Source organism: Varanus komodoensis, unplaced genomic scaffold (genome assembly GCF_004798865.1).
Source record: "Varanus komodoensis strain SLA01 unplaced genomic scaffold, ASM479886v1 scaffold1, whole genome shotgun sequence".
NCBI lineage: Eukaryota > Metazoa > Chordata > Lepidosauria > Squamata > Varanidae > Varanus > Varanus komodoensis.
Genome location: NW_025335268.1, coordinates 598,849 through 670,369, shown reverse-complemented (window position 1 = coordinate 670,369; position 71,521 = coordinate 598,849). Strand labels below are relative to the sequence as shown.

The 71,521-nt window shown below is 46.7% G+C and overlaps 2 protein-coding genes across 4 annotated transcripts in view; one reads left to right on the top strand and one right to left on the bottom strand.

The window, feature by feature from the left end:
* Positions 1 to 8,020, top strand: part of ANGEL2 (angel homolog 2) — an 11,825-nt gene extending 3,805 nt beyond the window's left edge. For all 3 annotated transcript variants that reach the window (XM_044423684.1, XM_044423766.1, XM_044423854.1), the window contains 7 exons: positions 1 to 172; positions 909 to 978; positions 1,875 to 2,296; positions 4,159 to 4,285; positions 5,386 to 5,449; positions 6,369 to 6,532; positions 7,623 to 8,020. The exon at positions 1 to 172 is cut by the window's left edge and continues 85 nt beyond it. In XM_044423684.1, the coding sequence (XP_044279619.1) occupies positions 1 to 172; positions 909 to 978; positions 1,875 to 2,296; positions 4,159 to 4,285; positions 5,386 to 5,449; positions 6,369 to 6,532; positions 7,623 to 7,774 (1,171 nt within the window). In that variant the 3' untranslated portion in view covers positions 7,775 to 8,020. The remainder of the gene's footprint in view (positions 173 to 908; positions 979 to 1,874; positions 2,297 to 4,158; positions 4,286 to 5,385; positions 5,450 to 6,368; positions 6,533 to 7,622) is intronic.
* A 19,902-nt stretch (positions 8,021 to 27,922) lies between these two features.
* On the bottom strand, positions 27,923 to 61,799 carry VASH2 (vasohibin 2). Its single transcript, XM_044448122.1, has 7 exons — positions 61,682 to 61,799; positions 60,316 to 60,792; positions 54,193 to 54,281; positions 52,243 to 52,299; positions 41,425 to 41,499; positions 31,326 to 31,707; positions 27,923 to 28,036 (listed from the first exon to the last, which is right to left on the bottom strand). The coding sequence occupies exons 2-7, from the start codon at positions 60,589 to 60,591 to the stop codon at positions 27,923 to 27,925; spliced, it is 993 nt and encodes a 330-aa protein (XP_044304057.1). The 5' UTR covers positions 60,592 to 60,792; positions 61,682 to 61,799.
* Between the last annotated feature and the right edge of the window lie 9,722 nt (positions 61,800 to 71,521).

Below are 71,521 nucleotides of genomic sequence, written 5' to 3'. Positions count from 1 at the left end.
CAGCACAGAGACAAATGGGAAGTTTGATTTCACTGTGATGTCATACAACATCCTTTCCCAGGACCTGTTAGAAGACAACTCTCACCTGTATAAACACTGCCGGCGGCATATACTAGCTTGGAACTATCGCTTTCCTAACATTCTCAATGACATCAAGGAACTGGATGCTGATGTAAGTGGACAGGCAGCCCACAACTGCCACAAATGAATCAGGATACCACTTTTACAGTCCCTAAGTGAGCCCTTCTCATTCCATGCATTGCATTCTTAGCTAAGGAGGTGCCACACTCTCCATTTACTCTAATACCTTAACAAACCCTGCCTTGGTGGGGCCTGCGGGTTGTTTTGTTAAAGCACAATCGTATGCATGGAGACACAGAAGTAAGTCTCTTTCAGAGGAGAATATTTACAAATCCATGTGTATGACTGGAGTGGGGGAACCTGTGACCCATCAGGTGGTGCTAGTCTGCAATTCTTATCAGCCTCAAGCCTTGGCCATATTGACTGGGGCTGATGGGAGTTAAAACCCAACATCTGGAGGGCCAGAGGTACCCTGCTGAGCCTGAAGCTGCAGCTTTATGCACACTTAGCTAGAAAGAGGCTGCATTGAATACTATGAGGCATCCATGTAAACGGGCAAAGGGTTTGTGCTCTTAAGGGTTTGCACCCTCACTGATTTCACTGTGAGCGCTACTGAAATCAGTGAGACTTGGCCATGCTGAACTATTGACTTATATACAGTTTCTTATGCTACCAAACCAGTCATAATGTTCTATTACAGTATCTTTTTTCTTACAGAAAAAATGTTTAAAATTACAGACCAATTCTTAGCTTAAGTCAGCAAGGTAATGTTAGGAAGTGGTATAGATTTGGCTGTTCTGGATCAGCTGTTTCCTCTCTCCCCACAGATACTTTGTTTGCAAGAGGTACAGGAAGACCAGTATGGAATAGAGATCAAGCCAAGTTTGGAAGCCTTAGGTATAACATGTCTGTAATATATGTGGATATTTAAATTAGGTTATAATGTTTGAACAGAGCCAAACCAGGCATGCATGTGTTTTCTTAAACAATGTCTGCTATCTGGTCAGGTTCTAAATCAGAAGTAAGGAGGTACTTTTTCCTTCAAACTGGGTGCATGAAATGTTCCTCCCCAACCTTTGTTCTCATACTTCGCTGCTGGCAGCTATTTTCCTTGGAAAAGGGAAGGGCAGGGCACAAGCATCAGGAGGGCTTTGCTGTGCCACTCAAGCACTTTTTTATTTAATAGATCCATCTGCCCCAACCTGTTGCCTTCCAGATGTTTTGGACTCCAACTCCCATCTTTCCATTGGCCATGCCAACTAGCGAGAACCGATGGGAGCTGTGACCAAAACTTCAGGAGGGCATAAGGCTGTTGAAGGTTGGTCTGTAGGCCAGTGTGTGTGCATTAAACATGGAGGTGGATCCAGCGTTGTCATTCTGCCAGTGGAAGGGTGCTACAGGTGGAGCTGTACTTCCGTGTCCGTGCTTCCCATTCTGCAGCCCATTCACCAGCCCCCCATGCACTGTCTGTCTGTTCAGCATGGTTGGAGAGCATCTGATTTATCTAAGTTATTTGCATCTTGACTGTTGGAAGGTAATATCATATCTTTATTTTCAAGGGAAAATGTGGTCAGCAAAATATTATGCCTGTTTGTCGATGACAACAGGTAGATGTTAACATTTCCTTATTCATATATAACTGTGAAATATTTCTCTTGAGCTGAAAATGGAAGGGAATTAACCATTGCTCTTGGGAAGCCAGAATATTGCATGGTTCAAGAAAAATAAGGAACAATGAGCTGCAGTTGTTCCAATCTATCCAGTGCATTCATCCCCTTTTTATTTTTTTACAGGTTATCATTGTGAGTACAAGATGAGGACAGGAAGGAAGCCAGATGGCTGTGCCACGTGCTTCAAGTCCTCCAAGTTCAATCTGCTCTCATCCAACCCAGTGGAGTTCTTCCGTCGCAACATCCCGCTCCTGGACAGGGATAATGTGGGCCTGGTCTTGCTCCTGCAGCCTCAGTTTTCCTGCAAGGCCGCCAGCACCGTCTGTGTGGCCAATACACATCTTCTGTACAATCCGAGACGCGGAGACATTAAACTCACCCAGCTCGCCATGCTGCTGGCAGAAGTGACCAACGTCGCTCTTCGGGAAGATGGGCGCTTCTCTCCCCTTATCCTCTGTGGCGACTTCAATTCTGTCCCCCACTCTCCACTGTACAACTTCTTAAGGGAAGGAAAGCTGAATTACGAAGGACTGGCGATAGGGAAAGTAGGTACCCATTTCTGCAGCTAATGTCCAGACAAATTTATGTGGCCCTAGCACATGTAGAGTAACTTGAATCGCAGCATGAGTCAGCCTGAAATGTGCTTTTTGGTACACATAGGATGGGGTGTGCAGCAATGGTTACCGAAATGTGTTCCGGGAAAGTTTTATGGGTAGTGGCAGACAAGCTTCCTTGAAAAATAGCTGGCCACAGCCATTCACATTTTACACCATGCTGCAGTCCAGGAGCGCTAGATTTCTTCGGAGCCCCGCTTGCAGTCGTCATGGGGCCATGAGTGAAGTCCACAGGTTTGTCCAGCGCACAGTGTCTGTTCCCTAGAGCCGCCCTCCAGTCCTTTGCAGTGTGCAGGACTTGCATGGCAAACTCATAAGAACTTTGCGGCAGCGTGGGAAGCGTTCTCTTCGGAGGTGCAACCCGTGAAAGCCACAATGCTGCGCAGCAGGATTGGGCTGCAGCGACCTGAGCTCCGTTGTAGCCTTTTGTTAGCCATCCTGAGCTCCCCGGAGGAAAGATAGGCTAGGATACACACCATAATTTAGAGGTGACAAGGAGCTCAGTGCCGTGCGATTCAGTGTACTGGTCTGTAATGCCAAAAAAGAGTAGTATGTGTTATACCCAGTGTTAGTTTAGCCTCAGCCCCTTTCCTTTTACTGGATCTGCTCTTAAGTAGGATTCATACTGGCTATAGTGCATCCCCTGTAGGGCGCAGAATTTATGGTGACATGGCAGGGAGGTTCAGGCAATCCCAGCCCCTACGCTGTGAAGTAACACGAGGGGCTACATCAGCTCACGCTGCTCCCATCGTGCATCACAGCTGTGCACGTGCTCAGCCAGCCCTGGCAGCACCTGGCACCCCTCCCATGTTCTTCCGGCCATGGGGGAGGCAGCCGAGTGCAACAGCCGGCATCATTAGGAGAGTGGAGCGAACTAAAAGTACTAGGGAGAAATGTGCTAGTTGGGATCCATGAAGGGGACTGGTTAATTGCTGAGGCGCCTTCCACACTCCAGCTGGAAGCAGGCTGGGCCATCATCCCATCTTTCCTAAGCTCTGTAATGGGATTCACAACACCCTCACAAAACTGCATTCCCCAAGGACTCCATATGGCAACTGAGGAGAGCAGGTTAGGCAACCTTCCCCAACCTGGTCCTCCTGGCTTAGAATTATGGAAGCTTTAGTTCAATGTACATTTATCTTAGCTTTTCTCAGTGAAGAAGAGCTGAGATCAAGCACTGCTCAAGAGAAAGGATGCATAAATTAGAACTTCCTGAAGCATCAAAACAAGAATTCTAGTTAAGTCTGTTATGTGCCATCAAGGCATCTCCAACTTACGGCCACCCTATGAATGAAGCCTTGCAAAATGGCCTGACCTTGACAGCCCTGCTCAGCCCTTGTAAATTTGAGGCTGTGGCTTCCTTTATGGAGTCAACCCATCCCATTTGGTCAGTCTTCCCTCCTTCCTTCAACCTTCCATAGCATGCTTGCCTTCCGCAGGGAGCCTTGCCTTCTCATGGTGTGCCTGAAGTACGACTCCTTAAGTTCTGCCATTTTTGCTTCTAAGAGAACTGTAGTAGCCCCAAAAGGAAAGCAGGTTTACCCATATTGCAGTCATAAAACTAAAACAGCAGCAAGGGCAACAAAATAATCAAACCAAACACCGATAGCAAGGATAAAAATATCAAAATAATGCAATATTTAATGCTGCATTTTTAAAACCAACCACTGAGGCACACAAAGCCTTCGGAGTGTGTATCTGAAGTATGTCGGCGTCGCTGGCTCGTGCTTTCTTTCTACCAGGAAGGCATCCCACGGGCTGAGTGTCACAGTGCTTGCTTTCTGCACTTGTAGGTGTCTGGCCAGGAGCAGTCCCCACGGGGCAATAGGATACTCACCATCCCCATATGGCCTCAAAGCCTTGGCATTTCTCAGGACTGCATGTACGAGGAGCAGCAGAAGCAGCTAGAAAGAGAGAGAGGTAACTATATGCTCTGGTAAACAGAGTGGTTTCCAGAACACATGACTTCCTTTGGAGAAACGTTGGTGTTTGCTAGGGGAGGAGGAGGACGAGACCTACAGATGTAGAAATCATGGGGAACTCCTTGGTCGTCAAGAAGGGCCTTAAAAATTAATCAGAACTAGCTGAGGACATAATTCCCAGCTGTTTCCAAGCTTGTCAGTTTTGAGCTGAGTGGAGAAACAGCAGTGCTATCATCCCCTCTGTTACTCTGTGCAGGCAATTGTCCATAGCTCAGCAGTAGAGCACCTGCTTTGCACATGGAAGGTGCCAGGTTCAATTTTTGTTTTGCTAACCCTAAAAGTTCAAGGCTGCGAAAGACCTCTTATTGAGATCCTGGAAAGCAGCTGCTGGAACTGACAGTCCTGGTCTTGCTGGACAAACAGTGTGAGCTTCCTGTGTTTAGGCCTTAATTCAGCTGCTGTCCCTTTCCTACAAAAAGAAGTGGAGCAAGACTTATTGCAGACTAGTGTGGCTCAAAATGAAGACATACAGATTGTTTCTGGAGCAGACGGACACCTCGGGGCTCCCTGTGTTGAATGCAGGACTCCAGTTGCCCAGACACTCTCCAGTCCCACGCGGCTCATGTCCTCGGCCCTATAGGCTTTCCCCAGCGAGGTGTCCAGAACAGCACAATGGGGATTGCAGCACTAGCAACAAGGGCTGGACGCACATCTGAACCTAAGGGCCTTCAAAAGGCCAATTGGCAGGAGGGATGTGCCCTCACTTCGCATTTTTAATTTTGTCTCGCTGGGATGAAAAAAGAAACATCCATGTAATTTTATTTATGTTTTTACTGAATCTGTGACTATATGCAATCCTTTTTGTGTGAAGTTGTTATCCTTTGACATTGTCTTGGGACCATAGAAGAGCACCAGCTTCACTTGTTGATGGTCCCTTGTTCATCCCCCATGATAAGGATTGGGATGCAGATGATGGGATGGCGCTGGACAATGGCTGCAGTCACCACAGGTCATCCTGGGCTACAGGAGCAGACAGTCTGATCTGACCTCACAAGGTGGTTTTCTCAGTTTCTATAATTGCTGTCCTTTTTTTCCCAGAGAGACAAGGGACCAAAGAAGCAGGTTTGGAAAATTCAGAAGAGATGGTAATGGTTAAAAAAAGGTAATTTTTGACAAGTTTGTGATTGTCAGCTTGTTTACATGCATCAGTGCATGAAACGCCCAGGTTAAGTTGTGTAGTCTGGGGTCTAAAACTTGTATCTTAACTAGATATCAACAGCTCATAGTTGTACAAACAAGGATGCATTATCTTATTTGGTACTTGATCCCAGTTCACACATGATGCTTGCTAAGTTACAATTTAGCATTTCATGCAGGAGCTTTAGGCTGCTGTACTCCCCTCCCATTTTCCAGCACAGCCACAATGAGGAGATGGAAAACATTAGTATCTGCCTTTCAATAACTGCAGGTGTTCTAGCTGAACCAGGAGGAACCATCCTTGGAATTAGCCATGGATTTGCCAAACAACCCAGAAAGATTAACGGTGTTTCAGAAATGATTTGTTTGTGTGAACCATAGCTGTAACTAACCACAGGTTGTCTTGATCCAGATATGAGCAACATGCTTCTGATCTTCTTGCAGGGGCAGTAGAAGATGAGAGCAGGCATTTAGGCTTGCTCTGGGCTGCAGGGTTGTTGTATTCTCACGGAAGCATTTCAGTTATTGGATATTACAGACATAAAACTGTGACAGTCATAATAATGGCAGAGGAGCAATAGCCAGGACACATGCTTCCTCTTCATACAACTGTGGCATGGGGCCACCCTGTTCCAGACCCCTCTGTACTAATGCTGTTCTCACCCCCTATTGCAGTGTGTGTGTGTGTGTGTGTGTGTGTGTGTGTGTGTGTGTTTGGCGTGGGGAGGGGGGTAGTTAAGCAGACAGAACAGTGGAACTGGTGGCAGAATGAGTGTGTGAGGATGCTCAGTAGCAGGAACTTCCCAGCATGGGCCTGGCTTCCTGTGTGATCCTGTGTTGTGGCAGATGTGGATGCTTCTTCTGAAATGCCCGTCTTATTTTAGGTTACCCACAGATTTGCACCACAGTTTCCGGTTGTCTTCAGTCTACTCCCACTATCTGCCCGATAGCAGCATCCCAGAAGTAACAACCTGCCACTCCAGAAGCGCCGTCACTGTGGATTACATCTTCTACTCTGCAGCACAAGACACGAGGGCTGAAGAGCCAGGTGATAAAGTCTATGGCAACTATCCATTCAGTTCACCACATTCTCACCATTCTGGAACTCCGTCATAACTCTCCAAACCCCAAATTGTGTTGCAATGGATGTGCTAAATGCATCCATCTGACTGATGATCTTAACTGGGACTTATTTTTGGGGTAGGGCTTATATTACGGGCATCCTGAAAAATCATGCTAGGGCTTATTTTCCGGTGAGGTCTTATTTTCAGGGAAATGGGGCATACATTTCAAGGCAGCAAGAGCAGTTCCAGCATATGACCACCAGAGGGCCCCAGAACATGTGCCTTCAGACTGCTCTTGCCATACAAGGCAGCGCTGAAGCTGGTACTGGAAATGCTTTGCGTTGTTTGGGCATCCTAGAACCTGCCGTTCCATATGTTGAGTTGATGACTATTTGTACTGATGCATCAGGATTGCCAGTGCGTGTATGTTGGCAAAGAGAGTGTGCCGCAGATGAGGGAGCCTTTCCCTTTAAGCTCAGTGATGAATTCGTGGGCGTAAGCTAGCCATGTCATTCTCATCCATTTCAGGGAAGGTCCTCAGAATCTTTCTTACACCTTTGCATGCATTATGCAGGTTGAGCAGCCTCTTCCGCAAACTCACCTGGTGGCCTCCATAGGCCATGCTTTCTCTGCCTCAGCATCCTTCCCCCGTCCCGCTCTTACAAGAGAGCAAAATCATAGCCCTTTGCTGGGGATTGGGGAACCTGTGCCCTCCAGGTGATGGACTGCAACTCCCACCATCCCCATCCATTGGCCATGAATGACAGGAGTTGCAAAGCAATATAGCTGGAGGTCACCAGGTCGGGCAAGGCGGAGAGATTATGTGGGGAACACTTGGAAGTACTAGAAAAACATTCATCCTGAGTTCGGACAGGTGGATGCCTGAACAGAACAGTAGACATAACTCTGATTGCCCACTCGCTCATTTCAAAACGCCACCAATATGACCAGATCCTGGTGCCCTCACAGTTCTGATGTGATTACCATTACCTTGTCATTCAGTATCTCTGTTCACAATTGCCCATAGATTTTCCCCACAAGCACACGCCTGAAAACCTTTGCTTTTCCTTACAGGAGCCGGCCGCCTATTTGATGGGGGCCTGAATCTTCTTGGCCGATTGGCGCTGGTAACAGAGCAAGATCTGTGGGCAGTCAAAGGGCTTCCCAACGAAACCAACTCCTCTGACCACCTCCCTCTCCTGGCTAAGTTTAGGCTGGAAGAATAGCACCTGTCATCATGATGGGCCGTCTCCCCACCCCCCTACAACAGCAACAGAGACTGGAAAGCGTGTGCCACCTTAGTGGAGATTTCTGTAAACAAAACCTTTTGTAAATTGTCAAAGCCACTCAGAGAAGAGCCAGCAGCAGTTTTACATTGGGAGACCTTTTTAATAATGGAAAGTATTTGTGCTGTATTTTTTTAAGAAATGTAATTGCTTTTCACAGAGATGGTATAAAATGATTTTTTTAAATGGTGATCAAATTTATAGAGGTGTTTAACATATTCCAGTGCGGATAGTCCATTTGGAAAGATTATATTGGGTTCAGGCAAGGTTTGTTCTCTCTTCTGTGTTCTCTCTTTCCCTCACTTCCTATGCAAGTGAACAGAAAAATGTTTGCAATTATTTGCATAGGGCGAATAAAACTGAGGCTGCTGTCTTGAGGATTGCCCTCCTGCAGCCAGTTGCAGAGAGGTTAACCTGAACAAAAGGGGAGGGGGGCTCCCTCTTTGAACAAAGAAAAAAACTGAACCAGAGAGGGTTTTTCCCTTTGTGTAAGTTAATGGAGGAATTGCTCTGCTGACTTTCATAAAGGCCCCCTTCAAACACTCTTGAGGCAACAAGGTGATGGGGGAGTGATGACTGTGTGTCATCTGCTGCCGCAGCCAACCAGTTGTCAGCAAACAGAACTGTTTTCCTCTCCTAAGAAAATGGAGGTGCTGAGCCTGGCCTTGCGTGCAGCGCCTGTGGGTGCGCTGTGCTGGCAAGCACCATATGGAGGAGCCCTGGGCCATGAGCAGCCACTCCTCTGTGCTTCCAAAGGATTCGGTTGCGACGCATCTTTACCTGATCTCATGCTCTCAGTGGGTTCAACTAATGGAACCCCTTTAATTCCCACAATCAATTCTCTTGGCTTCAGGACTATGTGGGAGCCTGAATGTGGGTCTCTTACACTTCTGAACCTATCACTGGTCCTGGTTCTGTTCTGATAGAGTCTTCATTCCAGTTTGCATTTTTTATGTTCCCCAAACAGCCTCAGCTAACCTTGGCATTAGCCTTGGTGTTCAAGAGCTCTCCATCAGCTGTGGGGTGCGATTTTGATAAGGAGAGCCAAAATGTTAAAGATTTCATCCTTTTCCACTACCACTGCCCAGCCAAATTTGCAAAGAGAGGGAGAAAAACATAAACAGATAAACTGCATTGCAAAAGTATTTCCCTTTTGACCCTTTTCACCATTTTGTTGTGTTACAACATGGAACGGAAATTGATTTAATTGGCATTGTTACCAATTGTGTTTGCATAAGTATTCTGTGCATGTCACAGTAAATACCGTACAAGTGTTTACTGTGACATGCATAGCCATGGTACAGCACACTGCCTTCAGAAATCACATCCTATCAGAAGTTGAATGGCGCCCACCTGTGTCAGTTTAGTGCCACGTGACCTCATTAAATGCACCCATTTCTGGAAGGCCCTGGAGTTTGTTGGAGAGAGTATCTAAACAGCTTCATGGGGACTAAGCAGTTCAAACTACTCTGGGATAAAGTTGTCTAGAAGCAGCAATAAGGGCTTGGTTATAAAATGATGTTCCGCACGATGAACTTCCCCAGAGCATCATTAAAGCCATTATTGCCAAGTTGAGAGGCTATGGTTCAACTTCAACTGCCTAGAAACGGCTGTCTGCCAAAACTAAGGAGGGCATTAGTCAGGCGAGCAAGCTGGGGGCAATGGTAATTCTGAAGGCGCGCAAGAGCTGCCGGCTGTGATGGGATAACTATCACTCAGGTGCCCCACAAAGCTGGGCTTTATGGAAGGGTGGTAAGAAGGAGGCCATTGTCAAGGCAAACCTGTATCAGAGCCCATTTGGCCCTTGCAAAACATCATGTGGGAGATGGAACAAACATGTAGAAAAAGGTGCTTTGCTTTGACGAGACCAAAACTAAACTTTTAGGCTTTGCTTCCTTAGCATTATGTGTGGTAGAAAGCCAACAGTGCTCCTTGCTCCAAGAACACCATCCTCCCAGTGAAGCATGGTGGTGTCAGCATCACGTGGGTTATTTTTCCTTGCCGGGGACATGGAGACTGACCGAGACTGAGAGCAAGATGGATGGAGCCAAATGCAAAATAATTTGGGAGGAGAACCTGTTTCAGTCTCCCAAGTGACCTGGGACTGGACACTAAACGTATTTGTTTGTTTGTTTGTTTAAAGCGTTTCTCCTGTTGCTCAGTCCCAGCTCCTGTCAGCCTTGCAGTTCGAAAGCATGCAAATGCAAGTAGATAGAAAGGTACCCCTTCGGTGGGCAGGTGACAGCGTTCTGTGCACTTCGGTGTTTAGTCATGCCGGCCACATGGCCATGGAGGCTGTCTGTGGACAAATGCTGGCTCCTTCAGCTAGGAAACGGAGATGAGCACCGCCCCCTAGAGTCAGACATGACTGAACTTAATGTCAAGGCAGGGGAAACCTTTGCCTTATACCATCCTCTTAGCAAATAATCTCAGGGTGGTTTTACAATAGAACAAAATAAAGCACAGTATCACTTCTGTACAATAAACCCCCAATTAAAATAGCAATTTGAAGCTTCCAAAGCAACACTGGGGTGGTTTAACAGCAGGAACCGGAATGTCTTAGAATAGCCCAGACCTCAACCCTATTGAGAATCTGTGGCCCTGCCTGAAAGTTGCTGTTCACCCATGGTCCCCATCCAACCTAACAGAGCTGGAAGTAATTTTGCCAGGAAGAACAGGAAAACTTCATAGCAGGCAGGTATGAAAGCTGATGGGGGCCCAACCAAGCAGACCTGTGGCTGCAATTAGTGCCGTCAGTGCTGCTACACTCCAGACTGCAACTAGTGCTAGTTTGTTTTTTGTTTTCTTTTGCCGAACAACATTTTGCACCTTTGCAGAGTTGAATATCTTGCATACATCAAGTGGTAACCAGGCCAATTTGGTTTCAGGGTATAACAACAAAATGTAGAAAAATGGAAGGCCAGGAGAAGCTTCTGCCCGGCATGGTGCTGTCCAGATCTCCTGCATGATGTCCAGCTGGCATTGTGGGGATACTGTCTCGCCTCCTGGCAGAAGGTGAGAAGGTGCTGTTTTCTCTAGATGCTGCCATGGTCAGCAAAGCCAGACCTGCTGATCGTCTGCTTTGCAAATAAGTCTGGGTCTAATTTACCATCTCACCCAACTGCGTTCAACTCTGTAAGCTATTTGATGGCTCACTGACGGCCTAGAAAAGGGTCCTGGGGTGGGGATCAAATGAAATCTCTTTCCATTTACAGTAGTTGTTCTGTCTGGCTTGGTTTCCTGGATGCGATCCTTGGCTGCCACAGGAATGCCTGATGCAGCTGTCGAAGCAACACTAGTTCAGAGGAACATGGTCGAACCCTTTACTAGGAGGAGCCATTCTCCAGCACCTGGCTCCTGAAAGGCATCCCTCAGTGCTCTCCAAGAGCCCCGCAGGCTTTCTTGACATGCAAAGATTTTTTTCTAGAAAAAGAGGGCTTCAAGTAGCTAATTAGCTCTACTAGGAACACAATGAACCTTTGTATTTGCAAGTTGCTACTTCAGAAAATGGAGCAGGAGGACAAGATGGATTTTCCCCATAGGTTTAACTGAACAGATGGAAACAGTTTGCTATTGTAGCCACCCCATAATTATAGTTCGGCTGTCTGCAGTGCAGCTAAAAACAATCCTCCTGCTAATGGCTTGATATGACTGACTGAATACGTGCAAGACTCGAGGGACGTTGTTCACCTCCGAAGGACCCGTGGCTTTCCTGCAATGGACTTTCCTTCTCTTCTGCTCCCATGTGTTCCAGTAAGGCTCATAACACAGCCCATCTCCTTGTGCGGAACCTTCAAGGGCTTGCTTCTGCCTTGACCTTTTACACTCGTGCCTTTGATTTCTAAAGCAATTGTGTGGAAAGATGGTAGCTCAGCGGGAGAGCACAAGCTCTGCGTACAGAATCCACACCATGAGGTAGGACTGAGAGAGACTCCTATCCGAATCCAGCCAACACAGAGCAGGAAGGAGAACCAGGACGGGGGTGGGGGGAGCCAAAGGACCACCCACTCAGACATCCATGGGCTGAATGACGCCATGGGCTGCAGCCTTCTCCACTGATGTCATTCCATTCTCGGTGAGTGTATCAAGAGGAGGGTTCTACCATTGGACACCCGTCCAGCGCCTCGTCCCAGTGAGGTGAAGATGCAGGAGAGGCAACGCCGCCAAGCTGGCAGCTGAAGATGCAGCCCTCCAGCTCCAGCTTAGTGAAGTGGCTTTGCCTGCATAGTGGCTTCCCCTGGACCTCTTGGCAGACATGGGAGCGTGCCTACCTTGGATCGGGACCGTTTAGCTTTCAACAGGTTACACCAGCATCATTTGGGAAGAAGAAAACCTCAAACAGTGCTATTTTTTTAAAAAAGTCCAAGACATTTTATTAAATTCCATGCTGCACTGAACAAACAAATGATGAGGAAAGCAAAACAAAAAACAAATCAAAACAAAACCATGCACGTTTCTTATCCAGAATATAACAACATTTGACAAAATGAATGTAATCAAAACCTAGTTATTGAGATCACAGTTTTTAAGATTAAAAAACTTGCAGGTATGCGCTGCCATCGAATAGGAGTCACCTGCACATAAGGAGAACAACACAATGCCTGGATACAAAATAGCACACCCCACTTTAGAAAAGCAGTCAACTATGCAAGGGATTTGGAAGGAAGGGTAAACTGCAGAGTTGCATGTTTGGCACTACTCTGGTTAATTTCAAGAGGATAAGGGCAAGGAGGTTCAAAACAGACTGTGCCACAAACACGTCTTCTATATTCAAGACAGACAGTATTTTAGAAATATTACGGAATGCCAAGCTCCAAGGTTTTGTGGCACAGAGCCTGCTTACCATAATAATAATAATAATAATAATAATAATAATAATAATAATAATAATATACACAATTTATGTGGATTTCATCACAGGATGATTCCAAATCATTGTGGTAAGACCATGTTAATCAGCCCTCAAAGATGATTACTTTAAAAAAATGCAGTCCTTATTTAAGTTCTCAGCAAGGAGTTGGACTTCTGGGGAACACAATGATTCATACAGGTGAATCGAGGGCAGAGCCCATCTGCTCCATTTCGTAGGCAGTGCACTGAGCCCTTCTCTTCTCCCCACCAGCCCTTTGCAAGGTGCACCTTCGCATTGCCAAGCACACTGTGCCACAACTGGCTGTTCCCATGAACAGCAGATCTTGCCATCATCAAGCAGATCCAGTACAGATGTAAAACTGCTGATCTCTTGACCAGGGTGAAAAGGTCAGAAGCAGACCACCTGCTTGTATGGTCCTTCCTACTCAGCCTTCAGATCCACTGCCCCCTTCCTTTCCTTTCCATTCTCAGTGCTAACCTTGGCTTCACATTTCCCATGCACCGATGCAAGCCATGGTTCACCTGTAAATCAGGAACCGAGGCTACGGTTTGAAGGCAGTTGGGTGACTGTGTTTTTAGCAGAAGCTGGTCTGCATTAACCACAGGTTGCTTCACATAACAGAAAGTCGTATCTTATGGTGGAAAGGAAAGGGAGGTGGGAATTGAACCTGATGGGAAGGGAGTGTGCATTAGGCTGCAATGCAGGGCTGGGCAAACTCGACCAATTTCACCCCCTGAGCCCCCCAAGGACTGTGAAATTTCAACAGTAATAACATCCGAACACCTGACAAGATGCCACTGAATTTCAGCAGCGAACCACAGGCATGATCCTTAAAAAACACACACACAAAAACTCCCCCAGAACATTCATTTTAATGCAAACTTTTGTGGTTTGCTTGCAAAAATCATTTTTTTGCTGCTGCTTCCACAGTAACAAATGTGGCAGGAGCAGGGATACACAAGGCCAGGGTGAGGGGTGGGGCCCACAGCACACACGTTGCCCATCCTGACTGTACACACATGCTCGTTTATGGTTCCATAACGGCACCGTCCTGCCCTGTCTGTTCAGGAGCCGCTGAGGAGGGCTTGCATCCAGGTGGGAGTGCAGAGCAGGAGCAGACACCCAGTGGCCAGAGGGCAACACACAGCTCTCAACCCAATGCTGTGCTTCAGTTCGACTAACTCCAAAGACCCTCTGCCATCCATCAGTTCAGACCTCTGGCAAGAGCCATCTATAGCCTGCTGCGGAGGGAGGGAGGGAGGGAGGGAGGGAGGGAGAGAAAAGGCTGTTGGAGAGAAAAGTCCTGTGGCACCTTAATGGCAAATACACTGATTTCAGGCATAAGTTTTGGTGGACTGTTGCCCATTTGATAAGATACATCAGGTATCATGGAGTATTTATATATATATATATATGAGAGATTAGGAATGGAGGAACAGTATACAGCAAGGTCAGAAAGAAATCCAGCACAGAAATAATATCCTGAAACTTTCCAAGTCTGCAAAAGTGCATGCCAAAATCAGTGTTTCTGTTTTTAAGGTACCTTAAGATTCTGCTGTTTTTGCTGTAAGAGGCTAACAGCCTTGAGAGATTGTTACAGAAAGAGAGAAAAGAGGGTGGCAGAACAAAAGAAAGCAAGAAAGGGCTCTCTGAACCCACCCCCCACAAACCTGTGACCCTCAACTGGCTATTCACAAGAGAATGGCTGCTGGCAGAAAAAATGTTCTCCCCTTCAGCCTCCCCTTCTCCCCTTCTCCCCTTCAGCCTCAGTCTGTTCTCTTATTTAGGAGAACAGTGTTATGGTCACATTAAGCCATTAAATTATCCAGCAGAATGTTCTGCTCCAACCCCCACTGAGCAAGCTTCCTTCAAAACCAAGATGTCATTTCTGCAAGTGAAAATACATTTCCTTAGCCACCAATTTATTTCTTCATTCATTTTTATTGGAATGCAATCCATACAAATGGTTGGTTCCTCCAAACCTATTGGCTAAAAGAACAGGCAGGATGTCTGATCTTAATATAAGATGACAAGACATCACCAGCGTAAGGGTGTCAATATTTTAAAGACGATAATTATTGGGGGAAACACAAAGGAAGAAAAGCACATTCTCAAGGGAAGCCCATAGATTCTGGCATTAAACAATGTTCAACACATACGTTAGGACTATTATGGAAATGTTCATTTGGAGAACTGTGATCTCCAGTTCTTCAGCATGATCCAAAGCTCCTCCGGGCTCTGTGCGCACATGGAACGCAGCACCCTGCTCTTCTCTGCTCCAAGCATCATGAATGCCCACCTCATGCACAGAGGAAAATGGGCTCATACTTGTACGCTCAAAGCTCTGTGAGAACATTAGAGCTCAGGGATTTACACCAGAAGGGTTGGATCATACCACTTGTGCTTAAAGACTGTATCCTGTGAAGGTTAAAAGCCTGTAGCAAAAATGTTTTAAAAACTGGTCCATTTTTTGTTTTCAAATCATCCCAATGGATCATACTTTAGATGGACAATTAACCCCAAAAGTTTGCTGTATTTCCAATGTAATAAGATGTCAGTGCTTTGAAGAAGTCACTTGCATATCATGATAGTTTTCGATTTTTTCATCATACGCATGCACATAGGAGGAGTAAGGCGGAATGAGTGGGATAGGGGAGGGGGCAGTAAATATTCAGCTACCCAAAAAACTGGGAACACAGTATAAAACCATTACAAAATTAAAACACTGTCAGTTTTTGCATATCTCGTGTAAAGGTTCTTGAGGTAATACGGATATTCTGAAGGGTGGGGGAACCCACTAGTAACTTTCGGGCTGCTGCTTTTATTGCTGAAGGTCATGTGTTAAAGAGTGGAGCTGAGATCTGCCCCGATCTGCTGGCGATTTCTCTGGCATCGAGCTCCACCGAAATGAATCGGGTTTACAGACATTCCATTCTTTTCAATGGGACGCGGGCAAGGTTTGATTCCCTGCCAAACTGTGCCCTTCCAGGACCTGCAACTTGCCACACCAACCCCAGCACTTCCGAACACTACGGAGGAATATACTTTCATTGTTGCCACTCCTAAAGCCTACAGACATCACACAATGCTCCAAGCCAATGCAAAATAGCAACACAGCGACAATGATCCCAATTCAAACAAAAACCAAGCCACAGCAACATCTGCTCCCCCTCTAAACTGGACGGAGAGTAACACCATTATCATAGGCAAAGACAGCTTTTTAATTTCCCTTTTCCTTGATTCCACTTCATGAATTGAAAAATAAAAAATAAAAATACCACCACCATCACTTCTAGGATTCCTAATACCTAGGGGAAACCTTAAATAAAATCCTTATGTTCATAATAAATAGTTGCAGCCCCCTTCTTCACCCCCCCCACCCTCCCTTCAACAAAGATCACAGGGTAAAGTGCAGGAAGCACCCTGGAAGCCATCTTGCTCAGCCTCTGGTTTTGTCAGATCCGCAGCTGGTAACCGACTTCGTTCAGCGTGGAAAGGTCGCTTGCCTTCTTGTCCAGCACAGCTGGCCTACAAGCAAGAAGGGGAAGGAAAAGCAAAGGTTAAACTTCAAAGGTTAAACTTCAAAGAGAAAAGCAAAGGGTTGAATCAAGGCAGAAGCATCTTCAGAAGGCAACGGGGACCAACAGAAGCTCACATGGAATCTGCCCCGTGGCTTCTACTGTTTGGGGAGGGATTCATTGACACAGCTAATCCACAGGCCACCTCCAGCCATTAGCCAAGCTGAATGACCACAGTCAGGACAATTGTGTGGCTACTGCGGGCTCTGCCGGGCCCTGGATTCCACTTAAATGATGACTGAAATCAGCCTGCACATGAAAGCAGCTCCAGAAATACCCTGAAACTGCGAACCGAATGAGATGTTTCTTCCCTTGCATCATGAGCTACCAAGTCTGGAAATGATGCTAAGTTGTGAGAGGGCTATAAATGTGCCATATGGAGGGGCAAGGTCGAACCCTCTCCCCAGCCACTGCCCACGTGAACTGCCCTCTCACAGCAACCGGCATGCAAGGCTCCCACTGGCCCCCAGAGCATGTCTGCTTTGCCGGGAGACCCTGGCGAGGAGGAGATGGCGTTTCCACAAGAAAGGGCCCTTCGAAGGACAGTCGCGGGTATTCCAAACGCATAGCAGTGAATGAATAGGCCCTAGCTATGATGCTAGTACACTCATCCCTGGGGCTCCCTATTTACCAGGATCATTTTCTGGAATCGCCTTTTTTCCCAGGAATTTTCAGAGGCTCTTGTAATAGCGTTCATGTCATTATTTCACCATACTGTTCATTATGGAACATTCTACCACCAGAGATTTGCCAGGTGCCTACCTTACTGAGCCTCAGGCATCTGGCAAGAACTTTCCTCTTCCAGTGCACCTTTGGCACAATCTAGACTATTTACATCAGGGCATGGTTTTAATTATATTAATGTAAGTTTTGTTTGTATTTAATTATTTTATCATGGCTTTATTTTGTTTATCTATTATAAGATTTTAATTGCATTATTTTATTAAATGTTCTTTGTTGATTTTATACTGTAATGGCTGTCCAGAGAGCTTATTGCTAATGGGCAGCCATTAAACTAACTAAATAAATAAAATTGTTGCACTGTATTGTATTTTATGCCTTTTGTTCATGACCCGCCCAGAGATCATTTGTTCGTGGGAAAATGTCAAATATAACAAATACATATTTTAAACATTAAATGCACAAAGACATGGATACACACTCAAGCAACCGTCGGCAAGCTGGTTCTCTCTTGGTGCTTTGGACTCCAGTCCCCCTCAGTCCCTGTCAGCAGGACCATGAGTCAGGAATGCCGGGAGTCAGGATACAAAGCCGCGTTCTCCCCTTCCCTGTTCCTCTCCAAGGATGAACTCTCAGGAGCTCTTTGACTCAAAGAAACATTGGCACATGGAGGGAAGAAGCCAGTGCCTTCCTAGCTTAAGCCCTAGGCTTAAGTCTGGCTCAAGTCCTATTCATTTAAATGGGTCTACAATAAACAGTACTAGCATTCGATACAAGCCCTGGTCGCTTACTCCTGGCTGACACAACGGTGGCCATGGAGGGCAGTGCTGGCAGCTTTAGAATCTGTGAAGATGGACTGTTTGCAGTATTTATTGCAGCTATTGGGCAGAGAGGCCTTGACGGGAGCTCCTAAGAGCAAAGCCTCTGGCAGTCATATGGGCCACCAGAATGTAGCCCCGCATCTCTTCATAGCTTGCCAGCCAAATGACAGTTTTGGGGGCAGGTGACCAGAAACACCCATATTTTCCAAGTTACTTCCAAAAAACCCCCCAATCTAAGTAGAAAAGCACTTTGCTCTTGTGAAGCATATGTATTTTCAAAACTTCACTTGGTATCAAATGCTAAGAGAATTGATTTTGTGAAGTGACATTTCCCAGGCAGTGGTGGCTGCAGGCTTCATTACATCCAGTTCTCAAGAACAGGAACAGAAATAGTCTTGTTTCATAACCATGAAATCAGAGAGCCAAGCCAGAATGTGGGGCCGGGGCTATGGCTCCGTGGGAAACCCCCTGCTTTGCAGCAGAAGACCCAGGCCCGATTCCCAGCTCCTCCGGGTTGGGCTTGGCAAGACCCCTGCCCGTAGGGAGCCCAACCACTCAGTGCTGGCAGATCAGCGACTCCACTCAGCATGGGGCAGATGCCCATGTTTGGATGAGCGATGACCCAGAGATGGCACGGATGCAAATACCTGCCAGCCAATCTGCCCGCAAGAGGCCTTCTGTGCTTCTGCCTTTCCTGCTTCTAGTGCAACGGCTCACAAGCTCCAAGACTCAAGCAACTCCGAACTGCCTTCCCCATGTTGGGCAAGTCCTCAGAAAGACGGCCCTGGATTTCAGCGTAGCCACTCAAGCTTTTGGAACAAATCTTCCAGTCCAGCTACGGAGTTTCAGGCCATTTTAAGACCCTGCATCCATTTCAATATCAAATAAACAATGAAATGAATATGCCCCAGTCACTCCTTCTGTTTCAGTAGCAAAATGAATAGATTCATGGACACATATAAATTCTGATGTTTAAAAAATATATTCATTATTCCATTGTTCTATTTGTTTTTCAACTGTTTTTGTTTCTAGTTATATGGTCTTTTAAACTCTGAACTGCTCAGGCAGCCTTTTGGCTATTGGAAGTACGGAAATGAAATAAACAGGTTGCAGTGGGATGAAAATTGTCAATGTATTTCATTGTTTTAATTATATTTATATTCCATCTTTTTTCCTCTCCTGGAACTCGAGGTGGCTTACATAATTCTCTTCCTCCTCTCAATCTTATCCTCACAACAACAACCCTGTGAGGTAGGCTAGGCTGAGTCTGTGCCTGGCCCAAAGTCTCCCAGTTTGCTCCATGGCCAAATGGGGACTGGAACCCAAATCTTCTGAGTCCTAGTTCCACTCTTTTAACCACTATACCATACTGGCTCTCAGTGCTGCTGAAATAGTCTGTACAGATGACAGAAAGTATGCATGGGGATGGATAGACAGAAAGCAAGGATCTTCATAGAGATAAAATGCGGTCCATATTTGACTGAGAATCTTGCCATGCCTGAAGGGAAGAGAGATATAAAACTGAACATGTTGCCCCTTGGAATATATGGAATTAGGTATCTGATCTAAAGGGACACATGCAATAGCTCCAGCACCGAGGTACACACACTTGAAACAAAGGGTGAACATATGATGGATTTTCTCAACTTGGCCCTGCAGACAAAATTGTGCCACTCCTGCACTAGTGTGACTCAGTCTGAGCTGAGCTAGCACACGGACTTCCATTTTTTAAAGAGATTCTGATTAGGATATTTATTCAAAAAACAGCTAGAGAAATGAAAGCCAGCTAGCCTTCATTCTGTGAACTGCATACATTTGTGCAAATTTGCACAAATTGCAGAGCAGAGTCCTGAATTTGGCACAAATCTGAAATTAACTCTCAGAAAATTCAAGGAGGAATTTCTCGTGTTATATTGTACAACAAGAACAGCCACAAGAATAGGAACGACACGAGCTGGTCCCAATTTGTATATCTTACCCTAAATGTATTTGTGTATCTTACCCTAATTGTACTAGAGAGACACCATTCACAACTCCAACTTTGTACAAAGTTTTGAGCAATTTCAAAGAAGCAAGAAACAAAAAACCAAAAAACCCCTTAGTGTACTTTTAGCCATTGGGTTGAAAATATGTTGAAAGCCCATTGGGTTCAAATGGAATGAGTTTTCCGAAGTGCAGCACCCCTACTCGGCATGCGCATGGTCCCAGTTTCACATCGTGCCATCTCAAATTAAAGCGTCTCTGTAAGGGCTAAGAAAGAAGCCTTGGAAACTGCCACCATCTGTCCAGCTTTCCATTGACCCTGCTGACTGGCTACGATGGGAACTGTAGTCCCACATTTAAGCAGTGTGCCAAGACTAGGGTAGACAACTCTGAGAGAGTCAGCCTGACAGGCAGACTTGATACAACGTGACTTCATGTATCTGTCGCGGACACGCAGACATGCAGGCACCCATCCATTTGACAGGAATACAGACCTCTGTATTTTATCACTGGCTAAGATAAAATGGAAAGTGAAAGGCTTACATAATGCAGCCTCTGGCAGAAGGACTGACTCATCACAGCCCGCCACTAAGAGGGTGAAGGTTCCATCGCACTGAGTGCCAAGCCTCGGATTCAGCCCTTGCCAGGAAAATCATGCAGCCTGGGGAAAGGTGGCTAAATTGCTGACTGAGGGTCTGTTTCCTCCTCTGTAGCTTGATCAGCTATAATTAGCTTGCCCAAATAAAAAATTTATAAACGGGAAAGCAAAGCACCCTTTCCAGATACTCATTATTATCGCTAGAGGGAAACCCAAGTGGTGAAACAGCAATCTTTGGATTAATCTTACTGGAGTAGTCCCATTGAATTTAAAGGGTTTTCTCTGAGCTAAAGGGCTTGCCAATGATCGCTTGAAAAGATTACTATCTGGCATGTCAGGGGTTCTCAAACTTTTCTTCTTTATAGGCCACTCAAACATTGCACAGAGACCACATAATAGACTTTTTGTTCTTGTTCTGTAGGCATTATTCTGCATGATAGCAGAACCAGCATCGCCATCAACACCAATGCCCTATTTTGAAAATTACAGGAAATACATCAGGGTGTTGTTAGCCTGCTGGCTAATTCGATGCTCATCAACAAAGTGATGTGGTTGCCAAAAGGACAAATGCTATTTGAGGCTGCATTAATAATTGTATCGCTTCCAAATGGCTTGAAGTACTAGTTCCCCTCTACTCAGCTCTGGCTATCCTTCATCCTGAACACTGTGTCCAGTTCTGGGCAGCACAGTTGAAGAAAGATGGCTTTTACGAAAAACCTGAACTAGAAAGGTTTTGAGGAGGGCAACAAAGATGTCAGGGGAGTGGAAGCATAGCCCTTTGAAGAGAGACTGGGAGAACTAAGCATGTTTAGTCCTGAGAAGAGAAAGCTGAGGAGAGATACAAGTGTGCACTGAGTCCTTGAGAGGCCATGACCCAGAGGAGAGCTGGGATCTCAGTCATTATAGAGTGAAGGATCCACAACGGGCTCAAATTACAGGAAGTCAGATTTTGGCTGAACATCAGGGAAACCTCCTGAGTGTAGAACAATACAACAAGGGAGCCAGTTACCCCAGGGAGGCACGGGCACTCCCACACTAGCGGCATTCCAGATGTCGCCGGAAAACCATCTGTTAGGGACGCTTTATCCTGAAGTCCTGCACTCAGCAGGGGTTGGACCTGATGGCCTTCCAATTCTACTGTGCTATGAATCTATGAAAATGGCCTCAGTTTTGTTTCTCAGAAGAAAATAAATCAACTGTAAGTGCAAATGCAGATATGCTTGCCTGTTGCTTGGTGGTTCCAGTATTAGTAGGATGACTTTGGGGTTCAGGGGTTCAGCTCCACCACAAAAACATACCCTTGCTTCAGGACCATGGACAGCTCCTTTAAAGTTCCACCCGAAGCCCAGAGTGAATGCAACACTCTATGGATTTACTGTATTCTTTTTACTTTTTACTGACCATTTACTGTATTATTCAGTCTTTTTCTTTGGATCACCAGAACACCATTCATGGACACTGGTGGTCCACAGACCAAAGTTTGAGAATCTCTGCAATAAGTACCTTGAAGCTGTTTTGATATACCAGATATCTAAAAATTAAAAACTAATCCTGTGTTTGCAGCCTAACAGGTCCCTTCATCAAGGAGCATCAAAATTCAAAAGCAGAGGAAAGGAAGACAGATGACTTGCAGGAAAGGAAAGATAACATCAGATGACCCAGACCAAAAAATAAAGTGAGTTGAGATGTGGAATGAGGATTTAAACTGTGTGCAAAAGTTCATTGCTGGTTTGCCTGCTAGGGAAGAGTAATCACTGCCATTTACCTGAAGGGCACTTACGTCCATACGTGCCCTCCCGCCCCTTGAGATCAGCGGCAGAGGCCCTTCTCCGGAAGCCCTCTGTGAAGGACATTAGGAGACAGAGTACCTGGAGGAGGGCTTTCTCTGCGATGGCGCCCCGTCTATGGAATGTGCTCCCCAGAGAGGTCCGCCTGGCGCCGTCGTCATTTGCTTTTCGGTGCCAGGCCAAGACCTTTTTATTTAAATGGCATTTTAATTGTTGATTTTATTTATTGATTTTAACAACTTTGGCCAGGATGTCTCCAACTGTATTTTATTGTATTAATAATATTTATTTATTTGTAAGCCGCCCCGAGGCTTAGGCGAATGGGGCAGCATATAAGTCTGCTAAATAAAATAAATAAAGAATATATTTAGCCATATATACAGACTTCTTGGGTAGGTGAGCAACTTACAGGTCTCCAAATGGGTTGGCCTACAGCTCCCCTGACCCTTCACCAATGACTATGCTGGCTGAGGTTGATAGAAGTTATAGGCAAAACATCTGGAGAACCACAAGTTGTCTTTCTGGATCTACCAGTTTTCACAAAACCCAGAATTGCAGAGTGGTGATTGGCTGGCCTTTGCAGCAATCACAAAGGTACCCCTTTCTGTTTCAGTGAAAGGCTGGGCACAGCACTTACTGTACATGTGACCCCTGACAGGGGGAAAGCCCCCTTGTTCTTTCCCTGTGCTGTAATCTAATCTATGAAAATTTCAGGTTTATTCTAAAGTTCAGCCAAATATATGCAGTATATTTATGCAGGAAAAAACTGTACAGTTGAAAGTTGTTGCATAGTTGCAAAGATGAACTTGTATGTTGTATTGTTTTCCATGAGAAAAAATCTGGGAGTACTTGTGCATTGTTGCTGGGTGGGAGGGGAATGCACTGGATTCTTGTGCAGCTGAAAACAATACTTTGGATCAACTATTGTCAAAAGCTGTAAATAATGACAGCTGAATAGCACTTTCATGTCAAAACACAATATAGCCCCAGAAATTCTGGGAAGAGGCAACAGGGAAGGATTGATGCCTTCATGTCCAGTGTGTGAGCTCCCCAGAGGAATGGGGCTGACCACCATCAGAAACGGAAGGCTGGAACTGATGAGTCTTTGGTCCACTCATGCCATTTCTATACTGCGCAACAGTCAAAGCTTTCTGGACACATCCTGGGAATCAAAACCCTAAAATACAATATAAAACCTTTCACATACAAAACTGTAAAATGATTTGAAACAGTTTAAAGTAATTAACCATACATGACCAGGCTAGATAATATATCTAACATTAAAAGGTCATCCTGTGCCACCAAATACCAGAAGTAGAGGAAAGTTTCAACCTGACACTGAAAGATGACACTGAGGGCACCAGGCAGACCTCACCGAGGAGGACACGCCACTCTTGGGGAGCCACCACCAAAAAGGACCTCCTTGCTACTACTCATTGAACCTCCCTGGGAGGAAAGCCCCAGTGGTGACCATCATTCCAGCGAGCCAATTCTTCCACTCTTAAAGCTCATGCTATTAAACGCAGCATACAAAATCTTGAAAGGGCCCACGGAACCCTCTCCTTTTATGCAGCAAAGAATTCAAACATACTTTTTCTGGAGTACAGACTGCAGTTACTGTTATGCACACAGCCTGGCGAAAAAAATTGACTGTTGACTGCAACAGAAGGCGAGAACTGCAGCCACTGAAAATTCCACGGGATCTCCTTCAGTTGGCTCGCCCCTGCCTAAGAAGAGGTCTAAACGCCGCTGGGCAGGAGCTGGATCCGCCGCAGCTGGTGTTAGCTCTGCAGTTGGCATCGGGAGGCCTCCTTCGCTGACATTTCTTAGTCAGAAAGCTTCCTCCCCCCCGAACACTTGTGCCACCCTAGCAACTGTGAAAACAGCCACAGAAACAGAACGATTAAATTATCCCCGAAAAAGGGCGCAAGGAGGCAGGAAGGAGCTTTTGCTGCCTCTGACAACTATAATTATCCAGACACAAAGGGAGGACAGATACTCCTACCAAGAAGAAGCTCTCGAGAATGTGATGCAGCATTCGCATGAATCCATGTACAAAATAGAAACCTGTGGTTAATTCGGCAGCTGCTATGAAGGCTGAAGTATATTTAGAAGGCGAGCCTGGCGGCATGATTAGCTGTGAAGTGACAGCAAAGAGACCCTTCCGGGGGCCCTTTCAGGTGGGAGTGGGCCCACTTGTTCAGCCCAGGGGTTGAATTCCAGTCCGGAGAAGCTCTGGGAATTCCGACATGCCAGTGGTGGCTGCGGCCGAAGGAAAAGGGCCAGGGCCAGATGTCCAACTTTTAACATTCTTCAACTTAACATTTAGCCACATTCAGGCAGCTCTAATACATGTAGATCTATCTGAATGTGGATTTTGGAACTTTTCTAAAGGACCAGTCCAGCTTGCTTTCGTTCTAGATAAATAGATAATTCTTTAGAGCTGTATCAGTTTATACACAAAATATAAATACATAGATATGGACACACAGTGTGAGTTAGTAGCCCTGCTAAAAATTCCAAGAAAATCGAATGACAAGGTCATCCAACAAGGGGAAAATGCATGAATGAAACCAGCATTCAAAGCCAACAGAGCATTGTTATCCCAAGTTGCGATGAGAAAATTTAGAAGGCCACCAATGTGTCCGTAGCAAAATGTTTTGCCAGGTGAGATGAAAGGTGAGTACTAAAATTCTAGCAGCTGCAAATAAGATGGATGTTGAGTGCAACTTGAAATCTCTGGGCCTTACACCACTTCGCAACCCTCCAAGTAAAATGTACTCCAATGGACATGAATGGTGGCTTACCAGAGGAGTCTTTTCCAACAAGGTGCTTTCCAGATGGGTAGTACTACATCTCCCATTATCCTTAGCCAGCACAGCTGAACTCCAACATATCTGGAGGTATCAGATTGTACTAGAACCTCAGTAAACCTGAATGAAATGTTATCCCTCCTTTCCAGGTCTGCAAAAATTGTGGGGTAGAGTATGTGTCAACTATCTAGAGGACTATAACACACAACCAGCATGGAGGCCGGTAACTCCTAAGATTGTGGGGCTCCTTATCCTACTATTCCAAGCTCTAGAGGAGCTTGTCATGCTGCAGAACTCCATCCCCCTCAAATAGGGTCACCAGCATGGGGCACCATGGATACCTCCTCCAAAGCTCAGAATAAAAGCTGCAGTGGGGGAGAAGCCACTGTGGATCAGAGTGCTGAGTTCAGCAGAGTGAGTTAAAAGCTTGTGCGGCGTTGGCTTAAATGGTGGCAGGGCTTGGTGGTTTTCAGATTTGTTTCAGTACAGACCAAGTGCTTCCTCCAACCCTTCCAAGACCCAACTGATCCCCAAGCATCTGAGCAAAAGCCTCTGGCCGGCTTATAAGGCTACGGCGGCAGAGCTGGGTCTAGCCACCCTACAAATGTTCATTTCCAGCAATGCCCTGAAGTGATGCTACATTATGGCATTGTGGGAAGCTGAAGGATTTGATCTTTCCAGCTGCTCTGCAAGTCCTGGAAAATGAGGCCTGAAAAAATTAAAAGGAGGCCTATAGCAGGCATCGGCAGTGGGCCCTCTCATGCCACTGGGGGGCCATGGCAGCTGCCCAAGATGCTGGGGGCTGCCCGGCACCAGCGCTCCTCCTGGGCATTCAGCAAACCTGCATGGACTCCTCAATTATAGGCTGCAAACCTGGTGTTTCTCATTTCAGAAACTTAAGCCGCTATTTCTAATGCACTATTTTCCAAGCCTCTAAACATTCTGCCTATGAAAACATGTGATATCATTCGATACCTGAAGACTCCGGTCAGCTGGATAGGATTCAGTTTCTGCCTAAAAAGATCAAGAAGTAAAGTCTACTGTAGGATATAGCCATTGACTTTAAGACCATGTGTGCTACATTTAATCTACCCTTTACTTTTCCCTCTTTCATGCTTCATGACAGTTAAAACTCCTTTATGTGCATTGCACAGATATAATAAAATAACCTGAGCAGTTTTAACTCTAGGTGACATCTTCACTTAAATATGCAGAAAAATAAAATAAAGCAGCAACTGAGTTTGTTTGTTTGTTTTGGGGGGGGGTTTTGGCCTTTCTACTTTTGCGATAAGTCCCCTCTCTTGATCTGACTGCTGAGAAAGCCCTAAGTCAGGCTTTCTCATTCTTAGAAGAGTTTTCACCTCATCTGTGTTGGACTGTTGTTGTTCAGTTGCAAAGTCGTGTCCAACTCTTTGCGACCCCATGGACAACGTTCCTGCAGGTTATGCTGGACTACAACTCCCATAATCCTCAACCACCCTGCAGGCTGGATTCCTAGACATCCAAGCTCATTTCACTCCATGGTGGGTTTCTTCAACACCCCAAGCTGCAGTCCAAAACAGCTGCAAGGTACGAAGTTGGGGAAGGCTGCCCCGGCCTCGCTCTATATGACTGAAGGAAGGCCTAGAAGCTGTTCCAGGACACACATTCGATTAACACTGCTCCTCAGCTTCGCTTCTTGGCCCTCAAGTCATCTTGCCTCATCAGAGTGTCTACCCTACAACCAGCATAGCCAGAGCTTGTGGGGTCTACATTGTATGTTGCCAAAATGTGAGATGAACCATCCAGAGCCGGCAGCAAAACAATGGTTCCCAGTGTGGGTGTGCTGGTGGAAATACAGACAAAATTAAGGCACGGGAGGTCGCTTAGCTATATGGTTTGTCTTCAAAACCAGAGGGGATTCCAGCCATTCCTCTCGCCAATCCACTCCTGGTTCTCACCAGGCTTTCCTTATTTCACCGGAGGAAGAGAAGCCTTTCTTAGTAAATAGTTTCTCCTGCTCAGCCTGCCAGCAGAACATGCTTTTTCCATCCTTGCCCCAACAGAGAACTTTTCATGGCCATGAAAGCACTTGGTCTTCACTTGGTTATTCCTTGGGGGGGGGGGGGTCCCAGTTTCTACACCCCCCCACACACACACATTTCTGCATCCCTCTTTCTCCACTGGCCCCACGGCTGTAGTAACACAGCACCCGCGAGGGGTCCGAGGGCATCCAGTACCTGCAGCAACGACTGGGGTGCAGCGCCCTCTGCCCACAAGATCCCAGCTGCCCAATTCGCCTTGCACTAGCTCCTCCCTTCCTCCCCAGCAGCCACCCAGTGTATTCAGTGCTTGCTGGGCAGGTCTGGCATCTCTTCCCATTGGGGTTTTCCTTTTTTCTTTACTCCCGATCACCTTGGGTTTTCCCCAACCCTGCTGATACCTCTTCCGGTGCATGAATGTTGGCGACATGCGCAATGCCGCTCTCCAACTGAGATCAGGTTTTATGGATGCTTGTAAGTCACCTTGGGTGCCATTTTTCTTGGTAGAAAGGCGGGGCACAAGCCCAGCCAAACAAACTACAACAAAGTAATCTGGTTTGTGGCAACAGATACACATCTGCCTTCCACCCACCGGTGTCGTTGCAGGTTCTCTTTTCTGCAGCTCCGAGTGGTAAAAGAAAGCCCCAGAGCACAGTCTACAGCAAGGTGGGGAAAGCTTAGGGGAATCTGAAGGTAATTCTCCTAGACCGCCCCCCCCCCCCGGTGGACTGCACTCCAGCCACTGCTGGCAGCAAAAGTCCACTTACTTTTGGACTGAGTGGCACATGGCATAGCATTTCCACAGCAGTGCTAGCCTTCTCTTGGAGGACTCCCAGGAACCCTGAGCCCAGAACGCCGCCTGAAGGGCACTGGGGCTCAGCTCGCTTCCGGGGTCTGACCCACCTACCAGTGCGCAGCTTAGCACGACAATACTCACGATTTGTCACGCCGGCAGGCCCGCCTCTGAGGGCTGGCTTGTCTGCGTCGAGGCGACAGGGACTTCCCTCGGGATCTCTGCTTGACTGGAGAATGGGCGGGCTTCAAAATCTAAAACAGGGATATGAGTTAGTGAAGAAAACAGCGTCCTCTATAATGGTGGGCTTTTAGAGGCACCTTTTTACAAAATATGTCTTTTGCCAAGCTTGTACTGATATGTTGAGGATTTGCAGAATTCAGTTGTGGCCGAAGGCGTTCTTTTCTTTTTGCTACAGATGCCAATCATCAAGGGCCATTGGCAGGACCGTAAGAACGTAAAAAAGAACCCAGCAGGATCTGCCTACCGAGGCCAGCATCCTGCTCCCACAGTGCCTACCAAGTGCCAGGCAAGATCTCAGCCCCCCGCCCCCCAGTCATGTTCCCCAGCAACTGGTATACAAGGCAAGCTGTCTCTGACCCTGGAGGACGTTCACAGCCATCAGCACCAACAGCCACTGGTCCCTTTCACTGATCACACAGGTGTCCCTCACTGATTCGCAAAGCAGCATTTGCGGATCTGCACATCCTTCTGTGGACTGAATTTATTTGCTTCTCTGCTTGTGCTCCTTTGGGTGGACAACGCTTTCGTTTCTGCATCCTAAGGGGGGCTTCAGTTCAGAGAGTTTAGGCAGTGTTTGCAAGGCCCTTCTGTGGGAGCATCCCAAGCAGATTGTGCGCAGAGTCACCGCCGGGGACCACGAAGGATAAAGAGGGGATTCCTCCTGGAAAGCATATTGACTTGGAAAGAAATCTCAGCAGTCTCAATCATGGCACTTCCTTCCTAGCCATGATGTACTCAGGGTTATAACCTGGGTGGGGAGGGGAGGTGAAAAAGCCCACATGCAATTCATTTCTTCATCGCTCTCAAAGGAAGCTGCCTCAGAGAACTGCAAGGGTGCCTATTTTGCTTTAATTGCCAGCAGATGGTCAGAAATGGACCACATTCTGTTTGCAGTCCGGGATATCCGTTCTGTCCTTCGCAGGACTGGCAGAGGAAGCTTGGCTCAGGTGGCAGCTTTGGCCAGTGCCCTGGCACAGCCACTGGGGAGCTGCACCATCTGGATCTGCTGCGTTGGGCACCCAAAAAGTGTCTTGAGCCATCTCCTGTTTGTCAAGTCCTGGAAAAGGCTCTTCAGCTCAGCCTTCCTATTAGAGCAAACTAAAGGAAAATTCACTCTGTTCCAGTTTCTACACCATATCTGACAGTAGCAGGCTAGACATTAACCTCCCTTAGCTGAGGAAGTTAATCTTTCAGAACTTAGAAGATGTTTTAAATATTTAAAATACACGGTCTGTATGCTTGTGGCTTAGTGGAAGGATTGAGCCTATCTCAAGTGGAAAGATTTTCTCATGTTTGAACTGTAAGGCCACATGTGCAAGGATCCCGCTGTACCAGATACACTTTACATCCTCTAGGTGTGCAGAGAGAGTCACATGGAAACTACACCAGTGGCTGTGGAACGTGGGTGGAAAGACGCTGCTGCGCTCACGTTCGGGATTCTGTGGGCAGCCTGTGAACCACGGTGGATTGCATGGCCCTTCCTATGGTCTTACATTCTGAAATGTCTCACACAAAGGAAGTGGAAAATTATTAAAATTTTCAGAGCCGTGAATGCAAATGCGTGTTTCAAAATTGATACAGTCAATTGTACATCCCATATACAAATAGCACACTTGTTCTCTGGGGTATGATGTATGCACAGGCAAAACACTACCATTCACAAATGAGAGGGAGCGATTGGGAGACTTGAAGGAACTCCAAGGGTTGTAAACTCCCCAAATGGGGAGGGGGGCAGCCAAAGTAGCTCTGCAGTTTTCTCACAGTGCTGCCTGTCTCTTGCAGTCAGACGGAAAACTGAGGGAGGAGCAACCTGGAAGAGAACAAGGCTGGCTGGAACCCGACGAAGAGCACGTCCAACAACAACTTTTGTTGCAGGACACACTTGCATTCCTGCAGTTGCCGTGCATCGGCCCCAGGACCTACATGCAAGCTGTCGCCCCCCAGAAAGTGGGCTCAGGTAGAAGACACGCCCAGGAGCAGGTGAGGCTTTCTCCGATACTTCCTGTTCTGTCATGGGTCAATCGAGCCTGGAGTGGCTCCCAGGTTGCCCCATCTGGTTGGCTACCCCGTCACCCCTCAGCGTGGAAGCTCTCCCTGCAAACCCCTGGATGCCCTTCACGTGGCCACCAAGGCACCGCTGCTGGCCCATGTGGCTGGCCGGCCCCTCCTTCAGGGGCTCAATGTGTGGGGCGCATGGTGTGGGGGAAGGAGGCAAATCAAAGCTCCTTCCTCCTGCCCAGGTATCGTATCTCGCTCTAGTAGGAATGGAACTGTCGGAATGCCCTTAATGGAGATAAAGAGATTAGAGCCCAAACTAGGCATTACTTTAAATCCATATCTAGCAGATTTTTCTTCATTTTTTTACTATAGAGTAGTTGCAAGCCTCCAAGTCCAGACTGGGTTTATAATAGGAGGGAAAGAATTTAAATTGCCTACAAGCCCCATATATACAAACCCCATATACACAAAGGTCTCAGTCCAGATCAAAGTTGACTCTGGAATAACAACAATGCCGCTGCAAGAAACAGATTTAAATATACTTCTGTTTGGCCCTCAGCCCATCAATTCAATGCAACGTTCAGTGCCACGATTGTGTTCAGTGGAGTTATCAGCTCCGAGGTGCAGCTTCTGACACTATTGCAGGGCATTTTTATGTGTATTCATGCTGGTCATGTGAATGGGAACCCAATAATCATTTTCCTGAATCTGCCGGTAAAACTACAATCAGACTAACTGCAGCACCCACGCTCTTGACTTGTCTTTTAGTTAGAGCAATCAATGCTTTGCAAACCTCTCATTTAGCCTTTTCTTTTATGCCCCTGCCAAACAAGGTGAAGTGCACTCAGTTGTAGAATGAACTCCTCCAGGAGGCCTCTCTGGTGCCTACACTCTGGTCTTTTCAGCATCGAGGGAAAGCTTTGTTATTTTTTCCAGACTTTCAGGGGCCCTTTCCCCCTACAAAAACTATGTGCTGGTGCATTTTTAGATCTTAGCCCTGCTGCTTGTTTTCATCCTGGCTACAGCTTTGATTTTGAAACATAAAATCATGGTTTCACATGGTTTCACATTCTGTTATGGTTTTAAGCTTTGCTTTGTAAACTGACCAGAAAGCTACATCTAAAGGGCAAAACAGGCAAATAGAGGGATACTACTCAGACAAAATCAGCTGGACCATATAGGAGGCTGCTTGGCTCAAAACTTTCCCAAACACCTAAACTTCCCTCCCTCCCTCCCTCCCTCCCTCCCTCATGAATACACACCTACAAACCCCTCTCCAAACACTATAGAAACAGCACATACCTTCATTCTCATATCCCTGGCGTATTTCTCCAACTCCTTCCTTATCTCTGAGCGCATCATCTTCGATATGTTGAGCACCAGCTGCTTCCACTCAATGGGCTGAAAGCTGTGCGGCTCGTGGGGGACATACAATCCAATTTTCACTTTTTTTACTGAGTGCAAGTACTTTTTATAGGACTCTTCAAATTCAAAGATGAGGTCACTCAGAGTCCGGTAGACCAAAGGCTTGTCCATCAGCTCTGATCTTCGACTCATTCCCAGTGATCCATATCGGCCATTGAAATAAATCCCAAGCACCACATGATGAAAATTGTTCCCTGAGAAGTGGGACTTAAAGCTGATCGGGAATCGCTCCACGGAAGGCTGCCCATTGGTTAAGTATCTAGTGAGGTTGTGTCAAGGCTGCAACACAGGAAGGCTCCCGAAGGAGGGAGTGCGCTCCGGCCACGCAAGATGCTCATGCGGCATTGCCGATGCTGTCAGCCCCTCATCCCACATCGCCCAATGGTCTAGCTTTGGCCCAGGAGTGGGCGAGTGTTGCTCTGCTGAGGACCACATTCCCTTGCAGAGGACCTGCTGGGGCCACTGAGACTGCGGCCAAAGCCAGCCATGGCAGGGCGGACTCCAAAAGTGAAATAGCTCAGACCTCTCTCTCAATTTCCCTCTCTCTCCCCCGCTTTCCTGTTCAGTGGGCAGCCAGATCAGAGAAGGGGCAGGTCATGCTTGCCAAAGGTCTGAACTGATCCCACAGAGGCTTTTGAAAGTGGGCTGCAGGCCGAATTTAGTTTTAGGGATTCATGTGGCCACTGGGCCTCCCCTGCACTAGTCCAACCAGGAATGGCTCTCCAAGAAGGCAGAAGGAGTGCTTTCTAAGGTGACTGTGTGCATTTGAAGGCATCCTCTATTTGAAGGGGGTCCAGTGCACCCCAGCTTAAAGATCAAGAACCATCAGAAGGGAGTCTACAATGACCTTGAAGTGGCCCATCAACAAGGAGCACCAGCACAACTTCTCCATCTCTACAGAGAGGGATTGTATTGCTCTTTACCTTGTAGCCTTTATTTCTAAATGTGCACCTCCATACAAATTAGTATCTACAAGTTGGTGTTCTCTGTGGTGCTTTTGCTTTGCAAGGTGAGGCCTAAGCAGCCATCCTGGGTTCTTCCTAGTACTTCCACCTAAGATCTTCCAAACTGGCTATGACAGGATCGGACTCGGCATCTCTTCTACATGCAAGGTATGTGTGCTCTCCCATGAAGCTGCAGCCCCTCACAGTTTCTAGTTCATCACAAGGCAGGATTTGGCAGTAGATCTTGCTTGCCATCAAAGACAACATTATTCAATTCACTATTAATGGCAGGGTTCAGAAAACACAACCTACACTCAAGGGGTGAGTATGGATTGAGTGTAGATTGTCCAATGACAACATCGTTCATGTTGTTGTTAAAATGTGAGTTACCAAGTTAACTGAACCCAGCCACATGAACAAATCATGATTTGTTGACCTCTCACCACTCACAAAAAACCCCTTATCTTTTGTTGTTAGCTCATGATCTATATATGGGTTGTCACCTTGGTCTGTTATCAAAGCTGGGTTCAGACATCACAATAACCCACAGTTCAAAAACAGCCCACAGTTCAATGACAGTCTGCGCTCACGCCTTCCTTCACTGTGGGTTGCCATGCTGTCTGAGGTCTCCATTTGGCTTGTATATCTCAGTGGCTCAAATGTGGGGTTGGCTGTAGGCCTCCTCTGAAAACACAGAGGACTTCCAGATGCATATTCCAACTTTCATACTGCCTCCATGAGGTTAAAATCAACTAATCATAAAAAGATGGTGTTTGTTCTATAAAACAAGAGAGTTCAAAGAAGATAGTGAGAGCAATGAACATTTTAGCCCATCCATCAATTGAGAGATGTGCACTTTTCAACAAATGTATAAAGACTTCCTATGATGTTGCTTTATTCATCTTAAACTCACTGTAACTGATCCTTTATTTTTATATCAAAGGTTTAAGATGTACCACTAGTCTACTAGTAATGGAGATGTTTGAACTCCTGGGATCCTTTAAATTCTTACTGAATATTGCACTCTGTATTTTATAGTGGTCCAGGTCATCTGTTAGGATAATTGCCGACAAAGAAACCTGGGTAGAAGATTTAACTGTGCAATCCTAAACCTGTTTATCTAGAATTTTCAGCTCTGTTCAGAGGAAGTTGTTGTCAAGTGTTTCTGAGTGCAGGCCAGTTATCTTGATGACTGAATTCTCCAAATTCTTCTGAATTTGACAGACATATAAGGCACAATGGAAAGGAAACATCTGCTCTGCAACTCCCAAAACTGGAAAGAGATGACAGTTAATAAATGTTGTGACAGAGGATTTGCTTCTCATAATATACATGCTTATTTTGGTCCCACTGAATAAAGTTACAGATTTTGCGGTATTTGTTGGGAGGGGGCTGTTTTCTGTTTTTGCTTAACTCTTTCCAAACCCTGCTGACCCTGCTTAAGTAGAGGTGAAGGTACAATGAATGTACAAACTGTAAGAATCAATCCATTTTCAACTGCTTTCTACTCACTGTCAAAAAAATGAACAAATTACCCATCTCTAGACATAACAATATCATGTAGTACAGAGAGCAAGCGCTTTATTCTGTCACCCTCCGTCACTCCAACCTGGGACTCCTTCACAAGAAAACAATAGGCACAGAATCCAACTGGGAAAAAATGTGCCTTCTCTCTCATTCTGAGGTAAATACATGCTATTCCTCCTGCATTCCCTCAGTCTTAGAAAGCTGCTTCAGCCTGCAGGAACTTCTTGACAGACTTTTATCCAAAACAATATCTCTGTGACCACTTTAGAAATGCATATATTTTTTTGATCCCATTTGGTCTCTCTTTTGTAGCTTTCAGACATCTTCCATTCCATCTGGTCTGCTCATTTTTTAGGAATGCATGCAAATTTCATTCTACCTATGCAAATATATGTTTGTGCAAATCCTCCCCAAACGTTTTTTAGATGCCTGCATGGAATCCATGCAACTCAGAAAAGACTAGTCTGCTGCAGAATCTGCAGGCCATGTTCTTAGAAATCCTAACTCATTTGAGTTCATTGCAGATTCCTCTGACATCTTTTACTGGTATGTACGCATGGCAGCCTGATGCCACTAAATATCATTTTGGAGTAAATTAATGGCAATGTATTTGCTGTGAGTGCCATGGACTTCAACAGTGCCACATCTGATCCTTTAGGCAGACTAGATGAAGGCATGCATGTGGAATGCAGCATCTCACCCACTTTTCTCAAGGACATTGCTAGAACTATACGCCGGTCCCTGATTGCATCTTCATGTCAAAACTTTCACACCAAAACAATCATGTTACATGGAGCCAAATTCCTCAAACCAGGGGTGGATGGATGAATGGATGGACAGACAGACAGCGTGAACTAAAACATCTCTTTACTGTCCTTCTATTAAAAAATTTCCAGGACAGTACCAGTATCAGTGTGGTACAACTTCTAAAAGAGTGTAATGATCTTAGAATTAGTATGTCACCTTGCAAATTGACACTTCATTTGCTGCACTGCTTTTAAGATACATTAAGTCAAGTAAATGTTGAACCAAAACCACAGGTATCCTTCTACACCCTCTTGTAGTTCTTCTTCTGTGTAAGTGACCCCTATAGCTAGTACATATATGTTAGCATCTATCAACATTTTCTTAAACTGAACTGATCTATTGCACTTATTCCCTTCCAATATGAAAGGGCTCCACACCAAGCAGCTCCTTGTTAAGTCTGCTCAGCTGCCCCTGCAGCCACCTGTCCCCCCGCCCCCCTTGACAGTCCTCAAGCCATCAGGTCCCCAGGACACTGCAATTTAATCTCATTACATTCTAAGCAGAAGTGGGGGCTCTGGAGGGCAGCCCTGCTGACTTTCACATACCACAAACACAATCGACTGGCAAAGTAACCTTCTGGTGAAGGAAGCTTGGATTCCAAGTACAAGTCAGCAGCCCTCCTCTCCTGGCCCACCAGCCCGCAATCCTGCATCTTTCATATGCTGCAGAACAGGCATGGATTCTCATCGGTGTACTGAAATTTATGTCTCATAGCCTGACAGTGCAAGCCTATGTATGTTTACTCAGAAGCAAGTGCCACTGAGTTCAATGGTGCTCACTCCCAGATGAGTGGGTATAAGCAGGAATCCCAAAAGGTGCCCCTGATTAATTGGATGATTGGTTCCACAGACTGGATATGTTAATACAAATGCTTACACAGGATGCAGGTGGCAAGCATCATCTTAAAAACATACCACCCCTTCTCTGATGTACAGGAATGTCTCCTCTAAACTATGTTGTTGTTATTGTTAGTCGCGAAGTCATGTCCAACCCATTGCGACCCCATGGACAACATTCCTCCAGGCCTTCCTGTCCTCCACCATCCCCCAGAGTCCACTCAAGCTCACACCAACAGCTTCAGTGACTCCATCCAGCCACCTCATTCTCTGCCGTCCCCTTCTCCTTTTGCTTTCAATTGTTTCCAGCATTAGGCTCTTCTCCAGGGAGTCCTTCCTTCTCATTAAGTGGCCAAAGTATTTGAGTTTCATCTTCAGGATCTGGCCTTCTAAAGAGCAGTCAAGGTTGATCTCCTGTAGGACTGACCGGTTTGATCGCCTTGCGGTGCAAGGGACTCGCAGGAGTCTCCACCAGCACCACAATTCAAAGGCCTCAATTCTTCGGTGCTCAGCTTTCCTTATGGTCCAACTGTCACAGTCATACATTGCAACTGGGAAAACCATAGCCTTGACTATACGCACTTTTGTTGGCAGGATGATGTCTCTGCTTTTTAGTTCCTCTAAAATGCTGTCTAGATTTGCCATAGTTTTCCTCCCCAGGAGCAAGCATCTTCTAATTTCTTGGCTGCAGTCCCCATCTGTGGTGATCTTGGAGCCCAGGAAAATAAAATCTGTCACTACCTCCATTTCTTCCCCATCTATTTGCCAGGAAGTGAGAGGACCGGATGCCATGATCTTAGTTTTCTTAATGTTGAGTTTCAAGCCAACTTCTGCACTCTCCTCCTTCACCCACATCAAGAGGCTCTTTAGTTCCTCTTCACTTTCTGCCATTAGAGTGGTATCATCTACATGTCCGAGGTTGTTGATATTTCTCCCAGCAATCTTAATTTCAACTGGTGATTCATCTAGCCCCGCCTTTCTCATGATGTGCTCTGCATATAAGTTAAATAGGCAGGGTGACAGTATACAGCCTTGCTGAACTCCTTTCTCAGTTTTGAACCAATCAGTGGTTCCGTGTCCAGTTCTCACTGTTGCTTCTTGACCTGCATATAGGTTTCTCAAGAGACAAATAAGATGGTCTGGTACTCCCATCTCATTAAGAACTTGCCACAATTTGTTGTGATCCACACACTCAAAGGCTTTAGCATAGTCAATGAAGCAGAAGTTTTTCTGGAACTCCCTAGCTTTCTCCATGATCCAGCGTATGTTGGCAATTTGATCTCTAGTTCCTCTCCCTCTTCGAAATCCTGCTTGTACTTCTGGTAGTTCTTGGTCCACATACTGCTGTAGCCTAGATTGTAGGATTTTGAGCGTAACTTTGCTGGCATGTGAAATGAGTGCAATGGTGTGGTAGTTTGAACATTCTTTGGCATTGCCCTTCTTTGAGATGGGAATGTAAACTGACCTTTTCCAATCCTGTGGCCACTGTTGAGTTTTCCAAGTTTGCTGGCATATTGAGTGTAGCACTTTTACTGCATCATCTTTTAAGATTTTGAATAGTTCAACTGGAATACTTGCCACCTCTTCTTAATCTCTTCTGCCTCTGTTAGGTCCCTGACATTTTGGTCCTTTATCATGCCCATCTTTGCATGAAACGGTCCCTTCTCATCTCCAATTTTCTTGAAGAGATCTCTGGTCCTCTCTGTTCTATTATTTTCTTCTATTTCTTTGCTCTGTTCATTTAAGAAGGTATTCTTATCTCTTCTAGCTGTTCTCTGGAATTCTGCATTCAATTGGGTGTATCTTTCTCTTTCTCCCTTGCCTTTCGCTTCCCTTCTTTCCTCAGTTATTTGTAAAGCTTCCTCAGACAGCCATTTTGCTTTCTTGCATTTCTTTTTCTTTGGGATGGTATTAGTTGCTACCTCTTATACAATGTTGCGAACCTCCGTCCATAGTTCTTCAGGCACTCTATTTAACAGATCTAATTCCTTAAATCTATTTGTCACCTCTACTGTATATTCATCAGGGATATGATTTAGGTCATACCTGAGTGGCCTAGTGCTTTTCCCTACTTTCTTCAATTTAAACCTAAATTTTGCAACGAGAAGCTCATGATCTGAGCCACAGTCAGCTCCTGGTCCAGTTTTTGCTGACTGTATAGAGCTTCTCCATCTTTGGCTGCAGTGCACATAGTCAGTCTGATTTCTGTGTTGTCTGTCTGGTGATGTCCATGTGTAGAGTCGTCTCTTGGGTTGTTGGGAAAGAGTGTTTGCTATGCCCATCGTATTCTCTTGACAAAATTCTACCAGCCTGTGCCCTGCTTCATTTTGTACTCCAAGGCCAAACTTGCCTGTTATTCCGGTTATCTTTTGGCTTCCTACTTTAGCATTCCAATCCCCAATGATGATAAGGACAACATTTTTTGGTATTAATTCTGGAAGGTGTTGTAGGCCTTCATAGAACCGGTCAACTTCAGCCTCTTCAGCACCAGGGGCTGGGGCATAGACTTGGACTACTGTGATGCTGAATGGTTTGCCTTGGATTCAAACTGAGATCATTCTGTCATTTTGGAGATTGTATCCCAGTACTGCTTTTCCTACTCTTTTATGTCTATGAAGGCTACTCCATTTCTTCTGAGGGATTCTTGCCCACAGTAGTATACCTGATGGTCATCTGAATTAAATTCACCCATTCCTGTCCATTTTAGTTCACTGATTCCTAAGATGTCAATGTTCAGTCTTGTCATCTCTTGTTTGACCACATCCAGTTTGCCTTATTCATGGATCTTACATTCCAGGTTCCTATGGAATATAGATCTTTGCAGCATCGGACTTTCCTTTCACCACCAGATACATCGGCAACTGAGTGTCCTTTCAGCTTTGACCCAGTCGCTTCATTCTTTCTGGCACTACCAGTACTATCCCTCTGCTCTTCCCCAGTAGCATATTGGACACCTTCCGACCTGAGGGGCTCATCTTCTGGCATCATATCATTTTGTCTTTTGGTACTGTCCATGGGGTTTTCATGGCAAGGATACTGGAGTGGGTTGCCATTTCCTTCTCCGGTGGGTCACGTTTTGTCAGCGCTCTCTGCTATGACCTGTCCGTCTTGGGTGGCCCTGCAGGACATAGCTCACAGCTTCATTGCGCTACACAAGCCCCTTCGCCGTGACAAGGCAGTGATTCATGAAGGAGCCTCTGAACTATGCCTGCCACAAAACCTGTGTATCCTTTACAAGGACAGACATATACTGCTTTTATCCATGTAAATTTAATCAAAACATTACGGCAGTTTTTTCCAACTCAGGACCTTCCAAATTTTTACAAATATGGAAAAAATTGGAATAAAATTATGGAAAACTGCAGAATCTGCACAACCTGGCAAGGCTTGCCTGCTGAAGAATCTATATGGTGAAGTTTTAGAAATCCAAGCAGATGGGTCCATTGCAGATTTCTCCGACATCCCAACTTCTAACCCTTCCATATTTTCTCACTGTATCTTCCATCCTTTTCCTTGCAGCAGAATACGGGGTAACACAGTTTGCTGTGTGTATCTGGGGCGCAGGAGGTCTGTCTTTACAGGAAGAGTTACAGGAAGCCCCTGTTTGCACTCTCCACCAGCAACGTTTCTTTCCGCAGCCTCATGGCTGTCCTCCAAGGACGGAACTTTCTCTCTTCCTTGGGAAGGTGACAGTGGAAAAAATTTATGTCCCTAGAACACTGTCTCAGAGATCCTAGGACTGCAGCCTCTATTAATATATTTAAAATATAAACATTTTATCTGCCTACTTAATGGATAAAGGCTCTTTTGTGGTCATTGTTTAACAGATTTTTAAATAGCCTTTTAAGATATGTGATTCTCCTTAATTGTTTTTAACGATAGCTGATGCTGTTTTAGAATTAATATTGTCTTGGTAGAAAGGCAGGATGCAATATTTTCAATGCAAATGCATAAAGAAATCCACAGGGCATGGAATCAGATGTCACATTACTGGTGCTTGCTCAGGGTTTGTGTGCGTGCATGCTAGTGGAAATTTTAAAATCAGGCATGAGTCTTATCTCAAGAGGGTTGTGATCAGAGGAGGATTTCTGTGGGGGAAAAGCCTGACAAGATGTGCCAGAAAGTTGGCCAGATCCCTTTGGGAACCTTCAGCGAAGAAACCTATATACATCCAGGTGCTCGCTTTATGGCAGCAGTAAAGGTTCCATTCAGTGCTCAAGAGTTTATCCTGCAGCCATGCAGAGTGAACTGCTTCCTCCATCTTCATGAAACATTATTTCAGAAAGCGTCCTGCACTAAAGGAGTACCGTAAAACCTAATCAACAAACAAAAAGAGATTAAAGAAGTGATCTTTCACTTGTAAAAGCTGAAAGTGCAAGCTGTCAAGCAGCCCGATTAAAATGAAATCCCACTAATCTGCTTGGCACTGAGGAAAGTTGTGGTTTCTTATAAAAAGTTAAAAATTGATCTGAGTACTGCTGCTTTAGCTTCAGCTTGTCCCAAATTCGAGCAGCAGTGAAGCTTCTCATACCACACAGAAGTTGTCATGAGCTTTATCTTATGCTGCAGAAGGAAAGGAACTTAAGAAGCTCAGTTGAGCACTTGACATTCAGGAAAGAAGGCGAGTGCTAAATAACTTTCCAACTGCAATCAGGCATATGCTCCCACTGGCCTGGTCACCTATGGTGAATAATACTCCTCTTAAGGTGATTAGATGGAGAAGCTGTTGGAAGTTAGAAGAGAGAGGGATTTTATTATTTTATTTTGTTATATTTTATTATAGTTTTATTATTATTAATCTTATTTATCTCTGGTTATCTTCCTCCAGAGAATTCAAGGTAGTGTATCTGATTACTCCAACCATTTTAACCTACAACAGTTCTGTAAAGCAGCTTAAACTGACAGCAACTAACCCAAAGCTACCCAGAAAGTTTCATGGTTGAAACTTATTTTTTACTACCCTGACTAATCTGATATCTCTTGGAATAATATGAGTGATAAAATCACTGTTATTTAGTATTTGTTTTAATTTAGTTTATGAGTGTGTGTGTTATTGTCTTTGCAGCTGCTTTTAACTTCTTGTAAATGAATTTTAATGATTATACTTTTGCATCCTGTTTTGGCTAATTTTGCAACTCCTTTTGGCCAAGGAAAAGCAGGGTAAAATATCGTTCACTAATAAATATGAAATTGTGAATTCTTCCTTGCATTTCCCACTTTCCCAGAAACCCTTTCTGTCTAAGAAAACACTATTAACGGTGTGATTCTATAGGTAAGAATCCAAAACAATGGAATGCTCTGATCTCAGAGGCTTCATTCTACCCAGAGCTAGGAGGAATGGCAGGCGCTCCCCACTGCCACCCCCATTCTGTCCTCCTGAAAGAGAATTTCCGCGAGATGGGCCTCAGTGTCTATCTAACGTCCCTCCTGCGCCAGGGGCGTGACTGTATGCTTCTCCTTGGATCCTCAGCCAGCCCTTCCCCAACTACTGGCACACTCCCAAAACATCCATTTCCAACCTTGTAAAGGGAGATGCCATGCAAACTTCCACAGTCGCTAGGCAGAGCCAGGCTAGATGTTCTGATATCAGAAAAAACTCTGAGGTCAGAGCTCTAATATCTTGCAATGGGGGGCTGAAACAATCCTGGGACTCTATCTATGGATGTGGGATTGTTCTCTATGGTCTGTAAAAAGCTCATTCTACTTGCTTGAAAGAATATGAACAAGGAATCTAGCTCCCATCCAAAAATGAACTGCTCTCTCACAACTTACCTTTGCCTGGCATTATTACCCAGTGTCAAAAAATTCAACAACCACCTTCATTAAATAAGCTGAACCAAGAATTTGGAGGCAAAAGGATACATCCCCAGGATAACTGCTTCAAGGCATTTGATAGGTAAAGATTCCCTGGTCATTTCTCGTGCTGATTCCATCAGCCTGAAAAAGCACAGGAAGGAAGGGGAAATAGAACACATCTTTGATCAAATATCCAGGCGAAGAATGGGTATGTCTGAAGGTTGCTGCCATATCCTGTCACCCAGGGAAGGAGCATCGTCTTTTCTACTGATATGTGAATACTTACATAGGAAAAAAAACAAAGAAAAGCATCCTTGTATTGTTTGCTCTGCTCTGGATCCACCATTGGGTGACTTTGGGAACCATCCTCTGTATTTTGATAAAAATGCCCTACAATTCCCAGCATTCCCCAGCCAGGAATGCTCACTGGGGAATGCTGGGAGTTATAGACCTCTTTTCTGTGTCAACATGCAGGGGATCATCCCCTTCATAACTAACCTGTTTTACCCAAATTTCCCCTAGCCTCATGCAAGTTAATCAAATTATGGAACTGTCCATATTGGCTTGCCCACCATTTCTGGGTTTATCCATTTTATTATTTTTTAGTTTAAAAAATTAAACTAAAAAATCCAGTACTGCTCAGGGCATGAAGGCAGGCGAGGCTATTCTAATCTACAGGAGGCACAGCAACCAAAATATGCACACTTTTGAGGGCACCATCCTGCACATGCTCAGGCAGAAAAAAAGTCCAACAAATCCCAGCATGGCTTGCTGAGGAATACTGGGAGTTGTAAAACTTTTTTCCGTCTCAGCATGCATAGGCTGGTGCCAAAGCAATCTAAGCTAGATGATTCTAGAGTTAAAAATGGAGATAATCCCCTATACAAAATTGTCATCTACTGCACATCGTGTGTGATCTTTGCTCCTCCCAAATGAGTTTGAGATAGCTCCTTAAGACTGTCTAGCTTGGGTTAGTTAGGGCACAATCTTACGCACAGTGAGGCAGACAAAAGTTCTACACTTTCTTCTTCCTCAGCACAGATAGGGTGGTGCAGCGAGAACCAAGGGTCAGTCTAATCTAGCCCAGCGTCCTGATCACACAGTGGCTGAGCCGTTGCCCCCCAGGCGCCGCAAGCAGGACATGAGCGTGACAGCCCCCTCCTGCCCACATCCGCCCACCGCCGGTACATGCCAGCAGGCTTCCGAGTGCAGGGGCAGCCACACCCCACGGTAGCGGAAAGCCAAACGAGGTGGGAAAATGGAGGGCTGATCCATCTGTTCCTTTACAGCCACCCAGAGCAGCTCCAAGAAGTGAGATGGAGCAAAGAAAAGTTTTGTTTGTGACTGTATAAACCAGATCTACTTCTTTGAAAGCCTCTGAGTGTATTCCAGCTGTAAATCTGCTAAAACCTCATCTCACTCCGACAAGAGACACTCCCTGGCTTCCTGGCAGATTCTGTTCTGAAACAGCATGCGAGATGGACTCCGTCTTTCTCGTTTTCCACACAGTTCTGGTCCCTCCTCTCCAACTGGGCCATATGCTGCCTGATGGGCCAGTGGTCACGGGGACAGTGGAGGGCACATGCAGCCATCAGGACTAGGAGCCCTGGGTGGCCTTCTCCCCCGTGAATCGTCCACCCCACTTGGAAAGCCGTCCAACCTGGGGGCCACCATCCTACCTCATGGAAGTGAATTTCGCAGCTTAGTTGCGTACTAGGTAGACGGATTTCCTTTCCTCTGTACCAGATCTCCCACCGATTGTCGTGAGCCAGGCGCCCCCTCCCAATGAAGGCTATTGCTAAATGAGTCTTTACTCCAAAAAGGTACGAGAGTCTTTATTTCAGATGGCTACACAGTATTCACAACACTGACAATACTCTCAAGGTAGAAAGCTGACCTCTCGCTCTGACTCACCTCAGCCCACACTTTGCTTAGGAGCCCTTCCGGGCCTGTCCCTGCCGCCGCTCCTCGAATCGTGCGCCTGCACAATCAAGCATCCCAAATGATCTCTGCAGCCTCCCCAGCCTGCTCTCCATCAGCTTTGTTCTCACAGTTAAGAGTAGTATCAAGCCCCCTTGTCTGTCCTTGAAGTGTTTTGATCCTGCACTGCCTCAGCCTGCCCCCTGGGGGTGGCTCCTCACCTGCCACGGCTCTGGTCATAACATCTGGAGAACTAGGGCGAGAACGCTGCACTGGTGCTGAAATAATAATTAACTCCTCTGCTTCTAGTCTGGAGCTCTGGTTCTGGCCACGGCCTTCACTCTCTTGTGCGTGCGTGGGAATCTCATCCAAGCACATGCGCACGACACCCATCAGCTTCATGGGATGAGCTTTTTGTGTTCTAGGAAGAGGAAGAAAAATGCCTCCTTCTCCATTTCCCCCACCAAGCATCATTCCGCACACGTCTCCCCTTACTTGCTCTTTTCCCCTAAGCTAAACACTCTCAGCTGTTGTGACCTTTCCTTAAAGGGAAGTTGCTTTGCACCCTTCATCCTTTTAGTTGCCTGTTTCTGCTTGAACAGCTGTGAAAAAATGGCTTGACCAGAGACTTTAGCAAGGGAATTTATGTGCTTCGCCTCACGGAACCCCTGCAAGGGCCTGTGTGCCTTCGCATTCCAGAGCAAGGGCCCTCTAGCCCTACCCAGCGCAGCTCCCTCACTCTGTAGGACTAATTCACTTGCAGTGGGTTCCACACACCCCTGGGGAGGTTGCCACTTTGTGGTGTGCTCCGCCTGCCATACACAGGCCCTGTCCACACAGGTGGGCAGCGCACAGCTGGTGGGGGTGGAGAAGAGCAAACTTCAGTTCTCCTGAAGTGATGCTTAACTGCGTTTTAATCAATTATATTTAGCATGCATTATTTAATCACATGCTTATTCAATGAAGGTGGCCAGAAAGGGTTTTTAAAATATTTTTAAAAATATCTAGCATGATTAAGAGGAGCGATGCTAGATATTGAAAAGGGTGTGCGTCTTTAAAGGAACCTGTGGACACCACTCTTTGAAAATGGATGTACAGTCAGAGGAGGGGGAGGCATTTGATTTTGGGGGGGGGGACCCCTCAGGCAGAAAGTTTCAAGAGAGCACTGTAGGAGGTCAAGCACATGTGTGATGAGCCAGTTCATTTAGGGCGATCTGATGCAACAGAGATCGCCCGAGTCCCACACAGTTATTTCAGCAAGGCAGTGGGGCAGAGGGCCTCCCAGAAAGCTGGGGCTCCACATAAAAGATCCAGGGCTCCAGGCCTAGCAGGCTGCAGTCCCAACACCACCTCTGCCCCTCTTGCATGAGAGTACTCATTGATTATTTATAATATGGCTGGAAAAGCCATTTAACTGTAATAGAATGATTATTTTTTAAAGCATATGTACTGAAAAATGTGGTGATTGAAATGATGAATTTTAAAATTCTATTCCTTAGTTTAATATTTAAGAGCTTTTTAAAAATGTGACTGGAAAAACAGTATAACACAAATTAAAGGACTGATGGAAAAAGAGATGTAGCGATCAAATGGCACTTGTCACAAAGTTGGTAAGAAAAGAGCCGTAATTGGCCCACCTACCCATCGCATCCCATATCACAACCTAGCCTTTTAAAGACAGAAGAGTGCATCTGGCACTCAGGCAGATGCAACATGCTGCCCTCCAGACTAAAAGGTGAAGTTGCCCCATGACGGCAAGCCCAGCCATGCCTGACTCTCGGGGGCGGTGCTCATCTCCGTTTCCTGGCCGAGGGAGCCAGCGTTCGTCCGCAGACAGTCTCCGTGGCCATGTGGCCGGCATGACCAAACACCGAAGTGCACGGAACGCTGTTACCTGCCCACCGAAGGGGTACCTTTCTATCTACTTGCATTTGCGTGCTTTCGAACTGCAAGGTTGGCAGGAGCTGGGACAGAGAGCGGGAGCTCACCCCGTCTGCGGATTCAAACTGTCGACCTTTCGATCAACCAGCCCAGCAGCTCAGCGGTTTGAACCACTGCGCCACCCGCATCTCTGCCCTCCAGACTACAGCTCCCTTAATCCTGCTCACTGGCCATGGTGGCTGGGGCAGATGGCAGTTGTAGGCCAAAACATCTGGAGGATGTCAGGTCCCGTGCTAAGAGGATTTTCACATCAATGTGGCACTACACTCCTGTCTTTTGTAGAAAGTCAGACTCTCTGAGAAAAAAGATGGAAGCTACGGGAGAACCCAGGATGACTACAGATGGATGACGACTTCTGTGGAATATCTCTGTACAATGTGAGAGAAGGAGGCATGCCAATTCCACGCTGAAGGCCTGATGCACCTTCGACTACTGAGCTCAGAGCCTTCTCAGAGCCATTGTTAGCTTAGGACACAGTTCTGCCAAGTATATTTAGACATGGCTGGCCAGGAGAACTGGGCACTGTAAGGAGTTCCTGCTGTCCGAGCATGCACAGGACTCGCTTTAGGAAGTGTTCTTCTGAAAAGCTTCCTGGGGAGTCTCTGAGCTTAGCACTGTGGCAGGAGTTTTTTCTGAGCCAAGAGGAAAACAGAGAGATGGCTGGGCCTGAATTCTGGGCCTCAGGTGGCACTTAAAGGGGCAAAGCAAAGGGAACCCCTTGTGCTTGGGTGCAATTCTCCTCTGCGAACAGGAAAAGGGACCATGTATCACCAATACTGTTTCTGCTGACCCTTGCACCAAGGCTTTCCATTCTTTGAGCTGAGACGCCTCCCATATCTAGAAGACACAGGCCTTTGGCTGTGCCCCTGTGTGGGGAATAAAGGAGCAGGTACTCTTGGTGCGCGTTCCAAGGTCAAGCAGATTTGGGCTCATCAGACGAAGAGGGGCCCGGGGAACCAGAATTCTCAGATGCTGAAATAGGAGAAGCCGAGGGGCTTATTGCAAGGGCGCCTTCCCCTAGTATTCAGGTGGACGTGGAGAATAATGCTCTGTTTTCTTGAAGGATGTAGCAGTTCCTCCCTCCCTCCCTCCCTTCAAATATCTCCCCAGCACCCGTGCGTTTGTACGAAGCTTTGGCATAACTCCCTAAAATTCTTCCAATCTACTGCAACTAAGCTTGTAACTAACTCTAAGCGCCATTATTCCTTCATTCCACTTATATCTCTCCTTTGTACTTCTTGGGAGAAACCCAAGGCAACTTGCATAAGCTTACTTTTTCTCCTCGCAGCAACAACCCCATGAGGTAGGCCAGGCTGAGAGGCTGAGACTGGTCCAGAGGCACCCATGAGCCCCACGGCTGAGTGGGCACTGGAAGCTGGATCTCCCAGGTCCGCCGCCCAGCACTCCAGCCACCACACACCACACCAGTTCTCATCACATGTAACTGGAGCAAATGCTTCCCTTGTTCATCCCACTCTCTGATGTTCTGGGGGCTGACCTTGGGACAGGCAAACTGGGCATTCGCCCCACGGTATTTGCACCAGGTGATGGGGCAGTGAGCTCCCTTGCATCCGTGTCCATACGGTGAGCCGGGGGGAGGAGGGCTGTTCCCACTTTCATTTCAAAGCTCTATAGGTGGTTTAGGTACTAACGATGAACATGAATGTCCTTCCATACATTTTAACATAAGCTTCTTTTTCAGCTGCCAGTTTGCTCTAAATAATGGCTTTGTCGTTGCCACTGCTTGGCAGCATGCAAAGGTGACCAGACAGAAGGCACTGCAGGTGCTTTTTGTCCATGGAATGACTTATCACCAAGATGCTGGTTCCCCCAGGCCACATTTTGGATTGAAAGCTCCCCTGGATGGGGCAGGTCCTCTGGCAACGTGTTCGGTACCATGGGGGGACGAGGAGGAAGAGGGGGAGGAGGAGGGACCGACCCAAGAAATGTGCTGCCTAAGGTTAAACAGCAAATGCTTGGCCTCAAGCTCAAGGCACCTAATACCCAAGGCCGACGAAGGTTCTAAGGATTTTCTGCTTTTTTGATGGCACCCAAACGAGCAGCCCAAACCAGCTGCTCCCAGTGCCTGAAGCAGGGATGCGGAGCCTCTTTCAGCACAAGGACTGAATTCCAGTTGACAGAAGTTCTCAGGAGCCACATTCCAGTGCTGCTGGGGCCAAACACAAAAGGGGACGTGGCCAAAAAAAGCAAAAGTGCCTGTGCATTGTAGCTTAAAGCTCCGATTGTCAGGAAATAGGCATTTCAATTTTTTTGCATGTGGGAGAAAAAAATGCAAAACCATGGAACAAGCGTGAGGCCAGCATTTGGGGGAAAGGGAAGAGGGGCAGTAGGGCGAAGCAGGCTGGGAAGACATAAAGTAATCCTTGTTCATTACAGTCTCGTGCATAAAAAGCAGGACTTTCTGGAGAGCTTCATTGCAAAAGTAAATGTACAAGCGGGGCCTGAAGTAACTCTCCTGGGCTTGCCTACATTAGGTTTGGCCTAGACTGGGCAACCCAGGCCCTGCTCAGCCTTCTTTGTCTCCTAAATGTTGTCTTTCCACAGATTCAAAGCAGAAAGTGATGGACCAGTGAGTGCCAGTCTGGGACTCAGGAGCACCACTCAGCCACGAAGCTCAGTGGGTGACTTCGGGCCAGTCGTTGACTCTACGCTTAACCTACCTTGTAGGGTTGTTGTGAGAATAAAATGGAGAAGAGGAAGATCATATAAGCTTCTTTGGGTTCCACGCAGGAGAAACAAGGTGGGATAGAAATATAATAATAAATAAATGCAGGTCCTCGTAAGAAATACATTCAGAGCTGCTTTAGATGGACAAAGATGCAAGGAAAAGGAGCGCGGGAACGTCATGCGTATCATTCAGGGCCTGCTCCATCTCCCCGGAAGAGGGAATGTGTGCATCTGCCCCGCAGGAGACCGCCGAGCAGAGTCCTGCTCCCCACCACGTCCCCCGCACCGCCTCCGTCTGTCATCACAGCCAAAGCTGCTTCCCCTCAGCTCGGAAGGGATGCAAGGATCCCATTCTGAGCACTCCTGCAGGCGTTTGTTCACTGCATTCACAACAATCCCTATTCATAGATCAGGGTTCTCACTAAGGAAATGCAGCAGCTAAAACAGTGACGAGCCAGCCGCAGCGCTAAGAGGAGCTGGAGCGAGCACACGCACGAGGCTCAGCAGTCCTTCGCTCAGCCTTCCTCCTGAGGACTGCAAGAGGAAGGTTCAAAGTAAAGAATGGACCCTCACAACAAAGCCCTGTCATCTGGACCACTCTGTGATGTTCTAAAATATGAGCAACATCTAGTGTGGCCTAGTGGTTAGAGTGCTGGACTGGAGATGTGGGAGAACTGATCCCCACTCGACCATGAAGGTCACTTGGTGACTCAGGGCCAAACAAAGCCTCTCAGCCTATCCTATCTCATAGGGTTGCTGTGTGGATAGAATGGGGAGATCTATTAAAGTTGTTTTGGATTCCTTGCAAGAGGGAAAAAGCAGGATAGGAATGGAATGGAATGGAAGCAGCAAGAGCAGCGCCCCACAGAAATGTCTGGTCTAGACATGTAATGGAAAGTAGTAGTCAAATGGGCTATAATCAATTTCATACTACAGATGGTAGGATTGTAGCATAAACTGGGCTACTTCTCTGAGAGCATAAACTGAAATAAATTTATCTTCTTCCCTGGTTGCCCAACTTTCAGTTCCCCTCCCCTAATATCTTGCATATTTCAATTTTAGGTTGTAAGGTCCTTGAAGCATCTTAGAGCTTCCTGCATGAAGCTTTTAACCCACCACTTTACTGACACCTCCGAGCCTTTGTGGGATTCTTTGAGGGATTGACTCCTTTACAGGTGTTTCTTCCTGAGATGGTTGTTTCCTTTCTCAGCTGTTCTGTATGTTCCATTACAGGACCACAAGTGGCGATGCAGTATAGTAGAATCACAAAAAGGCAAGTGCTTCTCATTCCAGTTAGTTCTAGCATTTCTGGAGAACCCCACACATTCCTTACTCTAAAACAAAACATGTACGATGCTTGTAAAGCACAAAAGAGGCCCTGAAGAATGAGCATATCATACAAGGCACTCACAAATTTCAGAGAGTGAGAAACCACAAGCACACAATCAATGCCTCGTGAAAATAACCCCTTATACATTATACAGCACCACACAGGACTGGCCTAAGACCTGACAGAACAATCAAGGGTTCTGTGTGGGTTGTCATTAATCCATGGGTTGCTGCTGAAACATGGGCTACCGTCTCATTTGAACCAGCTGCACTAATGAGCCATGGCTAGTTCTCCACAAGCAAATCCTGAACAGAACCGATGATTTATTGCTGGGTTGTGGATGGTGGGTTGTTTACCACGGTATATTTCCTCAGCTGGGTTCAGACAACACAACAGCCCATGTTTTAACAACAACTCAGACTCAACCCATACTCAACCCAAGGGGGAGTTATTTTGCTGTCTGAACCTGGTCAGCAGAAGCAAATTCAAGAGCCAATAACTGGCTGTCCTTCCATGATACCACAGATCTGTTGCCTGAGGCACTGCCTAATGGTAGAGCCAACCCTAATACCAGCATGCATAGTGATAGTGACCAGAGGCATGGGTGAAGAACTCCTCCCATTTTTTCAGTTCCGCCTGCAGGCTGGGAGAATGGAAGCCCCATCTGGATGATTTCTCAGGTGAGGAGGGAACATGGATTCTTAGGACTAGGGGCGGGCAGCATCCTCCAGGATGCCTGCTGCTGCCGCCGCCGCCGCCAGGAATTACTTTGAGGCACACACAGGCACAGGCATTGCCTTCCCATTGCTGCCAAAGCAGTGCACCTCTGCACCCAGTTTTCCCCAGTAACGATACCCCATTGTCATGAAACATCCTTCAGGAGTCATTGTGGGGCAGGTGGCAGACAGATGATGCGTTCGCACGGGAGACGGAAGAGAAAACCTCTTGGATTCCTCCAGCAGGAGAACGTGAGGGCTGCCCATCAGCCTCCCAGCCCTGTGTGAAGGATACTCTCCACAGGGAGCCCCGGGGTCTCCTCTGGCACCAGCCTCACAGGCAGGCAGCCGTGCCCATGCGACGCAGGGCACAGCGACACTTCCTTGCTGGCTGCAGGCTTGGCAGTGTTTCAAGACCAAGTCCTACAAGATAATAATAAATATCCCAGATGCCAAAATCCATCTGGGTGGGTAGAATATTAATGGCTCCATTGCCCGGCAGTCCTTGCAAGCCAAGCAGTGCACATGAGCAACAACTTACAGCAGACGAGCTGTGGAAAGGCCCACGTTGTGTTTAATGTAAGCCCTATTTCCAGTTCATGAACTTGCTCCTCTTGACCCTTCTCTCCCCAGTGGACTGAAGGGCTAGCGAGGCAGATTTCAATGCAATGTGCCAGACATTTAATGAAGGCAGATGCGTATCTGGCATGAGCTGGCTTGCAAGATTGAACTCTCGGGCAAACATTCTTCCTTTCCTTTACAGTCGCATTCTAAGGCCAAGAGTCTGCTCTGTCGATTTTTTCACTTTATGGTGTAGTAGAACCAGGGCTGAGAATGAACAGGAAAGCTGCCACCCCACTCAGGCTTTCCTGTTTCTTCTGGCTTTGGTGCAATCCTCAGAATAGCTGGGCTAAGAGCCGGATTGTAATGGGAGCGAACGCTCTCCTTCTAAGTGTGCACATTTTATTGAAATGAAAACAAACATTTAAACACCAGAGAAAGTTCCCCCATGATAACAGCTGCCCTGGCTTCCGCAGACCCTTTGTGCATTGTTTTTATAGCACTTTTAATGCCGCTTTATATTGTTCTATAGATGCGTGTGCATCCCACCCTGGAACCTTAATGCTCCTTCACAATTTCCATCAAACGTGGCAGCATTTAATTACACACTTAGTGTTTGCAAGTCAGGAGAGATGGACATGCACATCTTTCAGACTCCTGAGGTGCTGAAAAGAGTCTAAGTGTCACTTATTGCACTGTTGAAAAGATGCTAATAAGCTCTTCCAGAAGACTAACACAAGTTTGTTTCACAATGTAGCTGGATTATCACAGATTTAGTGCAGGGGGTGGGACATGTCTAGATTCTCTAGAAAGCTTCCTTGAATAAAAGCCTCGCCAGCGAGTTGCTAAATAAATTAATCCAGACCAGCTGACTGGCACCAGTTCCACTTCCAGCTTCAGCAGAAAAAGAGAATTGAAAAATATAATATGCATGTCAACACAGATGGTTAATGAAACATTCAACAAAGAATGGGCACATTTTCATGCAAAATATTCCAATGTTTGCTGCAGTTTTTGTTGGCAAAAGCAAAAAAGAACCATTGTTTTCCCCTCTGACGGATTAACACTGCAAACGTATTCCTTGAACTCAATCCCCGACATCTCCAGGCGGGGTGGGAAAGACTCTTCTATAACCCAGGAGATCTACCACAAGACCCTGTTAACAATACTGCCCTACATGGACCAGTGCTCAGATTTGGTCTAAGGCAGTGCCTGATGCTCCTAGAGCAGCTTTCCCCAAATGTCGCCCTCCAGATGTTTTAGACTACAACTCTCAGTCTTCCTGACCACTGGAGATGTTGGCCAGCGCTAAGGAGAGTCAAACTTCAAAACATCTAGAAGATATCAGATTGCGGGTGACTGGCCTAGAACATGAGCCAACATTTTCAGCAAGATGACGGAGTGAATGGGGCTGGAATTTTGCAAGTTGTGCAGGGACCAATGCCATGATTGGTCCATGGATGACATGAGGCATAGAGGAAAGGAAGAAGTCAAGCACGACGCCAAGACTTCTTGCCTGATCAACAGGGCAGGTGGCAACACTGTCACAAGGTCCAGAAGATCTCAGATGAATTGCCGGAGACTGGTGAGCTATCCCAGGAGATTCTCAGCTGGACAGGTCAATCAACTCTGTGCCATTTTATCCATATAGTCTATTCATCTGACCCATATAAACCCCTAACAGCATCAGGGGTCCCTGGGAACCCAAACAAGAAAGATATTACTTACCCACTTAGAGGTCTTGATTTTCTAATTTCAAAGAATTGAGTTCCAGTATGATTGTATCTGGGTGTTACCAGTTAAGGCAAAAATGCAGTTGAGGGTACAGATGAGGTTCAAATAAGTGCAGAGTATAATATCTTCTAGAAATATACCCCAGGTTTTCAAATACATTAAGTGTGCATGTTTAGATAGAAAAATTCTTCCATTCACAGCATGCCCCAGCAGTTGAAGTTCTATATGTGAAAAAAAATCTAATTTTACTCCACAGTTATGGCAAACATGGGCATAAGCAAGAGAACTGGAGTCCACAAATGGAAGAGAAAGTAGACAGGCTGTACAAAAGCCTGAGGCATCCCTGAAACAGTCAAACCATGGTTAACTCTAAATTAGACCTACCACCACCACTATATTCAAGTTCTTTCAACCCTCAGAACCTTAACAATCCAAGTTTTATGTTCCCTCATTCACTTTAACTGGTAGTTAACTGACCCCAGTGACCTTTCAGTGACACCATCAAAAAGAAAACAAATATAAACATTTTAGGAGGGGAGGAGAGACTGAACAAAGACCCTTCAGTGTATCGGGATACATGAAGTGTGAAGTACCATGGGATATGTCTCAAATATGTTATATCCCTTTGGGGTCAGTTATATCCTCCAGTCCAGAGGTTAATTCCAGCATAGGCCCAGGCAGGCTGATTATACCCACCAATTTCCCAGGTCCAGGCTACCCACCCCTTTTGTCGCTCCTACCCCTTCCCGTACTACTTATCCAGTATTCAGGATAAGAAACCAACGTCTTTTTCTCCCTCTCTGCTGTTCCTCTTCTTCACTTCAGAGAGCTTCCGCCCTCCCTCCAGCAATTTGCAGGATGCAAATGCTCATCTTTCTCTCTTTTTTGGGCTTCTTCCTCCCAGCTGGTTCCACCCACACCTCACTTCACGAAACCTGCTGCCTTTATGTGGTTCTAATAGGTTGTGGGGCCACCCAGGAAATTCATGTGCAGTACACCCCATCCCAAAGTATGGGAGAGACAAAGTAGGGTGTTTTGTGGAAACACCGGGATGGGTCAAGCTGGGAATATACTGTTTAAGCTGACTGGGAAGACTTGCATTCCAGGTGGCTGCATTATTAAGGACTGTGCAGATATTATAATTCATTGGTCATTGGAGTTCCCTCATTCACTTTTCCCTTCTGCCAAGAAGAAGTGGAGAAAGGTTCTGAATCTGCCAGAAGCCACTCACATGGCCGTGGAGGAGGAAGCGATCAATGGCTACTAGCCTTGCTGGTTAGGTGCTACCTCCACTTTCGGAGCTGCAGGCTTACATACACCAGTCGCTGAGGAGCGCAGGCAGATGGAACTCTTGCACCCATCCTGCTTGGGACATCCTCTGGACAGCTGGTTTGTCACCATGTGAATGGAGTGCTGGACTGGCCGGACCTCTGGTGTGATCCAGCATGGCTTTTCTTATGTTCTTATGTTCACTCTTATGGTTTATCAAAGGTATGTGTAAAAAGTTCAAAGAAACCAAAGGAACATCACCATTGGAACATGTCTCTTCTATTGTGCAATTTAGCACAGCAGACGCCTGAGAAGTCCCCTCTTGGTGACCTTGCAAACCAAGTTCACAGACAACCTTTCTATCGATAGATGTTCAATCTCTCTCTCTTTCCAATTACATCCTCTTCAGTGTCAGCTAAAGCTAATTATGAGGCCCCAAAGACCAAGTGAAGCATGCCACGTGTACAAATCTTCCTCAAGAGCTAGTACTGACAGCAAGGACACTCTCCTCCTATTCATGTTCTACCATCATGCTAATAAATTATCTCTGTCTTTCCCTCCCTCCTGCCATTTCATTCATGCATTCACTCATTCGCAGCTGAATAGATAAGATTGGCATTGTTTTCCATCTTCAGGATGTCTTCAATAAAATACAGTCTAGAAAATAAAGGATACTGCAGCATCTTCATGTAATTCTGTATTGCCTGAAGCCATTCTGGGATGGTCATACAAGTCTTGTAGTTTGGCACGGAGGGCACCGAAGGCTGTGGAGGAGGAGGGGGAGGGGGAGAGACAGAAGGAGAGAGAAATGTCGAGAGAGGCCATTGTTTTTAGGTAAGCAGCTGAGTGATTTTATTCCAGCAGCAGGAAAGAGCTGGGCTCATCTCGGTGATGCCACCATGCCTGTCTTCTGCTGACACAAAAGCCCAGCCCTCCGCTCATTCAGAAGTTATTCTCAAGGCGTGTGCACAGGCGGCAGTCTGGGTGGCAACATGCCCAGTCAATGGCTGAAAACAACTGACCTCTTAAAGGGCAGCTCTGTCTCTCCTATTCTAGCCTCAAGCCAGAGCTGCTCAATCGAGTGAGAGTTTTACAGCAGGGCAGTGCAACCCACAGGTTTTTCATCTCTCAGCACCACTAACCCCAGCCCTGAAACATTCTCTGCAGCTGTCTAGCAACAATGGAAGGGAGCTCATTATGGTATCGCATGTCTGCTCCACGCCGTCAATTGACAAATGGACACAGGCGCATGCGGAGGATGCACTGAGCAGCTGAACCGCTGGCATATGGGGCAAGAGGCAGGCCAGATGCTGAGCGTCTCCCAGACATCTTTGGTACAAAATTCTTGGGAAAGGCAGAGAAGCTTGCTTAAGAACAACTTTTTAAAAAATAAGCTGGAAAAAGCACTAGGCACCTGCTTTTATAGGCTGTTAACAATTTGATGATGGCACACAAGGACTGATTATAACTTTGCAGCCCCAGAAATTGCCTTTTCCTCAACATGTGTACCAGCTTCCAGAACTTTAAGTATGTCTCCAGTATTTGGATCACTACCAATTTATTTAAAATGGTCCCAGTACTGCTGAAGAGCTTCAGCTGCAGAGTGGTACAGCAATGACATACCAACAACACCTCAGCGATCCCACTCTGTGATACAAATATTAATAAAATAAGTGACAGTACTTTTAAAGACTTTAAATAATCATTTACACAGTAACTTGAACCATCATTTATGCAACATGAGTTGGACATCAACCACCCTTCCCCAGTCTGGTACCCTCTTGAAGGTGTTGCATCAAAATGTCCATCATTCCCAGTCAGCACGGTCATTAGTTACACTAGTTTGGGGGTGATGGGAGCTGTAGTCCAACAGATCTGGAGGATTCCAGGTTGGAGAAGACTGTCCATCAACAGCCTCATCCAACCTGGAGCGCCCTAGCTGCATTGGATTTCAGGTCCTATTATTCCCAATCAGCACTGAACAATAGTCAGAAATGCTGGGGGTTGTAGTCCAAAACACCTGTAGGATCCCCATATTTTTCACAGATAAGACTGCACTGGTGAGGCAGGGAGACAAAACCTTCGGCCTGCTCATCCAGATGACAGCCGTGTCTCCAACCACTAAAGTGCATGGGTGATTCATGAAGACATCTGCCTCAAGTCTCTCCAGGATTTTAGATTTGTAAGCTCAACAGGTGGCTGAAAGAGCTGCTATCTCTGGACTGTTTCCATCACTGTGAGTGTTGCCATCATTCCCTTGCCAGCTGTTTCATCCATCAGCGTAGTCACAGACGTTCCAGCCACAAGTCCCATGGTGCCAAATCGGAATTTGGAATGGAACGCAGTGGGAAGACACAAAGGGGCAGCATCTGCTCCCATGGCTTACCACAGCAGTTGGGGTGTCGGGATGCAACTGAAGCCCAGACCCTCACTCTTTGCTCTCCTGGGGAATTCTCAGCTATGCATGCTTCCCCTCTGAGACTCTAATAAGAAAAGCATTGCTAATTACAGATGAAATTCAGATGTCATAAGCCAGATTTCTGTACATTGCAATTTAGCACTTACTTCAGTAAGTCCACTGAGCCAGCAGCTGCCAAAGAGGCTTGCCAACTTCACACACACACAAACACACAGGCCATGTTCCTCTGCCTTTAAAAGCAGCATACAGAATCACAGAATGATGGAATCAGAAGAGACCGCAAAGATCGCCCAGTTCTAATCTCCACCCTCCTCGCAATGCAAGAAATGCACCACTACAATATCCTTCATAAGTGGCCATTCAGTGTTCTCGAATACAGAAGGGCCCACCACTTTCCAAAACAGTCTATTCCATTCATGATTAGCTTATACATTAATCATAGACTCATAGAATCATAGTTGGAAGGGGCCATGAAGGCCATTGAGTCCAACCCCCTGTTGTTGCAGGACACCAAGTTACACCATCCCACTCAGATGGCTGTCCAGTTTCCTTCTGAATGTCTCTAGTGTTGGAGAGCCCACCACCTCTCCAGGCAGCTGGTTCCACTATTGCATTGCTCTGACAGTGAGGAAGCTTTTCCTGACATCCAGTCTGAATCTGGGTTGTTGCAACTTGAATTGATTATTCTGTGTCCTATACTCTGGCATCAGCAAGCAGAGATCTTGACCTCCTTCTTTGTGAGAGCCTTTGAGGTACTTATAGAAGGGCTGTCCTCAGGTTTAGTTCAAATCTGCTTTCTTGGAATTTTTGGAACCCACTGATTCAGCTCCAACTTGCTGGAGCAACAAAAAACATATTTGCCCCATCATCATGGGTCAGCCCTTAAAATATTGCTTCTTCATCATACATTTTCCAACATCTCATACCCACCCCCATCTTCCTTTTGTCTTATGAGCTGACCTCTCTCTTCCCATCTCCCCTGCCCAACTCCAGATATATTTTAATTTGTTGAAGTCCATCTTAAACTGTGAACACAGTACTCCAAGGAAGCTTGATCTGCACACAAGTTTCACTCACTCAGGTCTCTTGGCACAGGTACGAGAGCTAGCTGAGCTATTTTTTCTGGTAAGCGGGCAACTCTGGTTGGACAAATTGCAATCCCCAATTTTTCAAATCAAAGGTAAAAGGGAATGCTAGAAGGAATGCACAAGAGATTCAGGATAACATTGGAAACTGGCCTCTGTGAGCTAAACCTTGGAAACTGGCCTCTGTGAGCTAAACCAGAACAAAAAATCTAGGCAACGGTACAAAGAATAGAGCAACTAATGACAAAATACTGCCACTTTCCCATGAAACAGAGTATTAGATTCTATTCCCATCAGCTCTCCTAAAACAAAACAGAAAAACACCTAAAGGTTCAAAGCAAACAATTCAATAATTGTATTCTATCCATGATGCTAGAAAAGGTATAAAATTGTAAATAACAAATTTCAAAAGGCCTTTTCAGTAAGGAAGATTTGCAGAAACTCCCGAAACAGATTGTGATAACCCCAGTCCATGTTGCAATTTTTATCTGAACAATGTTAAACTGGATGACCCTCTTAGTGCTATGGGGAAGTCCTCCTAAAGCCAGATCAGGATCAAAGCCTTAATCTCTGACCTGCTGTGAGGATGGGTACAGCTGCCACTTCCCATACATTACACCAAACCATTGCCCAATGTCGAACTCCAGAAGAGATCTGAATACACTTTTCTAAATAATTTCCATCACTGGGAAGGTATGCGGTACAAAGGGGGAGCTAGTGATCTCATGTTAGTGTGACTCCTTATCCATTGCAGCTTTTACTTTTTCAGTTACAGGAGCTATCCATGGTAGCAAACCTACTTTGGAGGTGGAGTTCAGTACCATGTTATAGCTCCTGCCATAAACGCTGCCCTAGAAAAACAGCCTCGTTAACACGGGAGTCACCAGCCTTCCCTAGGTGTACCATGTCTTTTGAGCTCAAAGCCCAAGAAAGGCATAGCCACCTTTGAGTCCAAACTTCATCCTCTGTGTTTGGCAATGTATTAGCTCTGTGAGCATCTTCCCCAAGACATAATATACAAGCAAATCGGCCCTGCCGAATCCAATGCACCACTAGCCCCTCCTGTCACCCGCGGCTACACAACCTTTCTCTCCTTGCCCCTCTTCAATGCTGGGCTGTGGGCAGCCTCCACAGCAGCCTTCCCCATCCACGGTCCCTCCAAACGTTCTCAGCCCCACCCCCCCAGCCACGCCCCCAGGAAAGCTCCAGATGCTGGCGGCTGGGTTGCTCCACATCAACCGCACACCTGCAGCAGTTTGCATCTTCACCAGGAGCAGCTGCTTAGTAAAAGAATGAGTGTCAACATCTGGGCTGGTCTGCCAATTGCTCACCTCCTGCATCTTGCCCTGCCCTGCCTGTCACACCTTCACTGCTCTTGAATCCTGCCCAGTTATTCTGCCTCTAGGTACCTACAGCTCTATTTGTCTTCCTAGTTCTTGACCCTTGGCTTGTTCAGGACCGCATCCATGGCTTGTTCAGGATCGCATCCATGGCTTGTTCAGGACCACATCCATGGCTTGTTCAGGATCGCATCCATGGCTTGTTCAGGATCGCATCCATGTCCTGCTGACGTACTTCTTGGACTTGTACATCTACAACTTGGACTGTGCTGTTGGACTTCACCACTAGGCTTTGGACTCTGTATCACCTTGGGTTCTTTCGCTTGGTACCAGTGCCTCTGTCTCGACTCCTGCCACTCACATTCCGGCCCCTGAAAATAGGCCTTCATTGCTCATTCAAGATCAAGCCACCCCAAAATATTGTGATAACAGGGTATGATAGCTTGTTGCTTGGAAGATTCAGTTCCATCCTCACCATCCTATGAGGTGTGCAGCTAAGCTCAGAAGAGAGGATTCAGTGGGGAGGAGGGGGCAAACTCTAGTTCCACGAGACCCCTGCCAGAAGGCCTCCGCTCTCAAAACCTCAAGTGGTGGAGTTCATTGAATGTAGCTCAGTGAAAGTCCCAGCTTCAGCTACTGGCAGTACCATTCAAAAGGATCCCAGGTAGCCCTGACCTGGTAGAACCTACCTGTATGCAGAAAGTACCAAGGACAAGTAACAACCTTGAAGCAGCCAGTCCGAGTGGAAGCGGCTGAGAATGGAAACCAACTCATTTCTAAATTAGTACGGAGACTTCTAATTCCATCGTATCAAATGCAACATGCAATGCACTTCCGAGTAAAGTGCTGTTTTCCCTGTCGAATTCTATTGTCGCACCACCTGTAAATTCATTGCAGCATGAGAGCTTCACAGAGAACTGCAAACTTTCACAGTTACTTGGGGAAATACATGGCAAAACTCAATCTTTTCAAATGGGCAGAAAGTGATCAGTGGCTCAAAATAAGCACTTAGTATGGAAGCGCCCAGAGGACTATGTAACTGTTACCCCCCTGGGTCTCAATTGTAATACGCAACTACAAGTATTGTCCCCAAGGGGAAATATGAGCAGCTGTTGGGCTACATTTAGAGCTCTCTCAAGGACCTGCAAAAGCAAGGCTGATGAGAGCATAGCATATTCAAGCACTCCACAAATGCACACAATTTGGTATCCTAAAATATTAGCCCAACTTTTTAAAAAAGCAACTTTCTAGTCCTTCTGGCAGTAAAAAATAAAATGTGCGCAGCTGACAAAACCTCAGAAACTGGCTGAGCCAGGCTGCAGAGGCATTGGTCAAGAACCCCATGCCTATGCCTGCCCTTCGTTCCAGTCGGGGCCAGCCCTGCCATTAGGGAGAGTGAGGCAGCAGCCACTGACAGGCAGCACATGCGGGGGGGGGGGGGGGGGGATACCAGCGAGGTATTGCAGGAGAGCGCTGGCATGCCGCACGGCCATCCCTGCATCCGCCGATGCCCTCAGGAGCGGGGTGGGGGGTGGCTGTGGAGGAAAGGCTCCATGGCCAGCCCAGTGGGCATTTGGGCACAGAATGGGGGGTGGGGGGCAGATCTCATCCTTTGCTTCACGTAGTGAAATGCCTTTGGTCAGCCTACTTCCAGCTATTCTTTTTGTTGCGAAAGAGTCAGGCAAGACCCAAACACCCAGTTGTTTGAGACAATCCATCTGGAAAGCAGACATGATCATGCAGCCAGACAGATATGCCAAGGAGCTGAATTCAACCATTCTGGGTTGAATTCCTTTCCCAATCAGCTGTCCTCCAGAACTTTTGGACCACAACTCCCATTGTTCCTGACCATTGGCTTACAGGCGCCAAGTTGGGGAAAGCTTGGCCAGAGTATCCGAGCCTGTAAGGAACAGAATAAGAGCTTGGAGGTGGAAAAACCCTGGAGATACCTTACCTTTGCAAGGAAGGTAGCATTCCTTATGGTTTCTACCATCTCTTTGCCTGAAGGGTGCACCTTAGCCACGTGCCCCCACATCCGTTCCCAGGTTTGCCCGTCGATCGGAAAGCCACTTTTGTTGACAAAGAATGCCACCCCTCCGTCTTTGTCCTCCTCTTCCGAGCCCCCGTTGTTGGTGATATTGGTCGGCCGAGCGTGGGAACTCCTGGAGCGGCCCCCTTTGTCTCCTTTGGGGTGGGGGTTGCGGGAAGCGTTGGAGCCGGATCCTGTCATTGCGAGCTCCAAAACGGAACGAGCAGTCCGGTGATGGGGCGGGAAAGGCAGACAGTTCAACACCCGAGCGGGGCAACCCACTCCATCGCCGCCCGCCCCCCTCGCCTCTCCTGCCTAAGGAGTCAGGCTGACGCGAAGTTGCTCGCCAAGCACCGGACAAGCATCAGACCGCTGGCGGGGCTCTCCTCGTGCAGACAGAACCTAAAAAGACAGCGGGGAACGGAAGACGACACGTGTGTCAGCCGAGAGGGCTCGCATCCCGGGGAGGCCAGGCAAAACATTCCACCTCCCACCTGCTCTCCGGCGGCGAGCTGGCCCACGGAGACCCCGCCGGCCGCCACACTCGCGCGCACGCTTGGCTGCCAGCCGGAACCAGCGAACAATAGAAGGGACCTGATCGAGGCTGGCGCGTACCCAGTTCACCTGTCAGACAAAAGGGCGAAGGACCCGAAGCGCACCGTCTGGCTCGGGATCCCCGCGACCGTCTTCACCAGGGAGCGACGGCGGCCGGGAACGAGCCTTTCCCCGTGCCTGAAATATATTTCAGACCACCTCTGAGAGCGGACGCACACGAAGGATCGCTGCGGGGCAGGGGAGCCTGCTTTTCCCGTGGCATGGTCCTGTCCACCCGTCCGCCGCGAAATCCCCCTGCCGGCTTGCCGGGACCTCGGTGGGCGCTTGGAAAGGGGGAATGGGAGACCCCAGCCAGGACACACACGCACAAGGAGCGCGCGCGAGCGACGGTACGGAGAGAAGGTCCGATCTCGCCTCTCCGCGCGCGCCCCACGCTCATCGCCCCGATCCTCGTTCTTGGGGGACGGACGGCTCGGTGCAGCCCCACAGCGGGGCTGGCATGCGGCAAACCGACTGGCGCGAGTCGGGCTGGTGCTGCCGCGCCGAGCGCACGCTCCCGGGAGCCAACAGATGGAGGCGGCTTGGGACGTGGCGTGCGGGAGCGAGGGAAGGGGGGCTGCTCGCTCCCCTGCCACAAGCCCGTCTTCCGCGGAGACGGAGCCTGCTCCCACACGCGCACGCCCCCGCCAGGACCCCACCCATCCACCCGCCGTAGCGCCGCCGCCGCCAGCCTCACCGGGTCGCGGCGGGATTCATTGCACCGGAGACTCTCCGGGAGGCTGCTGCTGATGCTGCCGCGGCGGCTGCCTCCGTCGCCCTCGCCTTAGTCCATGTTCCATGATCAAGCGTTGCTCTCTGGCATGTAACCATGTTACCCGGCAGCCGCCGACGTTCGGAGCGTCCCCATTGGGCGCCGCAACAAAGAAGGGCGGTCCGAAGGGGGCCGGGAAGAGGCTCGCGGAGGCGTTGCGGCCCTCTGATTGGCTGCCGATTCGCCAGCAGAGCAAGGCCAGCCCGGGAAATCTGATCGCTCGGCTCCTGCAAAGCTCTTCCATCAATCTTACGGGAGCTTGGGGGTTGTCCTACTTCCTGTGCGAATCTCCCTTAAATCCCAATCCTTTCAGTGGGTCTACTCTGAGTAGGACTAATCCTGGATACACGACAATCCCTGGGCGGTGGGGAGGGAGGGGGGTGTCTCTTCTTCACCCTAAACCCATTCACAGGGTGGGCGTTTGCTGTCCTTCGACAGCGAAATGGACGGATGGTGCGCAATTCGTGGCAATTCAAGGCACCGCCGCGTTCTACAAATAATGCTTAAGTTATTTAATCCTGCTTGCTCAGCTTAGTGTATGATGAGGATGATGGGAGGGTCTGTGGCGCAGTGACGGAGCAGCTGTTTTGCATGCCGAAGGTGCCAGGTTCAATCCCCACATCTCCAAAAGGGGCTAGAAAAATCTCTGCCTGAAACTCTGGAGAGCCGCTGCCATTCAGAGCCGACAATATTGAGCTAGATGGACCCCAGTCTGACCCAGTAAAAGGCATCTTCCCGTGGGCTCCTATGACCCAGCGGCACATTTCCAATTTACAGGCACTAAAAATTCACCTTATCCATGCAGTCTTAACAGCAGCTATGGCACATTCTGGTGGTATGTAGAAAGAAAGAAAGAAAGAAAGAAAGAAAGAAAGAAAGAAAGAAAGAAAGACAGACAGACAGACAGACAGACAGACAGACAGACAGCTTAGAGCCGGTGTTCCCAACACTGATTAAGGCTGCAGTCACACACTTGCCTGGAAACAGACTCCACTGAACTCAATAGATTTACTTCCAGGTAGATATGCCTGCAATTGCACAGTAAGGTTGCAACGTTATGCGCACTTAACAGGGAGCATGTCTCATTGTTCACAGTACAACAGAGCACACATGCATAGGTTCATCCTGAAAATGTGCAAAGTGAATTCACAATAGACCTGTGAGAGGCATTTGAGAAAGGAGGACTGGATTTAGATTGGCTTATTCCCAAAATACCTTTTCAGTGTTATGAAATATTTACAGCCCTGAAATATTTACAGTAGAGATAAAGGAAGTTGTTTGTACATGAGTAACACAGAGTAGTAACAGCCTACCCTACACATCTGAAATGGGGAACGCGGTGGCAGACTAGAGTTTTCATGCAATACATTACATGTATTTTCCTCTGGACTCTCTACATGTACTCAGAAGCCATGTCCGAGCATAGCATCCAATATGCATGTTTACTGCAAAATATATGCAGGTATGATCATCACGTGACAATCTATATGTGTACATCACATACTACTATCTGCACACAAAGGTACACCACAAATTCAGGCTGTGCAATGGAGGGTGGGCAGTGTGAGGCAGCCCAAGGATTTTCTGGAAGGGATATCAGCAAATCCAGATGGATGTAGAATACATAGAAAATGCAGAAAGAACAAAAAAAATCACCAGGTAAGAATGTGTCTCACCCTGAAATTACTAGACTGCACTTTAACCAAAGAAAATGTTTTTTAAAACCAACACAATCTTCCCTCACACATGCAAAGTCTTTGAGATTCAAATCCAGCCGCCGTGCTTCAGTTCTAAAATGAGATATACCAGGATTCAAGCAGATCTAGAAACTCCAGTTTCTGCTTTGACTCTTTTCGCGCAACCCCATCTCAGTTGTGTGGGAGTGGCTTCATTTTAGAGCCTCAAAATAAAATAGTTGTTTAGGTTCCTGCTATAATATGCTCAGGCCGTGATGCAAAATGTCTGGAAAGTAGCTCAAATGTATTTGCTTTCACTTCTAGCTGATGGGCAGCGATGTAATCTGGGGTTTAGGAAAGTCCCATTATCGGGATCAGTGGACTTGATCTGTTAGACCTCAGATTCCCTTTTCATCTGGGCCAGATGGCAGATGGGGTGATGTCAAAATGAACCATGGATGCTAAAATCTATGAGCATGCCAAGGGCAAAGGTGACCATTTTTGTCTTAACATTTCACAGTTTCAAGGTTCTTTTTAAATACTCCACAATAGCCTTACTCAGGGCTGGTCACTTTTGTGGTCCTCTAGTTGCCAACTGCATTCCAGGGGATTTGGGTGTGGAGAGCTAATCTTACAAACGCTCCATTATATGTCCATCTGTCTGAGACATCACACTGAAGTAAACCTGCAAAAAGAGAAATAATAAAAGAGGGCAAGGGAGGGAGAACAGAGAAGCAATTAAAATCTTTACTCTTTTAACAACAGATTTTGAACCCATTTTGGTCTATTAACATTTTATTCATTTATTTTTATGCCACAGTCAAAGCTTTCTGGGCAGTTTACAATAATATTACCCCAGAGGGCTCGGGCAGTTATAACTTAAGGTTTCAGGATAATCAAAAAGAAATAAAACCACCTGTGTCAAAGATGATATACACTGATTATAAAGCTGTAATATGGGAACAAATTATTAATAAAGTAAACGTGGAGTTCACTAATATCCTTCTGGTTGCAGAGCTTCCTCATATGACTGATCTCACTCCAGAGCACTTGGCTATTTGCATGCAGAAAGGCAATATGCAAGCTCTCTTCCATATAGCTTGGAGTGCCTGATCCTGCCTAAACTTAGAAGCTAAGCAGGGTTGGGCCTGGTTGAAATCTGGAAAGGTGACTCATATGTTGTGAATGGCCCAAAGAGCTTCTGTTACTGGTGGTACAGAAATGCAATGTAATGTAGTAATAATAATAAAAATGAACAAGCTAACGATTATATAGGATGATGCATGCAACAGCTCCAGTATATTTGGATTGTTGCAATGCACTGTGTATTCAGCTGCTTTTGAAAATGCTTTGGAAACTACAGGTCATCCAGAAGCAGTGCTTTTTTTGTCATAGAACGCACCAGAACAGAGTTCCGGCACCTTTTTTTGACAGATTTTCCAAGTTTTAAAAGTAACTTTTGAAAATTTGATGTTTGGTCCATGTAGATTTGAATCACCCTGTCGAGCATATCAGGTTGGCGGCAAAATCATTAAAATGGCGCATGTGGGCTGCTTGTGTGTCGAATCTGATGCATGCGTACTTCGTCCACGCTGGTTGTGATGGCACTGCTCAGCTTGTGGTGCTACTTGGCTTGTGATTGGTCGTGTGGTTACGTGCCGAGTGCTTACTGCGGGCAGCAACCGTTATGTTTCGTTACACAACTGATGTGTGTGGGTGTGTGTACAGTGATTGACTATGTGAGAAAGGTAAATAATTTCATGAGTTCCGGCACCATTTTTCTTACAAAAAAGCACTGTCCAGAAGGCATCAAGATAGCCACTGGCTGCAGCTATGTGGCTCTCCTGGTGAATGGCAGTCCTGGTTTCCAATTGTTTTTAATTCTAATTCAGAGTGCGAGTGATGAACTTTAACGCTTGGAATGTTTTAGGATGAGGGTGTCAAAAGGACTGGGTTCTCTATTGAGTCTACACACAAGCAGGTACCTACATACAACAGAATGAGAAAGTAAGAGCACTGAGGGGCTCATTTGAAAAGAAGTCCACAGGTGTGTGTAGATCACAGTAAAGCAAAGGTTAAAATCTCAGCTTTCCTTTTATCTCACTCCACCAGCAGTTGATTACTACAAATACAAACATCCTGATCTGCCAGTCCACAAGGTCAAAGAGAGCCAGCCTGAGGTGACGCTTTGAGTGCTGGACCACATAAAGGGGGAAACATGAGATTAGGCTCCGGCCTCAAAGCACAAGACTCCAAGTGCACCCCTTGCAACTGTGGGGCCACCTGCAAAAACGATGGCTCAGAAATGCTGCAGGTTGTAGGTTTTTCTTGTCTCAACATGCATAGGGTTGCACCCTAAGGCATCCTCCTCCTCCTCCTCTTCCTCTTCCTCTTCCTCTTCCTCTTCCTCTTCTTCTTTCTGGAGCAAAGAATGAGACTGCTAGCAGGCTTTTGGGAGGTCTTTGGAATGAAGAATTTTAGCACTACTGAGTGGGGAACCCAGTTCTGCCCCTTGCCCTTCCACAGTCTTCTTCAAAGGACAATCAACCAGCATCTCTAGCTGCTGGAGCGATGGCCATTCTTCCGATACCCATGCCAGCCTGCTCCTGGACTAGCCACCCATGTGGCCAGAACAAAGGAAGAGCATCACCAATCAAGAGGGGGAAAGAGGATTCCAATTAGCATATGAACAACTATATGACAGGTGCAACAACAGTGACCATTTCAGTAGACATACATTTCTGCATAGCAGAGAAGCCTGACCAGGCCACCCATATGCCTGCCTGTTCCATCCAGGTGCTGACTGTTGACAGGCAAGTACAAGTCTCCTCCTCTCTTCTACCCTTATGGTCCTTTGACTTCCAGCCAGTCTAGGACTGGGTTGCCCATCAAATAGAAGCCTGCCCTCTCCCAGTTCTCCAAAACAGGGCACTACCCTCTGCAAACTCCTGCTATTGCAAGGCCAGGAGGAGCTAAGCCAGATCTCCTCCTGACTACCAGCCACAATCACTTCACTTACCATTCCTCTTGGTGTGGAGTTGCTCGACCCTGTCATTAGCACAAGCAGCAGGGAGACCATGGAGGCATTGTCTGAGGAGCTCGAGGAAGCCAGCTGTGTGGGTTGGAGATGCCTGCTCAGTCTTTGGTTTCAGCAGAAAGAGGCATTCAGGAAAGGGACTGCTAACAAAGATCCTTCTCTTTACTGTGAATGTGCTGCCTATTAAGGATTTTCAAGCCTGTTAACTCTTGGCTTCTGTATGTGCTGACAACAAATGAAAACACAGATATTTTCTGGCCAAATGCATTCATGCTCTCAGCCAGCATTCCTAATGTTTATTTCCAGGCTGAATTCTGTTTCAGAGAAGTTCCTGAGGTTGCATTTCAGTGGTCAGTGGGACCAAAAGTGAAGAGATGAGGCCAGAAATACAGACAGACAAAACTGCTGAGATGCTGTAGCTTACAGCTCTTACCACCAGCAGCGAAGTCTTAGAAGAAGCATCACCAGCATTTTACAATGGAAGAAAAGGCATTCAAGGCCAGGAAACCTCCAAATGATCTGTGGTGGCAGGGAAAAAGGTAACTCCAGTGGGGAACCCACAGAGGGCTTGGTTAGGACCCCAAGAGGGCCAGATCTAAAGCCTGGGGCACAAAACCTCCCTGAAACAATTTCCCCAGGTCCTCTGCATCATGCCAGTCTGCAGAGGCTAAATGTCTTCTCCTCCCTCTGCTCTTTCCAGCTAATGCTCTGTTCCACCAGCTCCTCGTTAAGAAGAACACTGACTGAGGAACTTCATTAGCAGCACTCATTCGAGCACTTTGAAAACATTCATTAAACTTCGCCCCAGTTATTAACATTTATGCAACGAATGAGTCAGAGATGAAAAGTTCCACGTAATGTCACTGGAGCCACTGAAACAAAGAGTGTGGGCACAGCACCTTGCCAGTCCTCCAAGCCGAACTGCTAGTTAGCAGGGGCCTTGTGCACCTGGATTATTAGCCTTTTGCTCACTGCCTCAGACTCAAACCGAAGCCAGGGATGTGCTCACATCTCAGAAGCCATTGCAAGGCAAAAGAGAATAAGGGTGTGCAATGTGAACCCCTGTGATTGGCAGGCAATATAACCCTTCTGGATTGGTCTGACCTTGCACAGGGAGTGAGAGTCCACCCTCCAGCTGCGGCTTGCTCAGCGGAGCTGCCCCAGTGCTGCCAGCTACTGCCCTCAGGGCCCATAAGCAGCAGAGAGCATCTCACAGGTACAGCCACCTGTGACCCTGGTCTGGCCCTGGCAGAATCCTATGTTATAGCCACATTCGCATAGGACACATTCCATGTAGAAAGCATGTAGCACCATTCATGACTGTGAACACAGAGGCATCAAACAGGTGCACAGCCTAATTCTCTCTTCTGAGTCCAGGGATATAGCTTTGCCCAAACCACACTTCCTGTTTTCCGTCCAGAAAATGGGTATTATTATGACAAACTTTTTAGGGCTGCTGTAAGTGCAAGATAAAGTCTATAAGGAATGCAGCACACAGATAATACCATGGAATGGAATTGCATTTCTTGAAGAAAGTGCAAAAGTGAGACTGCAACCAAATATTAAGAAAACAAAATCATGACTACAGAAGAATTACACAACTTCACTGTCAACAATGAAAAAAATATGTATTAAACTTATATTTATATTGCTATTGCTATTTATAGCTATATTGACCTGAGGGCCCTCTAAGCGGATTACAGTGAGATAAAAAACACAATATAACAATAAAAGCAATCAATTAAAACTCAGAACAATAAACAAAAGAACAGTAAAACAAAACAATACATAGCTGAGCGATAATAATTAAAACAGTATAAATTAAAACAGCAACATCACTAGAACTAACACTGTGAAAGATTTTGCATTCCTTAGCTCAGTCATCAATTACTGTATTTTTCAGACTACAAGATGCCTCCGTGCATGGGATGCTCCCCACTTATGCCAGTCTCCGAGTAAGCTGCTGCTGCTGTGTGCGTGTGCCCCCCCCGCCTCCCCGCACGCATACGCCTGCACCAGTCTCCCCCACATCGCACCTGCCTTCCCCCCAAGCACGCCCGCAATCACACCAGTCTCCCTCCACCCAAAGCACGCCTGTGGTTCTCTTCTCGGCCCCCCATGTATAAGATGCCCCTCCATTTTTAGGCAAAGATTTTAAAGAAAAAGTCATCTTATACGGGGAAAAATACAGAACAGTCCGTTAAACAGATGAACACTGAGACCTGGAAGGACTGTAATGAAGGAACTAGGAGAGATCACCAAGATTCACTGGAGACCAAGACAGGATCATCCACTCTCCCGTCTCCTGCATCACAGCGTATGAGTGGGAAAGCTGGAGAGTGAAGAAAGCCAACAGGAAGAAATGTGATGCATTCAAAACATGGTGCTGGAGGAGAGCCTGGACCAACAGAAGGACACAGAAGACGGACCCTAGACCAAACCAAGCCACAACTTTCCTTGGAAGCAAAAATGACAAAACTGAAGCCGTCATACTTGGGACACACTGGAGAAGTCAAAATACACCGGAGAAGACAGAAATGTTAGGGAAAGTAGAAAGCAGATGGAGAAAAGGAAGGCCAAATATGAAATGGATTGGCAGCACAAAGGGAGTCACAGGCTTGAATTTGTAAGAGCCAAGCAGGGCTGTCAAGACAGGAAATTTTGGAGGACACTCATTCAGAAGTCAACGAGGATTTGATGACACGTAGCAGCAACAAAATGGCCCAGGAAAAGACTTTTCTAATGCCTGCATTGCTGCCTGCATGTGGTCAAGGGCCTGCATGTGGTCATCCTGCTCTTAATTTATTTTGCTTGTGTCTATTTATTAAATTTATGTTTTATGTAGCTGGCAAATACAGTGCAGTTTTCCATCCCCAGGACATTAAACTAAACTACAATAAAATCACAGACAAACCAATAAATACAAAAATGAAAATGTCACAATAATAAAATGCTGGAACATTAAAATATTAATGAGACAGCTGTGTGGAAAGCAAGCAAAGCAACAGAAGAAGGAAGTCTTGACCTGGCAACAAAATATACACTGAAGCACTTTTGGGGCTGGGTGCAAAAGGGGAAGGCTGGATACAACAGCCTTCCCGGGAGTTCCTCCATATGCAAGCAGCCCTGCCTGGATTCATCGCACAGGCAATCCGAAGGTTCTGCTGCCACCTACTGTGTCAATTGCCGAGATCAGTCCCATGCCATTCCTCCCTTGTTTCCTCTGGGGAAATGTGTCTGCATGGGCTGCGCGGTGGCTGATGCCTTCCAGGTTATGCCAGGGACAAATGTCTCTTTCCCTGCCCCCTAACAAAAGTACAGACCTGAGTGGCAGATAAGATGTCCGGGCACAGGGCCGGGTCTTGCTCCATGCTAATGGGCTGCCTAAGAAAATGTGTTGTTCTGGACAGCACCCCAGGAGATAAGTTTTCTAGTCCTCATGGTTTGGGTGAAAGCAGGAGATGATACAAAGAGGAGGTCCAAGTTCACTTGTGAGCCAGCCAGAATGACACATCTCAAGATCTGCCATGCCAGCAGAGCACGAGTCTGGACTGTTATACCACTCCTGGCCTTGGGTGGAATCCTGGAATCCCCCTCAATATGAGGAGTGGGTCTGAGGAGACTTCGCTTCCCACAGGGACACCTGACATGCGCTCCTGGTTCCCAGGTGGTGTCACGGAGCCAGGGCTGGCAGGGTGGAGGCCCCAGGACTTTGGGATGGTCAGGGATGACGGCACAACCTGCCACCCCACCTCCATCTCAGATCTCCCTGTGCCTTCTGAGCTAGTTGCAAATGTCGCGGCAGCTGTGGGGGGAGGATGGAAGGAGCCCAATGCTACTATGGCTATCCCCGCCCCCACCCCCAGCAAAACCGTCGAACCAGCTCTTCAAACAGATAGTGACTGAGCTCGCATCTGTCTGTCTGTCTGTCTGTCTGTCTGTCTGTCTCTTCTACACCGTTCCCTTAGCCTTTCGGCTCTCTGGATGGTTTACAACATTTAAAATAGAAGCAACCCATCATCAAAATCACAAGAAAAGCAAGAAAAAAATTACAATAATCCAAAATAGAACCAATAGCAGTAAAACAAAATGTAAAACCAATGACAATATAATAAATAAATAATCCACAGTGTCACAGAATATACAGAACATAATATAAAATAAGGATAAAATTTCAAGAATTATAATATTGAGAAAATAAATAGGTTTTAGCCTGGTACCAAAAAGCATAAAATGTTGGTGTCAGGGAAACTCTCTGGGGAACTGGTCCCACAAGCAGGTGCCACAGCTGAAAAAGCCCTTCCAAGCTAAGCCACGGAGGCTTATATAAGCCAAAATAGGCCACAGCGGTTTAGCACACCATCCAAACCCAAGATTGTTTTAATGGGGTGGCTTTAGTCTGGCTTATAAACCTTCCTCAAAATCCATGATTAAGTTCACAATGATTGGTTTAATCTTAAATGCCTTAACTATGGATTATGGTCAAAATTCCTCTGTGCTTTGCACACCATGTGGCACAGCAGGGCCTGCATGCTCCTCCTCTTCCCTCTTCTTCCCCCTCTCCCCCCCTCCGTCCTCCTGCAGTATCCCAGGGGACGCTGCCGGAGCACCAAGACGTTCCCTGAGTTGTGGCAAGGCATTTAGTGCTGGCCATGGCTTGACTTTTTGAAAAAAGCACTTCTGTTTTATCCACACTTGAGAAAGTGTCGGCAGCCTCAGGCCACATGAACAACCCCCCCCCCCCAAGCCGCTGCTGAGGACCCTACTGCTAGACTACTTCCCACAGACCTCTTTTTTTCAGGGAATTCTGGGGAAAATGTTAGCTGTGAGCTACAGATTTCCAATTGGTCATGGACACTTAACTGCATGGACACAGTGTACATGCCAAACTGCAACCTTGTACCCCACTGCTAAATATTTTTAGCCATTTTTAAGGGATAATGGAAAGCACCCATTGCAGCAGAATCCTTGGAACATTTCTGGGGCTCTCACATGGCCGTGAGCTGCCCTCCCTTTCCCAAGTGTAGATAGCAGAGGGGCACATGGACCACC

Excerpts from the sequence above, each read along its gene's own strand:
- VASH2 (XM_044448122.1), bottom strand. The coding sequence starts at position 60,591 with ATGACAGGATCCGGCTCCAACGCTTCCCGCAACCCCCACCCCAAAGGA. Across the intron at positions 52,300-54,192 it reads AATTACATGAAGATGCTGCA|ATACAATCATACTGGAACTC; the intron begins GTATCCTTTATT and ends GGTAACACCCAG. Across the intron at positions 28,037-31,325 it reads CCAGGGATATGAGAATGAAG|ATTTTGAAGCCCGCCCATTC; the intron begins GTATGTGCTGTT and ends TCCCTGTTTTAG.